We start from the raw sequence: 66,337 nt of genomic DNA on the forward strand, positions 1-66,337 counted from the left end.
AGTTGTTCTTATAGGAATTGGTGTCTTAATTAGAGAGGTTTCTTTATAACGAATCCAGCTACTACTCTATTAGCTAATCAATTTACTCATAACCTTCCAGACTTTCAATACTCATTTATTACATTCTCACAAATATTTTTTTCAATCTTATATGTTACATGTTACTTCAACATTTAAACAACAGTGCAAAGCGTCCATTCTTTCAACAGTCAAATATAACAACAGTGCAAAGCGTCCATGCTTTCAACACTCTACAACAGTGCAAAGCGTCCATTCTTTCAACAGTCAAATATAACAACAGTGCAAAGCGTCCATGCTTTCAACACTCTACAACAGTGCAAAGCGTCCATGCTTTCAACACTCAAATACTACATCAGTGCAAAGCGTCCATGCTTTCAACACTTTACAACAGTGCAAAGCGTCCATGCTTTCAACACTACCACAGTGCAGAGCGTTCATGCTTTCAATACTCTACCACAGTGCAAAGCGTCCATGCTTTCAACACTCTACCACAGTGCAAAGCGTTCATGCTTTCAACACTCTACCACAGTGCAAAGCGTCCATGCTTTCAACACTCTACAACAGTGCAAAGCGTCCATGCTTTCAACACTCTACCACAGTGCAAAGCGTCCATGCTTTCAACACTCTACAACAGTGCAAAGCGTCCATGCTTTAAACACTCTACCACAGTGCAAAGCGTCCACGCTTTCAACACTCAAATACTACATCAGTGCAAAGCGTCCATGCTTTCAACACTCGATAACAGTGCAAAGCGTCCATGCTTTCAACACTCAAATACTACATCAGTGCAAAGCGTCCATGCTTTCAACACTCTACAATAGTGCAAAGCGTCCATGCTTACAACACTCTACCACAGTGCAAAGCGTCCATGCTTTCAACACTCTACAACAGTGCAAAGTGTCCATGCTTTCAACACTGTACAACAGTGCAAAGCGACCATGCTTTCAACACTCAAATACTACAACAGTGCAAACCATCCATGCTTTCAACACTCTACAACAGTGCAAAGCGTCCATGCTTTCAACACTCTAAAACAGTGCAAAGCGTCCATGCTTTCAACACTCAAATACTACAACAGTGCAAAGAGTCCATGCTTTCAACACTCAAATACTACAACAGTGCAAAGCGTCCATGCTTTCAACACTCAAATACTACAACAGTGCAAAACGTTCATGCTTTCAACACTCAAATACTACAACAGTGCAAAGCGTCCATGCTTTCAACACTCAAATACTACAACAGTGCAAAGCGTCCATGCTTTCAACACCTAAATATTACTAAAACATTACTAAATTATTACATTACTAACAGCACTCACACACTCACACATTACTCACAGTGCAAAGCGTCCATGATTTCAACACATTCATTTATAACACGTGTCATTCGTATTCCGATATCTACATTAACTAATTATAATTAATATTTTTATCATAATTTTTTTTATATTTCTGCAATACATACCAAAACTTAAGTAGACAATGACTAATAAACAAAACTAGTTCAACACATACAAAAAATAAGTGCCATCTCAGTAATGCATCTCATCTATTAATAATTTGTGTTTTAAAATTAGTTAGTTGAAATCCCCTGCATAAAACCACAGATAAAATAAACTCACCTGGAATTTTTGCATTTTGAATAAAACAAACTGAGAAAAATAGAAACAAACATAACAAATGCAACTGAATAATATTACTATTTGCGAGTAATAATTAATAAGTTCAGTTAGAATGTTTAATTTTCCTAATATTTGAAAATTTTACTAAGTGCATGGGTGATGTAGTTGTGCAACGGAACGTTGCGCATCGCTTTGTTGCGCAATTTGTTTGATAATGTATGGGCCGCCTAAATCAATTTTTTTTTGGTGCTGCTAAGAAAATCATTATAATAAACTTGATTCTGTACCCTGATGTGTACCAATATCCTCTGACTATGTGCTAATAAGTTAATTTTCATGCATATTTTCATCGATAGGTTTATAGCTTCTGAATAACGGTCTAGGCAAAGCATCTAGCTCATTTGTTGGCTCAGAATTAGAATTATTAGAGTTAAAAAACTCGCATTTTCATTTGGAGAACATTGTATTTATTTCAAACATTAGAAGATTATTGAACATCAATATTTATTTCAAGCCAATAATCAATAAGAATATTTATTATTCGTATAATTTAACAAAATTACTGTAAATTACTATAAATAATGAAAAAAACATGTAAAAAAACACAAATTGTTGGTTAGGTTCAAAATTTCTTTTCTCTTTTTTAATTAATTTTAAGTCTAGGATACAAAATACAAAATAGGACAAAAATAGGAAATAAATACTAGGACTATCCGGCAATTCTCTTCCTAAATAAATTTTAAGGTAGTTAACATCATTAGGCATTTGCATCCTGCTCCTCCTAGGTGCCTTCTCTGTTGAGGTTGGCGATTAATATGGCATATGACTCTCTGTCCAGAGCTTTGTGAATAAGGGTGTTTTCGGCGGTGTGGGTCCAATCTCTTATGTTACCTAGCCATGATTTCTTTTTTCTCCCTATGCTACGTTTTCCATCGATTTTTCCTTCTATTATCAGCTGTATTTCTTATCATATTGACATTTGCATAAAGGTGTGTATTTTGAGTTGCCACCCAAAATTGATTTTGAGGCGGTTTACACGCTCGAAGGGGTGGGGACTTTTAGTATGTTAATCTGATCCACATTGACTAACTATACACAAAAATTCAGTTTTAGGGCATTTTGTTCCACGAGGCATCTTAATAGTCCTGGACTCAAATCCTGGTAATCAAAACAATCTATTAATTAACTCAACGTCAAATTTTGGTTATTGACTACTCCACGCTAGTTTCTGTATGTGAAATTATTACAAAGGTACATGAAATTTTCAATAACTCTCATTGACAGTTTGTTACCCAAAAGTTCATTTTCAGTGTAGTTTATATATAAGACGAGAGAAAGCAAAATTTCCTGTCAAAGCAGACCTATTACATCGGATCTATGCCTATTGTTACGTTTTCAATTTATTTTCTATTAAGTTAGTATTAGCCTATTGATTTTATATTACTCATTATTATGTATAGAATTTATTTAATATATTATTATTTCACAAGTCTGATTTATCTCATAAAAAATCAATTAATTTTAAATTCTACTTTACAAATAATATAACTATTCAGATAAATATCCTTCGTTTAATATATGTTGTTTTTAGTTTGTGCAACAATACTTGTAATACTTAAATAGACATAAATGTAATTTCTCATAACATTTAAACACATAATATAATCAAAGTTCAATTATTTAATATTAAGGCTTTTATAATAGTCCAATAAATGTTTTAACTTTAATGGATGTGTAATATATGCCAATATATGATGTTCTTCATGTATACAGGGTTGTTCACCACATACGACACGGAGTATTGTAGCTAAACGATGAGATTTTTACAAATTGTAAGTTTTGGTTCGATGAAGGACTATTAGAGGTACAATTTAAAAATAATTTTACAAGATAAGGAGTGTCCCAAATAAGTAAAAAATATCAAAGTTGTATTTTTTTAAATGGAACACCCTGTATATTATTACATTTTTAGTTTCTACGATTAAAATAAAGGTAAATTTGATTAAGGTTTATTATACTTAAACCTTACCGTTTTTGAAATATTTTCAATGTTGTGAAATTGCAGTAAAAATTTTAAGGCTTCATTTCTCCAAGGGTATCAAAGTTTTTAATACTAAATATTTACTGAAGTTTATTTATTGATCAGTTATTTTGTTGCAATAATAAAAATAATACTACCTTATACAGAGTGCCTAAAAATTAATTTTAAATAATTATTAGCTTCAAACGGCAATAACTTGTTTAATTTAAACGGAACACCTTGTATATTTTACGAGAATCAGATGCACAATTTAATTGTCTATCAAATTATATTATACCATTTTTTACCTATCTCTTTAAGTTTCCATAGAAAATGCATTTTCTTGTAATTTAGAACTTATTTATCAATATACCCATGGAATATTGACATTTTAGATTATTTTTAAAGATGTACCAAATTTTTAAAGAGTACAGATACTAAAATTGTCGATATAATTTGTTTATTTTATTAAAAAATAAAAAAAAAATGTTTAAATATTTGTTAAAGAGGACCAATTAATATGATTCCAGTATTCAAACTACATTAACTGACTGTTTGCGTTGATTAATAATAATTGCTCCAAATACTAAAAAACTGAATTTTGTATGGGTATTAGACAGTGTGATAAAAAGTAACACCTTAAAAATGATATTTCATTTTTTAATAAATGCTTATTTATAACAACAGAGACTTTAATTTGATAACTTATTATTATATTGATTTCTGACTCAAATCCACATTTATTTATAATAATTTATTAACAGTTCCCGCCAAAAAGTTTGCTACAAATCGGAAAGATCTTTGGTATTGAATTATCCAAAAATGTTCAAGAGAAATTAATTTGAAGAATGAATTGAAAAATATTTGACTTATTATCGATATTTGAATATCATGACGTAATTAATATTACCTTAATTGATAACTTAATATTATTATATTATTATAATGAATTAATTTATTAAGACGACACCGCCATTGGCGCAGAAAGCATGGAAGACTCGCAAACGCTGCTAGACAGGGTTCATGAAGCTAGTTGTTGCGAATGGGGTATTAATATAAATATCAAGAAGACGAAATGGATGTTTGTGGCCCACAAATTGTGGGTAAAATACAAATTAATCCAATCCCGATAAAAATTAAAGGACACAATATTGAACAGGTACCTACCACATTTTAGATACTTATTTAGAAAACTGCCTAAATAGTGAAAATACATGTGACGAAGAAGTAAAGGCAGGAATTGAAATGGCACGTAGAACATTCAAAAAATGGAATACCACGCTCACTAATAGAAACCTGTCATTGAAAATCCGATTACGAACACTACGTTGTTATATATGGTCCACTCTTCTTTACGGATACGAGATATGGTCGCTAAAAGTCGAGAATATAAATAAAATAGAAGCTTTTGAAATTTGGTGCTACCGGAGAATCCTTAAGATTTCTTTGACTGAACATACAAGCAACAAAGAAGTTCTTGGACAGCTAAATAAAGATCGGGAACTTTTAACCACCATCAAGGCCAGAAAGGTTAGCTACTTGGAACACATAATGCGTGGCACCAAATATTATATTCCTCGTTTGATCATTCAAGGAAAAGTCGAAAGTAGAAGATGGGTAGGTAGAAAGAAACTGTCATGGCTGATAAATATACGAAACTGGACCGGTCTGGAGGTGGAGAGGCTGTTTCATGCAGCAGAAGATAGAGAACTCTTCAAGTAAATAGTCATAGAGATCGCCAACGCCTGAAGACAGGCGCAAGAAGATAATGAATTAATAGCATTTGCTTGTGAAGTATCTAGGTATCTGAAATGTCGTATTAGATATCAAGATAGTGAAAAGGTACCAAAGAAAAATGGTAACGTACTCCGTTTAACATTATGTGCCAATTTTCATAAATATAAAATGATATATTTCTATTTATGGCACATTTAACTCCAAATAAACATTTATTTTGCATGAAATGAATTTGAATAAACAAACAGATACATAATATAAAAATGCATTTATGTAAACCCCTTTATTAATAATAAGCTATTCACACCCTATTCTGTGGGTTTAATTTAACCTAGCATTAAAATTATATAATTTATCATTATTAGCCTTTATAAAGCGTATTACGAAATAACTTTATTAAATTCTTTCGTCTGATTTTTGCCCGTTCCTTTATATTCCTAAACAAATACTTACCTTAGCTGCTAGTCTTTTATGCGTCTGAAAAGGTTAACTTATTACCTTCTGAAGTAAATTGAATAAGATAACATTAAATACCAAATCGTGATAGTAACACTTATTTTAGAATAAATTACCACTAATAAAGTTTAGCTTTTTTTCGTTAAAGATATTTATAGACTGGTATCTGATTACAAGATATACTCGTTAAGGTTTAGATAGACTTTTTTGACCACCCAACTGAAACATTTTTGTAACAGACATTTTTGTAAATAAAAAGTTAAAAGTAAAGTCATGATTTAAACCGTTAACTATAAAATATTGACAATCCAATTATTTGTTCTCTCGTGGCTCTTCATTTTAATATTTACGAGATATTTTTAATAATACTAAATAAATAAATAATAACTTTATTTCAAATTTGTTACACAAATTAACAAAATGAAATGATGTCAAAAAAAATACAGTTATACAAAATTTTTACATTTATCCAAAATAATCATTTAAACAATATCTATGGTTCCATTTCAATTAGCATTTTTTAGTCTCTTTTTTGAATAGTTTTAAACTTTCAATTGTCTTTAATCTTAGAGGTAGCTTATTAAAACATTTTATGCACATATATTCTGGGTTCCTTTCAGTTAATTCAAGGCGATGGGATAAAAAAGATACTCCGCTCTGGTGGTAGACTGGTTTCTATTTGGGGCTTGGAATAGATCTTTATTTATACAGGGTATCCCAGAAATAAGTGCAAGTATTTTAAGGGGTGGTAGATCTCGATAAAAGAAACATATTTTCTCTTTATCGTTTTTCAAATAAGTTGAAAATAACGGAGTTATTTTACTTTGAAAAGTAAAAAAAATGATTTTTTGCTAATATTTTGAGAACCACTGTATCTTTTCTGGATTTTTTTTTCTTGTAAATTTAATCTAATACCTATGTTGCCATATTATCAAGAAATTATATTTTTTAACTAAAAACTAAAAAAAATTCCAAAAAATTTTAAAAAAAATTTCGAATTTTAATTTTTTTTTTCGCGAAAAAAACCTCATAGGCGTGTTTCTAGAGTTGAACCTCGGGTTGAACTCTACTACCAGTTAAAATACCTGCACTTATTTCTGGGACACCCTGTATATACGAATATGAGACATTCGTATACATACAAAGCATAAACTGTCATAATCCCCAGTTTTCTGAAAATCGATCTACATGACTGATTGTATTCCAATTTCTGTATTACTCTTATAATACGTTTTTGAGCAACAAATATATTTGGCATGTTTTTATTGCGGCCCCAGAATATTATACCATAATTTAAGACCGATTTGAAATTTGAGAAATACAATATTTTTAAAAAGTGGATTCATATACTGTATGATCGAAAAAAAAACGACATCCAGCTGGCTGAAAAATGACAATCGATGGCATTTCCCATATAAATTTACATATAAAAAATGACAGCGATCTTCATTTCATAGCCATCGCTGACGCCGTTTTTTTTCGATCATACGGTATTTACCTACTACTCTGATTCCGTAACTCACTGAGCATAGTTTTTCTAATAATGTAGTAGCGTGGAACAACCAATCTAAATTTTCATTAATATACAGCCCAAGATATTTTGTATTCTAAGACGACAATATGATGAGTTATAACTCGTTATAACTCAAGAAAGGGGAACACAATAGATATCTGTAAGGTCGCGGTGATTAATCCCCCTCCTTAACATTCTACATTCTGCAACCCCCTCGATGATAGTCTTGCAAGGTCCAATTTTTCTCTTGGTCTTGCTGCAAAACTTTGAATGTACTTAAGTAAAGATTTTTACAAGAGGCAATTTCCACAAAATCTTCTTAAAAATCTAGTTTTTAAAGTAAATGAAACTTTAAACAAGGAAGTAATTGGTAATAACTTTTGTCATATTTATTTATGGTTTTCCGTTGGTTTGGTTTCGTTACTACTAGAATTATTTTATTCAGATAGACATTTTATTACTTATTTTAATATACAGGGTGGTCCGAACTCTATTCCGGAAATTTCGGCAGCATATTCTGCAGATAAAAATAACCAAAAAGTTCGGTTAAATGTATGTCCTAAAAGACTTAGTTTCGGAGATACAGGGTGTAAAAGTTTTATTTCGATTTTTCCAAATAATTGCTGATGTAACGTCAATATTTGGATGAAAATTAGTATCCGGAAGTTTTTTGGCATGAGAAATTTGATTTTGATGTCAATATGAGTAGTATCTGTAGGGGCGCGACCTACAAGTCTTTTAACTGTTTTGAAGAGTAATAACTATTCGTCCGTATCTGTATAAAACTCCTGAATGAAAAAAAAGATCTTTTATTCCCGTGACTTTTTACGTAAAAAATGTCTCTTGGTAAAAATCGCAACGAGCAACCGTTCTCATGATATTTAGTCATAAATAGTCAATACATGTCATTATAAAAAATAAACACGTTGAGTACCTAGATAATTATTTGACTGAAATAATAAATTTGGGAAATTTTTATTTTTTTAAATTAATCATAATTTTTTTGCAAAAAAATGATGATAAAACAGTTTTTGTTGACTTTTTGACACAACATTTTAAACACACATTTCAAATTTATGATTTCAATCTAATAACTATTTAGTCAACATGTTTAATTTACGTCAATATGATAGGTATTGATAATTTCGATTTCAATTATCTCGAGAACCTGTAGCGATTTTTACCAGGAGACCTTTTTTACGCAAAAAAAAACGTTGTAAATGTATATATTTTTTTACTCAGTAGGTTTATAAGTAGTAAGTATAGTAAGTTTCCGGAATACAGTTCGGCCCACCCTATATAATATTATGATTACCTATAATCGAGTTACAATATAAGTATATTATCTACTTCTCCAAAAATCTTTAAATTACGGAGTATACTTAGTCTCAAAGCATATTATGTTAAACTAATGCAACTTTTTCAACTATTGTAGTATTATTATTATTATTATTATTATTATTATTATTATTGTTTAATCCCAATTTAAAAAAAATAAAATAAACAAGAAATCTAGAAATAGTCGAAATGGCGTTTGCAGGTTTAGGACCAGGAAATAAACAACCTTTTATTTAAAAAATTGCCGACGTTTCGACGAGTACTTTCGTCTTCATCAAGGCTATTTTCAGCTAAATTGTTATTATTTTCAGCTCTAAAAATAGTATCATCATCATCATCATCATCATTTCCAGATTATTAAAATTTCCAATTATGATGAGTACATATACATTCTTACATATTTATTATCTCCCTGTAATTGAGTCCATGATTGTTTCTTGTTGGCTGTGCGGGTCCAAGTTATTCCTGCTAATTTCCTAATATCATGGTCCCATCTTAGGTTTAGTCTCCTTCTGGGTATTCTTAATTTCTGGTGGGTACCAGATTTAGACTATAGATGGACCATAACCATCTATTGTGCGTCCTTCTTGTCAGGATTCCTGCCCATTGCCACTTGGGGGATTTGACTCTGCGAATGACATCTCTTACATCTATATTTCGCGGTCTTTCTTTGTTATTCTCAGCATATTTCGTTCCATCGAGCGTTGTGTGACCTGAGGTTTCCTTATAAAGTCGGTTATAAGTGCCAACTAAACCAAACCAAACCCCTACATGGGCACTTAAAACTAGTATAAGATACAATATAATAAATTATTAGAACTTTCTAATTATGTAAATTTGGACAAAAGTAGGTATCAATAATTAGCTTGCAGCATACTAATACCACGCCACCCGCATTGAATGTTATCTATAAAAATTTGTAATCGAATCTCTATAATCAAAAGAATAAAACACTTGTAAAGTAACTCGTAATAGCCATTAATGTTTAAATTTCCTATTGATTCTAAAGGTAATAAAAAGAATCATTGTTAAAAGCCGGTGATCCGTGACTTAAAAAGGTTCCAATTATAACGAAACATTTAAAAGAATGACGTAACAATAAATAGTAAATAAAAAAAGAATTTTCATTAAAAGGTCGGTTTGAAAGTTGCTTGGATAAGTTTTATTTTTTACTTATACCTATCGACTAATTTCGTAGTGTAGCAATTGCAATCATTAGGCTTATTGTATTTAAACTGTATTCATATTCATATATTTCCGATCTCCATCATACCTACTTTAGGGAACTACTATTATACTAGAAATATATATCTATATTTCTTTTCAATTTACAAAATTCTGTCTTTTACAGAATTCAACATAGTTTCAGAATAATCAGAGTTGGAAGAAAAGTTTAATAGAAATTCAGTTGAAGATTCATAAGAATCTAGAGCAGTCAGATGTGGGTCCGTTACAGTAGCCCCCCCCCCGTTTCTCCAAACTCTTTAATATTTTAGCACTATATTGCACCCACCTAGCACTACCTAGCACCCACTTACAGAGCTAGCACCACAACCCCTAGCGAGTTCAGACGGCATCGTTCGCCGGAGCGCATTGAAGCAGCTACGTTCGCCAAACGCATTCCCCACTCCGTTGTCCGCACAGGTTGTCCGTTGTCTCGCCGCCTTTATCGATGGTTGACGAAACAACATGTTTTCCATCCATACCAGTTTGTTTTGGAATGCTTCGAGCAGCATTGAATTTCGTTGCGGTGCAGAGCGCCGACTTCGTTTTTCGTTTCACGAGCGGCCGATCTCTACGTGTCGTTATTTTATAGAAGTAGTAACGGTTGCGTTATGTTATTTATAAATATTTGTTTTTGAGAAGCCTATGGCAAGCCACATCATATAATGTATAAATATACAGGGTGTTCCTTTTAAGAAAACATAACTTTAGTACATATCTTTAAAAATATTCTTTTCATAGAATAACACACTACGCCACTGTATTAACGTAGAAAGTTCTACAATAAACAGTTTTCACCTTTTCCTTTAATACCTTTAAAAATAACAGAGATACAGGGGGTGTCCCAAATTGCAAAATTTTCAAAAAGACTTTGTAGTTCAGAAAATGAGAGAGCAAAAAGAGCTATGAAAATTTTGTTTATGTCATCTTCCATTTGACAAAAAAGTGGGACAGGTTTGTGCCAACCGCACCCTCCTATCTTCACTAATAAAGGAGATACCGTATATAATTTCAACCAAAATGTGAAATTATACGGTATCTCCGTCCAACCCATTTTCGTGTGTTTTACAGGGTATCTTGCTTATGGGTAGAGATACAAAGATGCGGTTTTTACATCACACTGTGTGTACCACTGTGCTACTTTTTTATGACACTAAAGATGCTACATAGGTACACATTTGTCATAGCCCTCTTAATTCCTGAAATACAGGACGAAATTGAAAATGTATTTTTCGAACCCCGTAATATCTCGGTTATCTTATAACTTATCGAAAAGATGAAAGCTGAGCCCAGTATACATTTTCACGTAGAATCCAGTGACGTAACTAGTTTTTCGTTGGGAGCTGTCATTCTCGAAATATAACCTAAACTTATGTTTTTTTTTTGAAATGGGATACCCTATATATTATTTTTTTATTAAATTTGCGTACTAGTGTGTTAGTAAAATAAGCTTCGTCCGACCAAATTTGTGTGACAATTATTCACTCTTCCACACATGTCGATGTACCAGTTTCAATACTCAACTCTACGAGCAGGATCCCCAGGGTAAAGATGATGCACAAGTTTATATTTATAATGTCGGGTCCAGACCAAGGCGACAAAAAATAAACACGATTTTGAGACAAAAACAAGACAAACAAAGTCCAAAGTTTAGTTGTTGCGAATGAGTTTTATTAACCATGTGTGATTTCACTGGTCTCCTAACTGTTGGCAGCACACGCCATCCACACTGCGCCGATAACTTGTCGTAAAATATACGAACAAAATATAGACACTTTGATCTTTACCGACTCGAGACGGGACATTGAAAAATTCAAATTTCCTCGCAACGACCTCTGTGTGCTAGCTCATAAATTATCGCAAATAACTATTATTTTTGCATCATGTTTACTATAATTTTATTGTTAAATAGTATTTTATTTAAATTTTACAATTATGCAACCCCGATATACACCGCGATATTATTCAGCTACATATTATTGTCAGTGATGCCGACCGCAAGTAGTAGGCTTTTTGTCTCTATATCTTTGATCATCACTTCTCACTTGTCACTGTCAGTTCAAATCAGATGTTTTTGGATTTACTATTCCTTTGTTTTGGTTATTGAAATTTTATAATTATCAGATAAAATTTCGTAGTTAAATTGGTTATTTTTGATGTGGATCGCAGTGTGCAATTCGTTTATTTAATTGTGGGAATTTGTGGGTTAAGTTCGTTCATTGACCAGATATGGAATATGGCTGAGGAGAAAGTATTCTAGAACATCGTTTTTTATTTATGCCTTTTTGTGAGTTACTAGATCATGAGACTAGTCAAGATATATACTTCTCTATCTATGTCCTGGAGGGAGATTTCCGGTTGAAATCTGATTTTGTGAAGGAAATCGAATCCTTGCATCACTTCTTGTTTACTCCCCGACCGAGAATATCATCGTGAAGAACTGGCTGCCGTTTCGTGAAGCATTCCCTGTTGGTGAATAGCAGGTCTTCGTAGAGAAGGATTAAGGCTTCCGAAACATATTTGGTCAGAGACGTGGTTGGATTTTGATGGTTTTTATGGACCGCTGACCAATTTCCACAATGGGATTAAAATAACTTAATTTTCCGACCGATATTCCGATTCCACGTGCCCAAGAAGTCCCCGAATAGTTCCAAGGTATGCTACAATTCTTCTGCCTATTCTAAGTCAATGATCAACTGATTTTTATTCGTATTGTTGACTGGTTTTCGACTTTTCCACGCCCACGTGGTGTAGAAAGATTAGTTGAGTGTTATCTTTCTTAAATCTTATTTGGTTGTTCGTAATTGTAGAGCAAGAAGACCGTAGCACAGAACAGTCCAGAATTCCATCCGTTCCTGTTGTCCGTGTAGAGGTACCCATTGGACATCATAAACCCTCGTTGAGGTAAAGTACAGATTTGATTAGTCCTTCTTTATTACCTGTATTAACTCCTACACATTGTGCTATTCCTTGTTCTATAATTGAGGCTCTTTTCTAAGACAACCAATATTATTTAGGATTTTTATGTTCACCAATTGAAACCTCACCAACTTGCCTTTCATCTGTACCTCTGCTAACATCCGTGGGCTCCAGTGACAGTACACCGAGCTGCTGTACCCTGCTGTAGCCACCTCATAGCTATACACCGTAGCTCAGCCGGAGGAACTTCCGAGAAGGTTTCAAGTATATCAAATCGAGTAGAGTAAGACTGTTTAGATATTAGTTAGGATTTGCTATTTGTATTCCGCCCTTAGAGCATACTTAGTTTAAGTTAAGGGGAATGACGTCTTAGTTTTAGTATAGCTTAGACCATTTTCATTTTTCATTTATTCTTATCGATTTAAACTTTACTTCATTTCATATACATTTCATCATTTTCTTTATACATTTAACCTTTTTGATATTTCAATAAATTGCTTAAATATTTTTAGTAGTATTATTTGCAGTCTAGTCTCATAGTTAAGTTAGAGCCACTTAAGTTTAAATAATTATAGTAACATTTGAAGTTCATGGTTGTTACACTCAACAGTTCGAGGTTAGTGTTGAAGTCTAATTAATAGTAACATCTTTTATGCCGAGTTCATAGAGTATAATCTCGTGGCGCCCTTTTATTAAGATCTTTGAACCCCGACCACCCGGCTGTTAAAATTAAAAAGCTAGTGGCCTCTATGCAACTCATTACCGATTAAGTAAACTTAACTGTGTTTTATTGAACTTCAAATTAGAAAGGGCGTGGCAAACAAAACAAAAATGAGACAAAAATGTCGCAGAAATGTATTGGATTTGTCGCAATTTTGTCGTAAAACATTAATGTTTCTGTCTTGTTGTTTAGTATGCTTGGTCTGGACCCGGCATAAGGTTTGAATTTAAATTGTTTTAAAATTATTTATTTTTTAGATACACCCGCATATCTTCCTTTATGAACATCTTTTTGTTATCAAAGAACAGTGTTTCAAAACTTGTAATTTTTTAAATTTTATGTTTTTATTATTATCATTTGAGGAATACAATATATCCCTATAATTAATATAATTCTACAAACATTGTGTCTGGATTTGCATTAACTTTAATCCGGATTTGTATAAAGTATTTTATTCTAATTATATACGACCTCTAAAACTATTTGTACAAATGCGAAAACTGCCAACGTATATATACGTTTCAGTTTTCAAAGTACTTTACTCGCATATATACATGAATTTTCATAGGAAAACTCTAAACCGACCAACATTCGTCGTAAATATCAGCAGCAGGGTAAGCAGTAAAAAGCTTTTAATAAAATAACTATGCACAAAACAGGAAAATGCATAAGTTTTCCGATTTTATTACTTAGCAAGGAATAAATATGAACGGTGGAGGAATTTCTAAAGGAGAGAAAGGCATAAACGTCGTAGTTTATACAAAGTTCGCCTAGAATTTGTACGAATCAAAGAACTCGGCCAATAAACGTAAATTTCCGTGCCGGCGGGTTTATATGGACAACATTTAAATAAGAAAGTTTAGAAATATGTCGTTAATACAAGTCTTTCACGTTCGATAGGTTGCTTTGAGAATTTTCAACGTAATTATTGATCAAAGTATTAATTTTGTGATTTCTGCTGCTAGAGCAATATAAAAATGTAGATTTATACAGGATGTCAAAAAATAGTGTATCTAACTTTGGTGGGTGATTCTACAGATATAAATAAACAAAAAGTTAAGTTAAAATACGCTCCGAAGACGTTACAACCATAGTAGAAGGAAAAGAGTAGTAGCATTGACACAAATATTTTCTGCCAGTTTATACAATCTCTCGAATATCGGCAGATTGCAGAGCGTTTCAGTTGAGTTCCGTTCGTCGACCTGCAAGGTCCTAGCGTTGCGTCCCAGCACAGAGACGGATTGACAAAGAATGAGTGCCTTACTGTATGCTGCTATTGGTTGTAGTAATAATTCAAAAAATTGTGCTTTGAGTTTTTTTTGAGAGTCATTTGTGATCATGTTTGTTTTCAGGTTAATTTTCTCATGACTGATTACTAGGGTTCAGAACCGGAAATTCCCGGTTCTTTTGGGATATCAAAGAAACGGGACTCGAAATTATTAATTCCCGGTTCTTGCGTTACCTTCGGGACTCGGTAACAATAACTAAAAAAATATTCTTTTATTACGTGAGAAAGTAGTGATGCTATATGTCATTGTTCTTGCTTCTTTTCTCTTTTGAAATTTCTGTAATGTTTATTCACAATTATTGTAATTTAAATATGTTATTTTATTATTTAGTATGTGTTGTTTAATGTTTCAGTTATCCCATGAAAATTACCTAACCAATATATTACTACAAAACAAACACATTAATGTTAAAATTAAATTTGTTTTAAATTAAAAAAAAAGTTGTAGAAATATTTAATAATATAAAAATATGTCATTATATTTTTTTTCCGCATTTCTTCACATGAGAAGATTTTCAGATACAGAAGAATTGTTACTTACACGAAATGTGAAAATATTCTGAATTCAAGCAAAGTTTTACCCGATGATCATTTCATTTTATTTTATTGTGAACTCCTATTTTCCTAAATACATCTCTGTGAAACTATGCCGAGTGTCACGACTATACTTTGCCTAGTTATAGACCACGACTATACAGCTCGTTAGTGGTCACGGGACGCGAGAACAAGGTCATATAAAGTGGCAGAAAAAGAACAAAGGGTTTGACAAGGAGTAAAGCTACTAGTTTCCTTATACTATGTTACAGCCGTCGAAAGGTTAAATAAAAATAATATATTTTGTTTATTTATAAGAACATTGGTAAACTGTTTTTTTCCTGAAATTTGGTACTCTTACACATATTTTAAGGTCAAAGCGAACGGCGATTGTGAAAAATTCCGTAAGACCCCTGTAACGGTACTTTCCATTAGGGTACAGAATATTACTGGTGGTATTTCTTTTATCCTTATAGTAGATAAAATAATTTCAACCAATGATATAAAAACGTAAAACAGGTGCTCTTCGTTTAGTTCGAAAAGGTGAACGGTATTCAAAATATTTGCGTTTAAAGATTACGGTGCATGGATTTTAATATTAGTGAAATGATAAAATGTAAAGAAATTTTAAATAAATGAATCTCCTGATTTCGCTAATGCTAAAATCGATGCATCAGAACTTTTAAAGGCAAATATTTTGAAAATCGTCCTAATGCCAAATGAGGAAGAAGTAATATTTCTAAAGTATACTATTATAGAGGCTGTAACTTACATCAACGTCGATTTGATGGAATCTGTTGAATGTTTATTAGTAATTGTTAATCCATTTTTTATTATTCTATAATGGTATATCATATGTTTATTTGAAATAATTATAAAAAAAAAAAAAAAAAAAAATATATTATATTCATATTGTATTATTTTTTTTATTACTAATAATCTATCAAAATACATACATATCACTATCACATGTTTCATATGTTTATTGATATCACATTCAAAGAACGAATGATTTCGTATTATTATGTTACTTTGTATATATTTTTTATTACTAATAATCTATCAAAATACATACGTATCACTATCACGTTTATCAACGTAAACATTTTTTCTTCAATTTTACTATATAATATCAAGCTAGCGTGTATTCGATTAACAGTTTACACTAGCAAAATAAGATGTCTACAGTATCGTGCACTATTTTATTAAAAAGTAATGATGGTCACGCACTTCCATCAAACCATCTGATCACACTTTGCAAACCTCTATTTCGGTAAGTTGTAAAAGTTATTTGTTAAACTTTATATTTATTTTTTAATTTTGTATAATTTAGATTTGGTAGGAAGACTGTGGAAATGAAAGGGGACCAAGTAGTCCTGAAACTCTCCAACACCCCAAAATCTGAGACGATGGAGAGAAAACTTGGTAATCTACCTATCGCATACATCCGATTGGGTGTAGAAAGTGATGAGGAGCTAGATATATTGAAAAAATATATGCAAATTTACGATTTTGATGGGAACGAAACGACAAGTGTGCCAGCAGAAACCGTAGAGGATGAGGAAGAAGATTAGAAGAAGCTTGCGATTGAGTCAAGTACATTCAAGGATCCTAAGAAAAGGAAGCATGTAAAGATTAGGAGGACTGAGGAAAATACAGATGAAAAAAGAAAAAAAATTAAAATATTGGAAAACAGAATAATAACACCTGCATCCGCATCCCCATCATTTACAGCCGTATACGATGAAGATGCGGACATGTACGAAAGCCAAAAATATACTATTGTACAAAATTAATATTTAGTATCCTATTTATTGTCCGTATTGTTGTTTTATATATGTCATATTGTAGAAAAATATTTAAATATTTTATGTATATAGTATCTTATGGTTTTTAGTTTGTAGTAAAGGGATTATATGAGTATATAGTTAATAAAAGTTAGTATTACAATTTTAAGTGTTTTATTAAACATATATTTTACACTAATTTTCAATATTTTGTCTAAAATCTATGAAATATATTATTTTAAATATTTAGTTAAAATTTTTGAATATTACAATAAGTATACCAATAATATAAGAAATAGTTTTACCGGAAGGATCTTATGAAATTCAAGATATAAATCGTTATTTGCATGAATGGTTTAACCAGCATTCAAAAGAAGAGAAATATATTTACCAATCAGCATGCGCTATGTTGATGAAATTATTCCTAAAATAACAGATCAAGATGGAAGACTGATCAATTTGTAATATATTTACCAATCACCATGCGCTATGTTGATGAAATTATTCTTAAAATAACAGATCAAGATGGAAGACTGATCAATTTTAGAAACGAGCTGGTACGTTTACATCTAAAGAAACATAATGGTATTTATCTATAATAATGATTCTTATACACCGTCCAATGAAATGTATATAAAGCAAAAGAGTTTTCAGAGGCGGTTTAGTAGTAAGAATCAGTTAAAACAATTAACACGCTCCAATCAAGGATTTCTACAATCATTAGGATTTAAATTGAAAAAGAAGTGCCGACTTCAAAATTAAGAAAGTTCGGAAATTTTGGGTAAACTTGAAGCTACGTCTTAGAACTAGTTTAACTGATTTTTTAGTTTTTTGTAATTTTAAATTCAAGTGTACCAGTAAAGATGAGTTATAACATCTTAAAAGTTAATGAAAGTGTTACACAAGACGATTCAATAGTGAGCTATCAGTATCACACTCACCAACCCTATTCATCTACAACCTTGAACAACAACGATGAAATTAGAATCCCAATACAAACCCAAGATCTATATACTCTACCTAGTCAAAGTTACCTCTATATTGAAGGAAAATTAACAAAATCTGACAACACAGCAAGTGCTGATGTACAATTTGTAAATAATGGTGTTGCTTTTCTGTTTGATGAAATTCGTTATGAAATGGGAGGAGTGATTATTGATGATAGTAGAAATCAAGTTGATGATAGTAGATAGTTAGAAATCCTGGAGTTACATCAACTATGAAAGGTTATATTTCATTTACTCCTACAGAGGCTAACGGTTTACATAACGCTGGATGGCATGATACAAAGAATCCATCATTAATAGATAGTAATGGAAATTTTAATGTCTGTATACCATTGAAAATGTTGATGGGTTTTGCTGAAGACTATCGTAAAATTGTAATGAATGTAAAACAAGAACTAGTCCTCATACGAAATAATTCTGATTTTAATGCCATTCATTCAGCTAATGAAACAAAGGATAACTATAAGATCACTTTGAATAAAGTGTTGTGGAAAATGCCTCATATATCAGTTAATGATAGTCAAAAATTACGATTACTAAAAAATTTTGAAAACAACCGATTTACCGATTGAGATTTACCGATTGCCTTTAGGAGTTGGGAACTGCATGAATATCCAGAATTGTAACAAACTAAAAAACATACATGGGCTGTTAAATCGAGTAATCAGTTGGAAAAACCTCGTTATATTATTATTGGATTTCAAACAGATGTAAAAAATCATATAACAAAAAATATGAGTCGATTTCAACACTGTAACTTGACCAATTTAAAAGTATATTTAAACTCAGAAGTATATCCTTATGACAATTTAAATATAGATTTTACTAATAATAGATATGCAGTCCTATATGAAATGTATACTCAGTTCCAAAAATCATACTACTATAAAGCTAATATATGGTACCAACCTACTATCCCATTCTGTTCAAGAACAATGCCCCTCTGGTGGTCATTGATTGTTCATGTCAAGGAGATGATATTTTAAAGGGTGGTGCAGTCGATATTCGTATTGAGTTTGAAACAAGTGGAGCAATCCCTGCCAAGACTACTGTAATTGTCTGTAATTTTACATGATAAATTAGTAAAGTACAACCAATTAACTAGTACTATAAGAGTACTCTAATTAAAATATTCAGTCGCTCGTAGTCAGTCGAAGCAAACATACGTATCTGCATCGCTATTGAAAATGTTTATTATTGATGTACAAGACTTTCAGTATGGATCGGGAAATTTTATTTGTAAAGAATTGGCAATAGTCAACGTTAATGACAATGGACATTTGGCTGCACATAAATTTATAAGTTATCCATTTGAATTGAAACAGTACAATTTAAAAGTTAGAGATCATATGGACGGATAACTTGCAATTTCCATGGTTTAGAATTTGATGTTTTATATGGAGAAGAAAAATGTTTACCGTATGAAGATATTTCAAGTCTCATTAAAAAACACGTGTGTTCAGAAATTGTTGCTGTTAATGGGGCAGAAAAGAAGCAATGGTTAGAAAAGTTTTTAGATAATGAAATAATTGAATTTAATATAGAAAGATGTCCAGCATTTGATCGATTAAAAAATATATTCAAATCTTATCATTGTTTAAAACATTTAGATAGTAGTTTATATTGTGCAGTTGAAAATGTATATTTCTTATATTATTGGTATACTTATTGTAATATTCAAAAATTTTAACTAAACATTTAAAATAATATATTTCATAGATTTTAGACAAAATATTGAAAATTAGTGTAAAATATATGTTTAATAAAACACTTAAAATTGTAATACTATCTTTTATTAACTATATACTCATACAATCCCTTTACTACAAACTAAAAACCATAAGATACTATATACATAAAATATTTAAATATTTTTCTACAATATGACATATATAAAACAACAATATGGACAACAAATAGGATACTAAATATTAATTTTGTACAATAGTATATTTTTGTCTTTCGTACATGTCCGCATCTTCATCGTATACGGCTGTAAATGATGGGGATGCGGATGCAGGTGTTATTATTCTGTTTTCCAATATTTTATTTTTTTTTTCTTTTTTCATCTGTATTTTCTTCAGTCCTCCTAATCTTTACATGCTTCCTTTTCTTAGGATCCTTGAATGTACTTGACTCAATCGCAAGCTTCTTCTCCTCTTCTTCCTCATCCTCGACGGCTTCTGCTGGCACACTTGTCGTTTCGTTTTCCATCAAAATCGTAAATTTACATATATTTTTTCAATATATCTAGCTCCTCATCACATTCTACACCCAATCGGATGTATGCGATTGGTAGATTACCAAGTTTTTTCTCCATCGTCTCAGATTTTGGTGTGTAGGAGAGTTTCAGGACTACTTGGCCCCCTTTCATTTCCACAGTCTTCCTACCAAATCTAAATTATACAAAATTAAAAAATAAATATAAAGTTTAACAAATAACTTTTATAACTTACCGAAATAGATGTTTGCAAAGTGTGATCAGATGGTTTGATGGAAGTGCGTGACCATCATTACTTTTTAATAAAATAGTGCACGATACTGTAGACATCTTATTTTGCTAGTGTAAACTGTTAATCGAATACACGCTAGCTTGATATTATATAGTAAAATTGAAGAAAAAATGTTTACATTTTAAAAACGTGATAGTGATACGTATGTATTTTGATAGATTATTAGTAATAAAAAATATATACAAAGTAACATAATAATACGAAATCATTCGTTCTTTGAATGTGATATCAATAAACATATGAAACATGTGATAGTGATATGTATGTATTTTGATAGATTATTAGTAATAAAAAATATATACAAAGTAACATATTAATAATACGGAATCATTCGTTCTTTGAATGGGATATCAATAAACATATTGATTACCATATATTAGAATAATAATATAATAATTGCTTGAGTAATTTTGAAATATTTGCTTGAGTAATTTTGAATACTTAAAGAGTGTTAATTTGTTAATTATTCCAACTAAAATTAAACCTAATTTTGATGAAAACGATCAATTAATGAGTTCAAACATAAATGATTATAAACCAATATATCATTTTGCACGCTTATTGTGCAGACAAACGGGTAACTTGAAAAGTACAAAAATATTTCTGCGATAGATGTGTAAATCATTTCTTTTCCGAAGAAATATTAAATAGACATATTTTTATATATCGCAAAATGAATAAAAGTAAAATATCAGTACCTTCAGAAGATGAAAAATTTATATCATTTACTCAGTTTAAAAATAAAGAAAAATCTCCGTTTGTTATTTATGCAGATTTAGAAAGTATCTTAGAAAAATGTTAAAATTTTAATAATACTGCTACTCAAATTAAAATACAGAAACATATTCCATGTAGTATAGCATATTATCTCTTGTGTAGTTTTAATAATTCCCTTTCAAAATTTGAGTGCTATACAGGTAAAGACTGTATTAAGTGGTTTGTTAAACGTTTATGTCAACTAAGTATGGAAATAAATAATATTTTTTAAATCCAATTCCTATGCATCCTTTATCAAATCAACAATTACTCGATTTTTATTCTTCCAATGTATGTCATATATGCGAAAAATAATTTGCACACAAGATGACATTAAAGTAAAGGATCATTGTCATTTCACAGGTCAATATAGAGGTAGTGCTCACAACTCCTGCAATATAAATTATAAAAATAATCATGTTATCCCAGTAATATTTCACAATTTATCAGGTTAAGATAATCACTTTATTATTAGGGCATTAGCAACAGAAATACCAGGAATGATAAATTTACTCCCAGTAAATAAAGAAAAATATATAGCTTTTACTAAATACATTGAAAATACATCTGTACAGCTTCGATTTCTCGATTCATTTCGATTTATGGCTAGTAGCTTAGATAAATTGAGTTCATATCACACCAATTCAGAAAAAGTTATAACCAGAAGTTTCTGTAGAAATGAAGATATGAATTTTTGTTAGTGTCGAAAAAGGGTATTTTTCCGTATGAATATCTTCATTGTTGGGATAAATTAAACGAATTAAAATTACCAGCCCTTGAGTGTTTCTATAGTAATTTAAGAAAATCTGGTATAGAACAATGTGAATATGATCATGCTATAAAAGTATGGGATACATTTAAAATTCAAAATCTTTGAGAATATATGGGATTATATTTAAAAACAGATGTATTGCTTTTAGCTGATGTATTTGAAAATTTTTTGGTTTGTTTAAAAACATATAATTTGGAATGTTTAAAGTATTACACAGCTCCAGGTTTAGCATACGATAGTTGTTTAAAAGTATCTGGAATTACTTTAGAGTTATTAACAGATATTAATAAATTAATGTTTATCGAAAGAGGTATTAGAGGTGGAATATCACAATGTAGTAACCGATACGGGAAAGCAAATAACGTCTTTATGGGAAAATGAGTATAACACTACCCTTCAATCATCATACCTTATGTATTTTGATGTAAATAACTTATATGGTACAGCCATGAGTCAATTCTTACCTTTTGGCGATTTTCAGTGGGTAGAAAGTATCGATTTTTATTCTGAAAATATATTGAACACCGCTAATGATTCTAATATCGGTTATATACTTGAGGTTGATTTAGATTGTCCTACAAAATTATATAATCTTCACAAAGATTTACATATATGTCCAGAGCGTATGGTATCACCTATAAAATCATCAAAACAAATGAAACTCTTAACCACACTATTTAATTAGAAAAACTACATTATTCATTATACAAATTTAAAACAAGCAGTAAGTTTAGGTTTGGGTTTTGTTTAAATAAGTAAAGTTCATAAAATTTTAAAATTTAATCAATCTCCTTGGTTAAAAAGTTACATCGATTTAAATACACAATTAAGAAAACAGAGTAAAAATGATTTTGAGAAAAAAATTTACAAGTTAATGAATAATCCAGTTTTTGGTAAAACTATGGAAAATGTAAGGAAATATAAAGATGTTAAATTAGTTACACAATGGGAAGGTAGATATGGTGCAAAATCTTACATTTCCAAACCAGATTTCCATAATCTTACCATATTCAATGACAGTATGGTTATTATAGAAATGAAAAGGATAAATATTAAACTTAACAAACCAATTTATGTAGGATTCAGTATTTTAGACATTTCAAAAACCATAGTTTATGATTTTCATTACAACTACATTAAACCTAAATTTAATAACAATGCTAAATTATTATATTCCGATACAGATTCCTTAATATACCACTTTTTTGTTGATAATATATATGAACATATTAGAGAAGATATAAATAAATGTGATACCTCTGACTATCCAGAAAACAATCAATTTAATATTCCTTTAGTAAATAAAAAAGTATTAGGTTTGATGAAGGATGAAAATAATGGAAACATAATGGTTGAATTTATTGGTTTGAAATCTAAAATGTATACATTTAAAACGTTATAAAACAATGCAAATAAAATTGTTAAAAAGGATAAGGGAATAACAAGTGCATCGCTAAAAACAATTACTTTCGAGACTTATTATAAATGTCTACTTAATAATAGCAGTTTGTCTGTCAAAGAAACATTAATTCGGAGTAAAAAACATGAGGTATATACAATAGACCAGAAAAATATTGCTCTAACTCCATACGACGATAAAAGAATTGTAAATTATATTACAACAGATACACTTCCCTGGGGTTATATAAATTGTTAGATTAATCCACTTACTCTATTTATTTTTTTCTTTTATTTAACCCCTTATATTGAAATTGAAACTAGAAAAACAAACAGTTCTAAAATATGTTAGAACAACACCAGCAGCATATGCTCCAGTTAAGGGTTCAGCTAGATCAGCTGGATTCGATTTAAAAAGTATAGATGACTGTATAATACCAGCAAGAGACAGAAATATAGTAAATACAGGTTTAAAAATTCAAGTACCTAAAGGGTGTTATGGTCGAATTGCACCCAGATCTGGACTGGCTATAAACAATTTCATCGATGTTGGAGGTATTTTATTTTAATTATAAAATTTCCTCTCAACTAATAACAGATTTATTTTACAGCAGGAGTCGTAGATGAAGACTATAGAGGAATAGTTAAAATTGTTTTGTTTAATCATTCTGAGAACGATTTTATTATAAAGAGAGGTGATCGCATCACACAGCTGATTTGTGAGAGGATATTCTATCCTGAAGTGCAAGAAGTACAGGTATTTTAAATCATTTATATAAGTAAATTTAAATTTTAATTAATATTATATTTTTCAGAGCATTTGTGATACAGAAAGAGGAGAAGGATCATTCGGATCTACTGGTATATAGCAAATATTAGAACATTTCTCATACAAGGTGTGGAGATTTGGATCTACCGACATATCAATTTTCATATAACATTATTGTAAAAAATATATTGTTATAATTATTTAAACCATTTTAAATTGTATTGTTTCAAATGATGAGCTACCCTACTCTGAATAAACGTCTGTCTTGTTAATCTGTGTTTTATTGTGTAATTACATTGAACTAAAATTTGGTGTTTTATATAGGTACAATTTTGAACCCACCTCCCAAACGGGAAGGTAGCACACTAAAGCAATTTAAATAACTTACATTACACTGCAAAATTTAAAAATAGAATAATTAATATAAAATAAACGTGTTTAGAAAAATTCTGTTGTTAATTATTATTTTAATTGTTCTTATTCAAATAAGTACACTGTTGAGTAAAATTCATATTTAGATTCATAGAAATACAGTAATTTACAACATTACACTATTGCAAAAACTATATTCGTTAAATTAGATATTGTAATATTTATGGAAAATATTAATATAAAAATAAATTTATAGCGTATAATTTAATTTATCTTTTCTTATAAAATATATTTCACAAGGCTAGGCTTGGCTCGCACTATGAGTAACAGCGAAAAACATCCTTATGGCAATATTTACTTATAAAACCCGACCCCCGTAACCTCTCGTACACAATATTAACTTATCACAATATTTGGAGATAACCTTTAACCGATCAAAGTTCTTCACCAAACTGCTCTGACGTCATACAATTTACATTTGCCTGCTACCTACCTAAACCACACCAATTAAGGCCCTCTTCAACAGCCTCTGGTAAATTTACAAGAACCTACAGGTACGCACGCAAAAAAACCAGGTGAAAATCTTTGGTAACCTTCTTGGCCATCCGACTGTCGCAGTCCCGTATTAGTTTAACTACTTACCAAATAATAACAAATAATTAATGAGAATTCTTGGCATGATTAATTATTGAACAAAATATATACCAAATTTGTCTTCAGTCTTAATGCTAATACTACTTGGAATTGGACAAGTGATCATTCCAAAGCTTTAAATGATGTTAGAGAAATTCTAATTAAAATACCAAATTTAAAAATATTTAACTCGTTATTGTCTATAGAAATACAGAGTGATGCTAGTCAGTATGGACTAGGTGGTTGTTTATTACAGGAAGGTTATCCAATCGCATTTTGTTCAAGAAGCTTTACAGACGCTGAAACAAGATATTCACAGATTGACAAGGAATTATTGGCAATTTTACATTAAATTATCACAGCAACATAAAAATGAAAAATATAAAGTAAAATAAGATTGTTTGAGAATTATGGTTGTTCAGACGAATTGTTAAATGCGGCAACGTTGCCTGTATCGAAGAAAGACACTTGAAGGCAGTCTCGCCTCAGCCGCCGATAGAAATGTTACTCGTTGCAATAAATCATTTAAAATTATACAGTCCACAGTTTTTTAACATCAAGAAACCCCAACAGAATTGGTCCTCTCGCGGATTGCATCCAGGGCAAGAAGGTAGGAGCTGAAATTACTTGAAAATTGAGAAAAAGGCTGATCAAGGTCACTAGTTTCCAAGCGGCATCTCAACATTTCACTCCGCCAGTTAGCGTAGCACGGACATCGGCTACATACTACAGGGGAAGCTACGTACTAGTTCTAGTTATGTAGCCACTCAAGAGTCAAACAATAGGTTATCTTGCTATTATTGTAATGGCGGACATACGATTTTTAAATGTTCTGATTTTTTAAGATTTGAGCCGGAAAAAAGAATGTCAGAAGTTAAGAGATTGAAATTGTGTTTAAACTGTTTTAAACCAACACATACTGCGTGGCAATGTAAAATGTCAAGGTGTTTCAAATGTCATAAACCGCATAACACTTTGTTACATGACAGAAATTATGAAGCGCAAAATATCTCGGCGACCGTTGGTGCAAATATAGCGAACCCTACACTTCGGAGTATAAGCGGCGAAACCAACGTTGCCAGTGGAGCTGAGGAGCGGCACGTAGTTCAGGAAAAAGGCCAAGAAACTATTTCTTTATTAAATTCGGATAAAATATATGATAATAATAAATTTATGTATGTAGAAAGCCACGCTCAAAGGGTATTAGCTACGGCGATCGTTTTCGTAAAATCAGGAGAGAATAAATGGGTAAAATGTCGCGCATTACTTGACGGTGCGTCACAAAGCAATATCATGACATGTAATTTAAGCAATAAATTAATGCTAAAATGTTCAGAGACTACTCACGTATTGAGGGGTATCGGAAATGCATCTACCTTGATAAATGATCAAGCGAATATCACGATTAAATCCCAATACGGCAATTTTACTAAGGATTTGCGCTGTCTAGTTTTACCAAAAATTACAGAAAATTTGCCGACTTACTCGTTTGATAAAAATTTAATTCAAATTCCGAAATATGTTAAAAGCCTAGCAGATCCTGAATTTAATATTAGTTCAGAAATAGACCTTTTATTGGGATCGGAAATATTTTGGATATCATTATTAACTGGTAAAATATCTTTGGGTAAAAACGGACCGGTACTTCAAAATACTGTATTTGGGTACGTACTTGGGGGCAACCTACAAATTGGTTCACCTTGGAATATTGGAAATAATATGTCCACGACTTGTCTTGTACGTAACCATTTGAATAATACCAAAGACGAATGTAATGATGCGTTGGTAAGATTTTGGAATATAGAGGAGGTAACAACTGATAAATCAAATCTAAGTATTGAGGAAAAAATATGTGAAGAGCATTTCAAGAAAACGACGACAAGAGATGATCTTGGAAGATTTGTAGTAGATTTACCGTTCAATGAACAGTTGGTAAACTTGGGAAATTCCTATGACAATGCATTACATCGTTTCCAGTTGCTTGAGAAGCGATTAGGAAAAAATCCACAACTGAAGCGTCAGTATTGTGAATTTATGTCTGAATTGGAAGAAATGAAACATATGTCTGAGGTACCTGATCTAGAGAAGGTTAGTTACGTTGAAGGTTACTTTATGCCACATCACAGTGTTATAAAAGAGGATAGCCTCACCACGAAATGTAGAGTTGTTTTTGACTCTTCAGCAAAAACGAGTTCCGGTCTCTCTCTAAACGATGTCCAGAGAGTTGGACCTAATTTACAACAAGAAGTTTTCTCAATTTTAGTGAGATTTAGGAGATATAAATACGTGATAACAGGTGATGTGTCAAAGATGTTTCGACAAATTTTGGTGAATGATAAATATCGGAAATATCAAAGAATTATATAGCGTCCAGATCCTTTAGAGATTCTAAAGATCTTTGAGATAAATAGGTTAGTTTTTGGAAACGCTTCCTCACCATATATCGCCGTAAGATGTTTATTTCAACTAGCGTTTGAAAATGAGGAAAAATATCCAGAGGCATGTGCAAGAATTAAGAATGACATGTATATGGACGACTTATTGACTGGTTCAGATTCCAGTAATGAATTACTAAGTATGCAAAGGGATATTTCAAGTATATTGGCTAGTGCAGGATTTATGTTAAGAAAATGGCTCACAAATGATCATGGTCTCCTAAAAAGGTTTGAAGTGACAAAGGAAATAGAAATAAGTGTCGTGAGTATAGGTGAGAATGAACAAAATAAAACATTAGGGATGTACTGGAATTCCAGTCAGGATTTGTTCCAGTACAAAATAAGTGACTTTGACAATTCCCAGGGACGAGTTACGAAACGGCGTATTCTTTCAACTACTTGTCAGATCTTCGATCCCTTGGGATTGCTAGGCCCTATAATAATAGTAGCGAAACTTATTATACAAGACCTTTGGAAATTGAAACTAGATTGGGACGAAGACGTTCCACCAAATTTAAGACAGAAATGGTTAAATTTTCAAACTGAATTACCAGAAATAAACAGGATTGAAGTTCCTCGTAGAGTTGTGTTCACAGAAAGTATGCAAATAGAGGTTCATGGATTTTGTGATGCCTCAGAAAAGGCTTACGGAGCATGCATATATTTAAGGTGCGTGTTTAATTCTGGACGAATAATATCAAATTTAGTTTGCGGCAAGTCAAGGGTAGCGCCTATAAAGCAAGTCAGCCTACCGCGCCTTGAATTATGCAGTGCATTATTGTTAGCCAACCTAGCAAAAAGAGTTGTATCAGACATGAAGATACAGCACTTGAAGCAATACTATTGGTCAGACTCGATGATAGCATTGGGGTGGATAAGAAACCCATCTAAGAGATGGAAAACCTTTGTTGCCAACCGAGTCAGCGAGATACAGACTCTAACTAATATTGAATCGTGGTCCCATGTAAAATCAGAGGAAAATCCTGCGGACTTACTATCCCGTGGAGTAAGTATTATTTACCTGATCGATTGCGAACTTTGGTGGCACGGTCCAAAATGGTTAGAACAAGACACTAGTAGTTGGAACTCTTGATAAAAATCGACGTTAATGATCTTCCAGAAGAAAAACTTGTAACTTGTATGACGATCATTAAAAGGGACAATATAATTATGAATTTGATATTAAAATGCTCATCTCTACAGAAGCTCCAGAGAGTAACTGCTTATGTATTAAGATTTATTAGCAATCTGAGAACAAAAGAAAAAACACTCAGGAATTTTGAAAATTTAACTCCCAGAGAATTAGATAACTCTTTAAATATTCTAATTAAGACAATTCAGGTTCATGTTTACCCGAGAGAATACGAAGAACTACAAAAACAAGGATCTGTAAGTAAAAGGAGTGTACTACTGCCTTTAAATCCGTTTATTAAAAATAATTTAATAAGAGTAGGGGGCAGATTAAGATATTCAAACCTGCCTTTTGATAAAAAAAATCCAGTTATTTTACCAAAAAATCTAATCATTTAACTACACTAATTTTAGAACATGAACATAAACGATTATTACACTGCGGAGTTCAATCTTTATTATGCTCCATAAGGGAAAGGTATTGGCCTATTTCAGGGAGGAATTCCTGTTAAAAGGTAAAAAATAGTTGCGTTACTTGTTTTAAAGCCAATCCTACGGTTGGTACTTATCTAATGGGTGATCTTCCAGACGTCAGAGTTAACAGTTATTCTCCTTTCATACATACAGGTGTAGACTATGGTGGCCCATTCATTATCATAAAAGCATATGTTTGTTTATTTATTTGTATGAGTACACGTGCGGTGCATCTCGAACTAGTATCTGAATTAACAACTGCTGCATTTTTATCCTGTTTGCAAAGGTTCGTAAGTAGGCGCGGAAAACCGAGTAAAATATTTTCGGACAACGGATTAAATTTTGTTGGAGCCAACAATGAACTCTCCAAAATATCAGATTTTTTAAAGGAAAATGAAACGGTGATCGTAAATCATTTAGCTAATGACGGCATCTCTTGGCGGTTTATACCACCTAGATCTCCACATTTTGGAGGTATATGGGAAGCGGGAATTAAAAGCACAAAGCATCATATTAAAAGGCTTTTAAAACACCCTCTAACTTACGAGGATTTTTACACGTTGCTGGTGCGCATTGAAGGCATTTTAAACTCCCGCCCACTATGTCCTATCAGCCAAGACCCTGACGACCTAAGCGCATTAACACCTGCACATTTTTTGGTTGGTAAAACGCTGACGGCACTCCCGGAATTTAATGTGACTGATGTCCCAGAGTCCAGATTGGATAGATGGCAGCACATTCAAGCTATTTCACAACATTTTTGGTCTCGTTGGAGTAAAGAATACCTTGACTTGAACTACAGACGAGAACAAAATGGAGAACACAATCCCAAATGCATTTAGCGCTTGGAGCTTTGGTAATAATTAAAGACGAAAATGCTCCCAGTATGTCCTGGCAAATGGGCAGAATAACCAAGCTTCATCCAGGGAAGCACAACGTAGTTCGCGTTGTGGACATAAAAGTGCCGAATGGTGAAATTACGCGAGCTGTGAACAAGATTTGTATCTTACCTATTAATTAATGTTTTTATTTTTATGGTTATTCTTTTCATGTTCAAATATGTTCGTTTTATACCCAATATTGTATTTGGTTAATTGAAATTTTTGTGATTAATCCATTTGATGTATTACGTTGTTTTACTTCTAGATTTAGAATTCATTTAAGTTAAAGGGATTAATAATTATATTAAATATAAACTTAATTTTGTATTAGTTAAGTTGCTAAAATGTAAAATTTGTTTGAAATACTATATATTGTCAAGGCGGGCAGGATGTTCAGACGAATTGTTAAATGCGGCAACGTTGCCTGTATCGAAGAAAGACACTTGAAGGCAGTCTCGCCTCAGCCGCCGATAGAAATGTTACTCGTTGCAATAAATCATTTAAAATTATACAGTCCACAGTTTTTTAACATCAAGAAACCCCAACAATGGTATAAGCCTTTATTTAGAATAACAACGAAATTTTTTTCTTTTTGAAAAATTATAAAATTTTGCAATTACAATGAGTAAAATTGTTTGATGAATTTTAACAACCCAACTATTTTAAATCTTAGTGGTATGACTTCCTGGTGTGACTTTTGTCTTTCTGGGCCTGAAGATGGGAATTATTTAAGTCCTGAAACATGTCGCCCCCTTCCTTTTTTTTGAAGCAAATTAAATTTGAAATAAACACCTTAAAAGATTGTGAGTTTTTTGTCCCCTACCCCTCGTCAGAGGTTTTACTTTTACTGGCAATTTGTTTTACTCTTAAGAAATTTCATAATTTTGTCTACGGCAGGAAAGTTTTAGTCAAAACTGACCATAAGCCTTTAATCTCTCTATGTAAAAAAGATTTCTATAAAGTCAGCAGTAGATTACAAAGGTTAAAACTGAAATTATTAGAATATAATCTTGATATAGAGTATCTTCCTGGTAAGCAAATGTTAATAGCAGATTTATTGTCTAGATCATTTTTAAAAACTAACAATGTTCATTCAGTAGGCATTGAACTTCCAATCACAAAAGAAAGACTTATTGAGTTAAAACATTATACAGGAAAAGATGCAATTTTAAATAAAATAATTGAATTTTCTAAAAAAGGGTGGTCTTGCAAAAACAATTATAAACATATATTAAATTCTGAAGAAGTCACATATATTTTAAATTACAGAATGATTTAAGTTTTAGAAATAATTTACTCTTTTTAGATGATAGACTAAAATAAATTATTTTATCAAAATTTCATCATATAAGTTTCCAAGCAATGGTGCTGACATACTATATTTTGGTGGGAAAAATTATTTAGTTGTTGATTATTACAGCAATTGGATAGAATCATTAGAATTAGAAACAAAAACTAAACAAGAAATAATTTCAATCAGATAACATTACAGTTGAGGGTTGGAACCTTTGGTGTTACACAGCAAAATAAAAACACTAAATCACCACAATATACCAAAACACTTTTACTTTTACACTGGACGCGCGTTTCGCTAACCATGTTAGCATCATCAGCAGATGATTATAAACTAAAGTACAATCTACAAGTTGAGCGTTTATATACTCGCTCAGTGGGCACCGAGTGGGCGTGGCAAAATCTAGCCAACCGAGCCAGAGCCCACTGAGCGTAACAGTTAGATTTCCGCCACTAGAGTAGTAGGAACAAAGAACTTGAAGGAATTGGACCGTTGACTCTGTTCATACTATCTTTACATTTATTAAAGATAACATTGTTGTCAGATAACAATCCATTCAATAGCACTGAATTTAAAGACTTTGCTAAAAACAGAGACTTTAATGTAATTACTTCAAGCCCTTTATATCCAAAATTTATACTCCGAACGTATTTTTGAAGACGCAATAAAAGACACGAGTGATGGGATTAAGATCAACGGTGTAACACTTAACAACCTAAGATATGCTGATGATACCACGGTACTAGCAGATAGTCCAGAAGCCTTGCAACGCTTGATAAATCAACTCACTGCAGTCGGAGGTCGTTACTGCCTTAAAATAAATACCACTAAAACAAAAATACTTATAATATCAAAAACCCCAGAACCGCCCATAGATATTAGTATATATGTGAAACGAATAGAAGTGGTAGAAAAATCCAAATATTTGGGGACCTGGATTTGCAACAACCTAGATCCAGAAATAGAAATTAGATCCAGAATCGAGCAAGCAAGAGCCACTTTTAACCTGATGCGGCCATTACTGTGTAATGCCACCCTAAGTCTGAGTCTTAGATACCAGTTTGTGAAGTGCTATGTACACCCGGTTTTGTTGTATGGCTGTGAATCATGGACTCTAAAGGTTAACACAATTAACAGAATAGAAGCCCTTGAGATGTGGATTCTTCGTAGACTTCTCAAAATACCTTGGCGGCACATGTCACAAACGAAGAGGTGCTGATGCGACCCCGTGCGAAAGAGAATTAGTGCACATAGCCAAGAAACGTAAGACAGTCTATCTGGGTCACATAATGCGTGGAAGTAGATATGATCTGTTAAAATTGATAATGGAGGGTAAAATTGAGGGCAAGCGGGTTATAGGTAGAAAGAAACATTCATGGTTGAAAAATATCAGAGATTGGACGGGTATAGATGCACATTCGTTATTTCGAGCTGCCCAATATCATCAGAAGTTCGCCGAGATTGTTCCAACCTTCAATGAACAATGAAGACGGCACTCAGAGAAGAAGATATCCAAAATCCAATGGATTGGCTGAACAAGCTGTTGGAATCTGTAAGAACATTTTGAGAAAGTGTCATGAGACAGATGCAGATGTTTTCAAAGCATTGCTGGAGTACAGAAATACACCTCTTACAGGTACAGATGTGTCACCGAGTGAGTTGTTGAACAGCAGAATATTCATGAGTAATCTACCAACCTATGGAAAATTGTTAAAGCCTCAAAAACACACGGCAAAAAGGAAGTTAGAAGAGAGGAGAAGGAAAGTAGAGAATTATTATAATCAAAATGCTGTCAGACATACCGAGTTCAATCAAGGAGATAGTGTAATAATGGGAAAAGATAGAGTTTGGGTACCAGTCGAAATTGTTCAAAAACATAGTAGTCTTAGGTCATATTTAGTAAAGGATCAGTTTATAAATTTATATCGTAGAAATTCATCGTTTTTAAGATTATCTCCAAATGAATATAATAGTTTACAATCACAACATATTTTAGACGAACCCAACCCTTTATATGATAATAATGATATCTGAGAGTGTAATCTTAGTGTAGAACCATCTATTGTTAATCCTCAAAATATTGTAAATGACCATACTAATTTAAAAACACGATCTGACAGAGTTATTGTCAAACCACTGCGATTTGGTGAATAAGAAAAACGGGAGATCCATCATATCTACTTGTTGTTAAGTTAGGTTGGCAACATAGAATTTATAGGTTACATATTCCTTAAATTGGTAACACTGACAAGAGTGACAACTGATTAATAATAATTGATTAATAAAGTTAATTAATATTAATAATTGTTTAACTAATAACATAAACTAAACCAAACCAAACCAAACCTATATAAAAATAGTACACTATGAGTGTAGGCAAATATTTATATGAAAATAACGTAGGAGTACAAAAGGTAGAATCAAAAGGAAGAACAAGAGTAGGAGTCTGCTTCCAAACATTATTTTTTTCCAAACGACATATTTGAAGAAGACATTGTCAACCACGGAGCAAGCATAAGAGGCGCAACGAAGATCCGAGTCATTAATGCAAGAAAAATATATATATAACAAGACCAGGAGGGGTTATACAGAAGAAAACAACAAACCATGTTATCGTCATCTTTATAGGAAATCAACTTCCAGTTGAGCTTACCCTATATAGAGTTTTAAGGGACGTCCTCCTATTTAAGAATCCAGTTGCGATCTACCGGAATTGCTTTAAGTTTGGTCACAGAGCCTTACAATGCCGAATTGCAACAAAATGTATTAATTGCGCTGAGACCCATGAAGCAGAGAATTGCATCATGAAAGGTTGTAACATCAATAACAATGTGGGGAATCTTATTTGGTCGTAGTCTAGTGGTCAATATACCTGTGTTTAAACAATACTGCTTGGAAACGGCCAGAATTTATTCGGCCATTTTTTAACGGCCAGAGTTTATAAAATGAGTGCTATCGTGCAGAAAATATTGATAAACGGTAGTGACATAATCAGCTCTCTACCTCTCCCTGTTGGACAGCTATCTGAAGACGTCCTAGAGGCCAGCCATAAAGAATATAAAAATATAAGGTTGTATCATTCACGAAAGACATCAAGATTGGAAACAAATACAGACATAGTTAATAGAATACCACTGTCATCAATCCCCGTGATTTCATCTTTTCGACAAATACAGAAAAAGGAGAAAGAAGCCCTATTTACAGGCTGTATTAGGTATGGCTAGATGTCCCGGATTTTGTAGGTAGTAATTTAGATGTAAATAGCGATACAAATTCAGATGTGGTAGAGAAAAATGTGGTAGTGCAATCTTGCTGAGAGCAAGAAAATGCGTTTTGGATATGTTACACAATTTATTTTTTATCATTTTTTGCCCTAATGAGTTAATTTTTGCACTAGTGCCAAAAGTTAAACTTTTAACATAGTACCTAGATAGTGAAAAAAGTAGGAACTTAAGAAAAACATTTTTTTATATAAAATGTGAAAGGATCCTGTTAATAAACGTCGTGCGTTGAATAGTATTGCCATTTCATAGAATTTTACTTGTAGAATGCAGAATGAGTAAGAGGGGGGGTTAATCACTGCGACCTTAAAGATCTATTGAGCCCCTCTTCCTTGAGTCATCACACAGTCTATAACCCATCATACCCCTGTTGTAGAGGGGACAGGGTATTTCCCATCCACCTCTGAAAACAGTTCTTCCTCCGAGGTTACACACCCTTCCACGGTTAGAGTTTGGCCCTCCGTGCCGCCCTTCATAGTCGAGGAGCTTGCCTCCGGCTGAGCAACCCGTGAGGTGGAGGCTGGAGGATCTGTCTCCATTTTCTCCACCTCTTTAACTTGGTCTCTCCTTAGACCTGATACCGGTGTTGTCCCGTATCTATAATAGAGGATATGTCCCTTTTTCTCTAACTGCCTCCTTGGATTTGAGGTCAATTCCTATTGTGAGGACCTGACCATGACCCTCCTCCCTCGAGTTGACGACTCGCCAACTCGATGTCCTTACATTGAAGTTCTGACCCTGGATAAGACTCAGCAGGTAGGTAGTGTCTTTCCTCTTGCTCCTCGGCAGAAAGACCGTGATGGCCGCCCCTTTAGAGATGTTTTCTCCCTTCACTGCAACCAGTTCCGGCCCTTGCCAATTTTTAAGCTTAGGTGCGATATCCACCAACCAATTCGCCGATTCTTGAGATACACAATCTATAGGGATCATGCCCAGCCGAAAGTGTATCCCCGCAAAACGCAGCTGACCCACATTTTGTAGATCGTTGTGTTGCGATCCGAGCCACTACTTCGTCCAGTATAGCCTCTTCTAGAGACGTTTGCTGGTCGGTGATCAGAGCACCTCTGGGAAATCCTTTGGACCGCCATTTTCAACTGTCCAGCAATAGCTGCAAAGCTTGCCTCCCGGTGTTGGACGGCTTTCCATCCTGGCTTTTTTCTCTCCCTGCCGGAGAATAGGTGAGAGGTTCTCGCTCCCTCTCTTGCCCTTTGATGGAGATGAGTCAGGTTGTTTCTTTTTCTTTACTCTAAATTTGCCTAACAAAGAAAAATTAAATTAATTTTTATTACTGTAAACATAACTCCTGACAAGCAGTGTCCGTTTATGTTTAACGCAGAAGTGTTTACACAAAAAATAACTATTTTGTAGATTTTTCTTGCAGTGCAGTTGCGAAATACCCATAAAGGATTTTTTTTGGAGAGATGAATCCGCCACATAGGTATAGATATTTTTTGGTTTCTTTACTCTCCCCTTTTCGGAGGAATCTCCGTGCTTCTGCTCCGCTAAGACCTACTCTCAGAGGATCGTCTAGCCCGCCTGGTTGACCCAGGCCGGGTAGACGAAACGGTAGCTTGTGTCGCTTATTGGGTCTAGAGGTAGGCTCCCGACCCTTGCTGGAGAAGGTTGTAGCTTGTGTGCCACTTGTGGAGGATGATCCCAAGCAAGTGTCAGCCGCCCCCCTTTTAGTTTTCTTTGGATTTGGTCCCTTGGAACTTTGAATTTTAATGTTCCCAGTGTCGCTAGAGGGTTTCCCGACAGCTTCACCGGTGGTGTTTTTAGTACTAGATCTCATAATGTTCCAACGAGTCGCTAGGGATAGTCGGTCCACTTCTATAGAGTGGATGCATGACGCATGTAGAAGTAAGGGGTAAATACAATGGGGTGCCCCCTTATGCCCCAAGGTTGAGGCCAGTAATGGCTAGTCCTCTATCTAGCCACGCATCCCTTTGACCTGGTCCCGCCATCGTAGGATTTAGGTTTTTAGTGAGGTTGTCTCCTCTTGGTCCAGGCGGTTAAACCAAGACCCCCCACACCCTCTACCCGCGAGACATGACCACAGTCAGTAGAGGGTGCCTGGTATGACGGACAGGGGTAGCCCCGTCCGGCATCGTTATGTCTTGGTGCAATTCCCTGGCCACGACACTACAGCCAGGAACAAGACGATGACTGAGATGCACCAACGACAAGGTCTTGCATCTCCTAGGGGAAGAGAATTGCACTTCAATTAGTTGCTATTTTAGAAATGATTTCAAAATTTTACATGTTACTTTTCGTTTTAAAAAGAAGTTATGTGCCTAGAGAAAACATTCTTAAAATTCTTTTGTACTTTATTTAATATTTTATTAAGTAGGCAAGATAAGATTTAAGATTTGGGATTTGGGATAAGCCGAAATCCTAAATCTTAAATCTTTAATCATTTGGGATTTGGGATAAGATAATTATATTTAATAGAATGGCAACACTGTCCGTCGTGTTTATTGTCCCCACTTAACTGGATCTCCCAGTCTGGCTCTAGCTCATTTCATGTTCATTTTCACATTCTTACATAGTGAGGTGTGCCTAATAGTTCTTTTCAATGAACTAGTTCGCGCGAACTAGTTCGTTATTGTATTTTATCTGTAGTTCTCCCATCAAACAGACCTACTGGGATTAGACTAGGGTTGTCAACTTTCAAAATTAAAAATAGAGGATGAGAGGGTAAAAAGAGGCACAGGCGAAACATTTTTTGAAATCTCGCCCAAATGTCTAGAGTTTACCAAAAATTTGTCAACGGTATGTGATTGATAGTCTTTCTTACTTTATTAAAAATATTTATACTAAAAACTTGTGAAAATAAAACAAACCATTTTACAATTATTCTTTAAAACCCATTCTTTAAGTTGACAGCAGTGCATTCAAGTAAAGTAAAGTAAAGATTTCAGTTAACGTCTCCTTTTTGCTGCCAGGGCGAATCTGGACGGGGCCTACTTTGTTTACGCGGAATCCGAACCGCGGTCCTCGGCCATATCATGGTCAGTGGCCTACCGACTTAGAAAGTGTCTAAATTAGCTCTTACTAACGAGATATCCGATCTCATCCGGCCTCGAACCAGCGTGAATGAGCAGTGTGTATCAATAGATTTTACACTTTTCCCTTGGACAACAGCACGATACAGAGTTTCGAACCGGTCATCCTTCCATCCACCAGTATCGCCTTATGTCGCTTAATTTCGGTGTTCTAATGAGAACCGGTGTTTCAACGTACCTAGGCCGTTGCCAGTTCATTCAAGTGGCTTTGTGGGATTTTATTCGTCGAATCACTCATAATCTACATTTGAGTTTTTTTTTAAATTTTGAAATTTTATATTTAGTACCGATCGTGCAGATATTAGTGTCAGCTGTTAGTTTTTGCATTTGCTGTTTTGTGGGATATGGTGTCATATGGGATCATTTTGCAAAAATAGATAAAAACAATGCCAAATGTAATTATTGCAGCCCAATTATTCGAATTTCAAATGGTTCCTTGGGCAATATACGAAGGCACCTTAGTACCAAACATACTATGGTGAATTTACATATTGAAAGAAGAACTTCGAATCCACATGTGCACAGTAAAGAACAACAGGAGGAAATAGACATAGACCACCCTGAGCCAATGGAGTCGGATCCATCTACATCGCAGCCATCTACTACATCCCAAGCATCTACATCAGCATCATTTGTCAGCCAAACAAGCGAGGTAATAAAAGGACAGCATGTATCTTCAATGAAAAACTTTATTATTAAACAATTCTATATATATATATATATATATATATATATATATATATATATATATATATATATATATATATATATATATATATATATATATATATATATATATATATATATATATATATATATATTCTAATCAAAAAGCCAAAAGTTTAGATCTTCAGTTAATTAAGATTATTGTTAAAGAATGTTGAAGATCCAGAATTTAAAAAATTATAAATATGTTAAAGCCAGGGTATCAACTGCCAACACGAAAAACAATTTCAAATACGCTTATACCAAATCTGTATCATTCTGAGCTAGAAAAAATAAAAACAGCATTAAAAGATGTTGAAGCCTGCTGTAGAACTACCGATTCGTGGATGTCAGTTAACAACGAAAGTTTTACAGCAATTATCGTTCATTATTTTAATACGGATTTTTAAATATCGTCTCGGCACTGCTAGACTGCATTAGCTTTGAAACAAGACACACAGCGGAAAATCTTGCTAGTCTTTTAATTGATGTTGTAAGAAAATTTGGTTTGGATAATAAAGTGGCTGCATGTACAACAGACAACGCGGCCAATATAGTTGCCGCGGTACGCTGTTGCCAGTGGCGTCATATACCTTGCTTCGCGCACACAATTAAGTTGGTTGTCCAGGAAGGTATTAAAGAAATAGCAATGACAACTAAAAAAGTAAAATCTGTAGTCGAATTTTAGTATTGAAAATACTTCTGGCCGCGTTTATATGGGACCCATCTTTGAAAAAACGACATGCTAGAGCCGGCATGGGTTCGATAACCTGCCTGTCAACACGTCGATAGTTTAGCCGGCGTTAGGAATATGGAATAGGGCAAGGCCGTTCGAAGGCCGAAATGAGGTACAGGTCGTAAATGAAATGATCCATAATGTTAAAATACGCTTCGAAGTGTTAAAAGCGTTGAAAATTAATTAAAATCTGTTAGGTTTAAGATATTGGTGAGTACTTTTTGAGTTTTAAGTCAAGTATGTAGGTGAGAGAAATATTATGTGATTTATTCGATTGTATAAGCCGTGAAGCTAATACGGTGTTATATTTCATGAATATTTCGTTTTATTTTGTTGGTAACTGTGAGTCTTGTAAGCTCACACTGTATTCGTAAACAATAAGGTATTATCCTTATTATGGTACTTACACTTAATTTTATATGTATGTTATTTTACATGTATGTTATTTTGTATTGTTTGGCCAGTCTTTCTGGCTTGTTTAATGTATTTGTACACAATTTTTTTATGTATTTCTTAATTATCATATTATTTTACAGTATCAAAAGTAATGTTGCCTCCCATTTTTATACAGGGCGGTAAAGTTTTCAGGAAAATCAGTTTTTTTATAATAACACTGATACTATTTTAAATATCTTTATAAAATTTAGTACACGTCTTCCATGTATCAAGATGTATTCTTTCATATAAAAACAGTTCTGTAATTTTTATTTCAGATGCGTCCTTACGGGATTGGGTTAGTTAATTAAATTTGATTTCTTGATTTTCTTGAGAGTTTAATAGCGAAGTGCTTTAGACTTTAAATCGATACATATGATAATATTCTTTTTTCTCCGAAATTATCGAATTGTCTAGTTGTAAAATTTATTGATTTTAGTATATTTTAGTTATTAATATAAGTTAAAAAGACGCTAACTTCTTTATTGCATTTTTTAATTGATTAGCAATTTTTTTGATTTTATCGAGTGTGTAAGCCACCAATGCACATGTCATATTTTGCACCCATACCTCATATTTGTATTTTACCACATTTTAAATTTATATGTATGCATGTATGTTATTTTTGATTGTAATATAATATTTGCGAAACTTTCTATCATGTTTTATGTATTTGTATATCATTTTTTATATCTCCCGTAATTTTCATATTATTTTACAGTCGACATCAAAAATAATGTTGCCTCTGCAGTTTGACGTAATATACGTATAAGTATTTGTTAAAACAATACTCGCCAATTTTATAAACATAATTACTTGAAAAAAAGGTACCTATTTGGCTTATTTAGGTATATCCACTAATTTACTTGCACTTCGAAGTAAAATTCATTTTCGAAATACAAGACGTTTTTGAAAATGAAAATGTCTAAGCACCTCTCGTATCCCAACGATCTGATAACTTATCGAAAAGGTAAAAACTAATGGTCGTGTAAATTTTGTACTTATTGAATTATGCTAGAACTGCTTTTTCCTTGTAAATTATGACAGTTAAAACTTATTTTTTTTTAATTGCATTATCTCTTGGATAGTCTATTTAATCATTATCAATTTATTGTTCTCCTTTGTGGCTTTATAAAAATAATATTTTTACGTATTTTTACTTTCAAATTATAATTGACAACGACAAATCATATGCTATGCTAGTCTTTGCAGTATAACTTAATTCAAAATTGGTCGCAAATTTCCTTAATTAACCTAGCATGAGTCGTAATACAGATTATATCAGTGTAGGAGTAATCAGATCGGAAGTCATAAGTTGAATCGGATATAAAATACAAATATAATATATAAATATAAAATCCAATAGTTCACGTGATGACTCGAATCAAGTGGTCTGTGGTACCTTTTAAAAAATGGCGGATAAGCGAAACGGTTGTCGAGCCTATAGAAATCGCAAGAAAATTGCTAAAGTTTTATCAGTAACTACAATCGGTACTTCTTCTTCGACTTTGGAAGATTTTGAAGGACCATCAGAGACAATAGGAAATATAAATCAGGAAGGTAAGTAATAATACCTAATATGAATATGGTTAATAAATATTACCGTGACTTACCACTGGTGTATATACGGATATGGAAAACGTCTCGGAGAGCCAAGATAATAACAAATGATTTTCATAAGAAATAAGAAGTTTCTTATTCGCAGCATTTCAAAAATATTTTATGACAGACCTCTGGACAGGCACACATGTCAAAGATATTAAAATTGAGGGGCTTAGAATAAAAGGGATACAAGTGACTTTTCGTTTTAAATGGACTTAAGTACAAATTTAGATACTTGAGATACCAATTTATTTAGTATAAAAGGAAATTATGTAAATTCTATACTCAGTGCCACTCTATACTCAGTACACTACTTAGTGCCACTGTATAATTTACTTAATTCCATTTTATACCAAATATATTGGCACTTAAAGTATCTAAATCTGCACTTAGAAAAAAGTCACTTGTATCCTTTTTATTCTAAGTACCTTAATTATTATTATTTTATTTCTATCTATTTGTTTGATGTCCCGAGTACAGGTTCCATCAGTTTTCGATAGTGTTAAGGGATACCTCCCATTTGATAAAGATACATAGATACCTGCAGTGTCTGCATTACTCCTTTCATGAAATGAGATGCCATATGTAAATTTCTCTTAGTCTGTTCGCTCACGGAGCTACTGAAAACAAACCTGACTCAAACGGGAATTTGACTGCAGTCAGTAACCTGTCATTTTCATGTAAAAACATATACGTTTAAATGGGTACCCGCACACGAAGCAATTTTAGTTTCTTGTTTATAACGAGTTTCTAACCAATAAACCATAATAGTCTCGTGTGCGGATTAAACCATAATAGTCTCGTTGTGCCCACATATGGATTAAGCGAAAGCAGACTGTTAAAAAATATATAGTCTGTCCAACAACAAGATCCTTGACAGTGATAGATGTGTCTGTCATTTTAATTTCAAAGTAATTTATTATATTTTACAAAGAAATAAGTTGGTACAACTGGAACGCATGGCAGGAAATTAATATATTTAAAATTTGACTGCTAAGTGATTAGGTACTTCAAAATATATTGAAAAAAAACTGTATAAAACTGAAAAAATTTAATCGAGTTATTTTATTTAAAAAAAAACGGTATGGGTTAATATAAAACGAGCAAGAACCACATACCAAGAAAACATAAAAAAGAACTATTTCTTACTTTCAAGCTTTTAAGAAACTTCCCGCATTTATTATTATATTTATCAATATAACTTATGTACAAATCCAAATTTGTAATATTCCACAGGAATAAATAAAACAAACATAAATACTTAAAACAAACTATTTTATTAATAATACCACTTACCAAATTTTATACCTTAAAGGTTGATTAATTAACTTTAATCTTAATTTTTTTAAACCAGTACCTTTTGATATTATTTTTCTGCAGTACTAAAATTCATTATTTACCAATAATATGATGTCGATATTTTACAGCTACTCCAGTAGTATATGTTTAGTCATTTTCCACGAAAATTCGGGACATTCGGACATAAAAATTCGGGACATTTTCCACGAAAATTTAAAGGGAATTAACATGCAGAATGAGTGGGAAAAAGCTGCTCATAATAGAACTCAATGGAAAAGGGTTGTAAACTCAGTTAACAGCGGCAACCAAACAGTAAAGAGGCAACAAAGCAATGAGATTTTTGAATGTCCGGAGTGCGGTAGGCAGATAACATCACGTATCGGGCTTTTCAGTCACAGAAAAGCTCATGAAAGAAAACGCCTTGCGTGACCATCTTCTTTATGTGTGTCGAATACTCGTCAGCGAGTAACGGCTGTATGTATGTATGTATATGTTTCGTAGAATCCTTGTATCATAGATGCACTTATCTACGACAAGATGGTATACAAACTTTATTGATGGTAACTTTATTGGTGCATAAGACCCTCTGCCTGGGCAGCGAGTATTAACTATAAACTGTGCTCTGGGTCTACAGTTAATTTTCCCTCGATTTTTCCTCCACTTTACTTCAAAAGACACAAAACACACGTACTAACATGAATCAAAATGCATCATCTTCCAAAACGCAGATATTTGACATAAGTTGACACAAAATGATAACCTATAATTTAGCAAGATTTTGACAAGCCCCAAAAATCTAAAGGCGAGTTCATATGCATCGGCGTCCGTTTGTCGTTCATCGTTCCGTCAAACCAGTAAAATTGAAATATTATCTGTCATTTTTGAAATAAACCAATAAAACTGGTTAAAAACAACAAGAGACGACGCATGACGGATTTATATATAAACCCATCCATAGCTAATTTAAAAAATATTGGAAACTTTTTTTAGTAAAATAAATAGATTGGTATGGGATGTCATCTGCTTTTCTTGTCATCGTCTGTCTTACCTGAGAAAAAAAAACAGAGTATACATCGATAATCTAATCAAACTGGTAGTTTCGACCTTTAAACCGATATTAAAAATTATATGTACCTATCGTTAAAATCAGAAATTTTGTTTCAGATTTATATTTAATTAATAAAGTCCAATGCAAGAAACAACATAATGAAACCACCATCACTAAGTGTCAAGATTTTATATTTATGGTTATTACTTTAGAAAAATAATAAAAACTTTTTGTTACCAAATTTTATTTTTTACGTTAATTTTTATTAATGTAATTTATTTTTGCTGCTTACCGCCACGACCTTACATTGCATGGTTTCTGTAACCAAGAAATAAATATCACAGTTCAGTAGTAAACATTATAAGGGTGATCGTAAAGTATCGAATAAGTTCATTTAAAATTAAGGGGTGTGTAAAAAAAAAGTTCGTTTGTCGACAACCGCCGACTTGTGTCTGGTATTTTCAATACGCCTATGATGGTTGCGCATGTTGCAAAATCTGTGAATTTTTTAAAAGAAGTTCACACGGGCTCTCAAAATTAAAAAAAAAAATGCAGGAACAACTGAATCTCCTACAACATAAGTTAAAACAAGACGTAATTACCCGATGGAACTCAACTTATGAAATGTTGTCACGTATTATTCAAATTAAAGAGGTTGTAATTTTCACTGTGGCTTTACTTCAAAACCAGTTAGAAACTGTTTTAACTAGCCATGACTGGAAAGTAATAGAATTTGCTGTGGACGTATTAATGTTGTGTAACGTTAATTCTCACTTGCCCACTATAGAATCGTTCTAATACAATCGTTCACGAAATTCGTTTGCAGCGAACTAGTTCATTTTATATCTGCGAACTAGTTCATTTAGTTCGCACTAAAGAATCGTTCTTTTTAATAGGTTGTTCGCGAACTACTCACCTCTATCACATAGCCTTTTGCCTCAGAAGTACTTAATAGTTATTTTTTAAAAAATGTATTCTCGTGAGCAAAAAATAAATATTGTGTTATGGTACAGTAAAACTGAAAGTGCCGAGGAAGTTATTGGGCAATTTATATTTGCTTACCCGGGTCAACAGGTCCCATCGTGCCAAACGATTTTTAATATTTTTAATCGTTTTAGGCAATCTGGCTGCATTAACCAGTGTGATAAATCGAGAGGGATCAAAATGTATGTGCCTTTGTAGAAGCAAGTGAGCCATGCTCCAGGAGCCAAATTCCCGAGAAATTGACGTTCCGGATCGCAGAGTTCGGTATGTTTTGAAAAAACATGTATACAAATCGTAGAAAATTAAAACGACACAAGAAATTTTTCCACGTGACTGTATTGGACGAATGGAGTTTTGTGAGGCCATGAGGCAGAAAATTGATGAAAACGGACAATTTTTAAAATACATTTTTTTACAGACGAATCATCATTTTCTTTTCATGGTCAATCACAATCCTTCAGCCGTTAGATATTGGTCACGGGAAAATAAACATCTGACTGTGCCATTACGCACACAATATCCCCAAAAGATTAATATGTGGCCTGGTATTTTATGTGGCCCGGTATTTTAGGCGACAATATTGTTGGGCCTTTAGTGATCGATGGGTATTTAAATGCTGCAAAATACTTGCAGATGCTGCAGAATCAAATTATACCAGCTGTGCGGACCCTTAATGTCAATTTTGATGAAATTTAGTTTCAGCAGGATGGCTGTCCTGCTCACACTGCAAGACCAGTCAAGGAATTCCTGACAAGGACTTTTCCTGAACTGCTAATTTGTGCCAGAGGCAACATACCATGGCAGGCGCGATCACTGAATTTGACCCCTCTGGACTTTTTTTTCTGGGGTCACTTAAAGCAACAAATTTTTAGGTATCCACATGAGAGACCTGCAAATTTAGTTGAGTTAAGGGTCAAAGTATTTGATAATTCTAACTCCGTAACACCGGAGGTACTATCGAATGTTAGGATAGAGTTTTATAATCAGCTCGGGTACTGCGAAGCCCAACAGGGGAATGTTTTCGAACATTTGTTAAAATACATTTTGTACATAGTTTATTTATTATAAGAAATCCTTTTTATTTATTTTTAAAAATGTTTATATTTTGGCTTAAGGTTGATAAAAATTCAACTACGTTTAATTACACTGTTGCATTAAATACAACACATGATCGTAAAACATATTAATAAAAAAATACGATTAATAATCAACTCACCGACATCTGACTGATACTGATTCTATTTTCTATTCTATTCTATTACCAGTAGCCCCCACACACACGTCTTAAAGCCCCGACCGCTCTCGCAGAGGCTCTCTCGTCGTATCACTTCCCCTAAACGATGGTAGAGAAAAGACACTTTATCCGTCTTTGTTGCACTGCAGTATATTTTGCAGCTTTAAAATCTTTTTTTATCGCATTGAAAACCTCCTATTGCTAATGTTCCTTTGCCAGACGTATACTGTAGTCACATATAGTTGAATTTGACCATAGTTTTTTTCTTAATATTTGATATTTGACAGATATGTCAACACTATAGATTTAGATAAACTTTACTTGCATTGCGGCCCATACATGTAAACTTACTAGTAAGTACCATGAGAACGTCTTTAATTTAGATCGCTTTTGACATGTCTATATAATCTATTTATTTTCATGGTTTTGATAGATATATTTATTGAGTATTTTAGCTTTATTATCTGTTCAAGTTAACACTGACATCTGCTATTGAAAATTACTGCTGTAAATTGTAAGACTTACTGCTATAAATTATAACTCCTTGAAATTTTGTTTTGTATTGCAGATTGTATTTTTGTATATATTATCTTCGATTTTGGATATATTTAGAGGTACTATAAATTAAGCAGATAATCTGGTCGTGCTCATAATATAAATATTTGTTTTACATTTGAGTTCTGGATAGCCATTTCATTTTATTTGCCGAGCCACACTGTTTAACATTTACTAATGTAAGAATTATTTAAATATAGCGCCAAAAACTAGGCTGACAACTCCTTCCTGGAAGCATAGAATTATGGGTAGCTTGTTGTTATGGTGTTGTTAGTTGTTATGTATTGAAAAAAAATAAACAAAATTGGAGAATAAAGTATAAAAATTACATGAAGTCATTTTTATTGTAAATACAATAAAAATTAAGGCTCCCCCTTTTATACTAATTAATAATTAGTAACTTCATCAAATAATCCCGCATCTCAGGAAAAAGCCGCAAGGCCCGAACCTGGTGCCCCTCAAACGCAGCAGGCCAATCTCCCCAAGTTTCAAAAAAGCCAACCCCAAGATTAGAGACATAAAACTCTGGTCACCAATAACCAGACGATTTAACGAACAAAAAATTAAGGCCGCTGAAGCCAGGACAGTGCCGCAAGGCATTCGTATCATCCCTGCCTCGATCGCCGATCATAGGAATATTACAAACTATTTTAAAAACCCAAAAATATCGTTCCACACTTTCTTCCTGCCAGGTGAGCGGGATCTAAATGTAGTAATAAAAGGCATTGAAACATATGTCGAGAATTCCGTGATTATCGATGATTTAACTTCACAGGGTTATGAAGTGAAAGAGATTCGTCGCCTTGCCAAAAAAGGCAAGCTTCTTCCCGTAGAAAAAATCAGAGTCCCTAGATACCAAACATCCATTTACAACGTACGCACTGTAGCGTTGCGAAGAGTGCGTATAGAAGCTCAAAAACAAGGCAATGGCTCACGTCAGTGTCATAATTGTGAACAATTTTTAGACACTCTGCTACGAATTGTTTCGCCCCGGCTCGTTGCGTCAAATGTGAAAAACATCACAGTACCATAGACTGTGACAAAAATGAGAAAACCGCTGCAGTTTGCACTAACTGCGGTGGACCTCATGCAGCAAATCATATCAACTGCCCAAAAAATCCTAATAATCCCGAGAATAAAACCTCGTCAAAAACGGACCAACCTCCAAGTGCCCGGAGACCCTCAGGCTTCAGATCAGCAACCTCTGATACCCAGTCTTCCTACGCAAGCGTAGCAAAATCCAGTACTTCCATTAACCAGTCTGGACTGTTACTCTCCCCTCCACCACTTTAAAAAATTATACTGGAGCAAATAACAGCTCAAGTAACAACCCTGGTCGCCGACATGTTTGCTAAACTGTCTGCTATCCCCTCCTGGGCACCTAGAAATGCCTAAATTTCTAACCCAGGGTATCCTCGTTGTCTCTTGGAATGCAAATTCCCTGAACCCTAAAAAGTTCGAACTTATCGACTTTTTAAACGACAACAGTCCAGATGTCGTCCTTATCCAAGAGGCATTTCTTCGTCCCAAACGCATATTTTTTAATACCAATTCATTTGAAACATAGAAAATATCTGTCTTCTAAATATAATAAAATATATTATAGATTTAACTGTCTTCCCTTTGGACTCAGTACTGCTCCATACATTTTCACCAAATTGCTTAAACCAGTTATACATCTCCGAAACCATGATGTTGTATGCGTAATATATCTTGATTATCTAATTATCATTAGTAAGGCAAAGCAGGCAGCAATCACTGATTCCCAGTTTACTAAAAATTTCCTAACTTTGTTAGGTTTTATTATAAATAAGGAAAAGAGTTGTTTAATTCCAATGCAAAAATGCAAATACTTAGGTTTTTTATATGACTCCCGACAATTATTATTATCCTTGCCACAACAAAACGTAACACTCTTGTTAAAATTTCTGTCTCAAACAATAATTAAAACTAAAATTTCTATACAAGAATTGGCATAACTCATACCATATTTTTTTACCTGATTTATGAAAATAAGTCTAGGATATATTGATATCCTAGACTTATATGTATCTTAATGTCATTAACAACTCTAGTAAAATCATTATAACTTTTTGACTTTCCCTTATAGACATACACGTCAACATGGCGCCCATCATGATCTTCATTTCTGCGCACCTTCATTGCTCATTCTCCTATCTCCATATCTCTGGTGAACATAATATACATCTACACACTTGCTACTGAGCCATGGCGATCGCTTCGACTATGATTATTGAATAATATTAATTCGACTATGATTATTGATATCTCAGAAATTAAAACAAATTGAGATAAAGCCTATAATCTTAAAATTAATTTTATGAGATTAAGTAATAAATTAAGAAAAATAAACAAGATTTTTAAAAATGGTTTTTATTTTATACCTATTGAATAAGTGAGGCAGTGTTTTAATACTAATTAAATAATATATTTTAACAGTAATACTCAAACACTAGGAATAATTTATGTTAAAGATTACAATGATGGATTAATAATATAATAATTAGTATAATGTATACCGTGCTGGCAACTGTTACTTTTGGGTCGGCATTTACATGTGTGGAAGTAAATCGCATAGGGATCTTATTAAGTCGGAGTGAGAGAAATGCGACTGACCGACGCGACGCGCGACGGTGTGAAGTTGCTGCGTTGCCGATACGCCTTTCCCTATCAAGTAAAGTAAAATCACGATCGCAAATCGCTTATTTTTAAAAGACTTTTTTTTCGAAAAGATAACTAGATACAATCATTAGATATGTTTCTGAGCATCTGAAATGGAATTATAAGGATATCGTTAGGGTGTCATTTTTTTTATAACGAAAAAACGTCAGTAATCGCGAATTTAAAAACTCAACTTTTTAACACATAACAGGCCATAACTCAAAAACCACTTTAGAAATTGAAACTTTTTTTATTTTCAAGATCGGATATTTTACAATATGTTTACATCATAAAAATTCGATAAGGTTGTTTTTTCCATTCAAAAATTGTAAACAATCCATCCATTTACTTTTAGAGCATAGCAATTTTCAGCAATCGTGTAATTTTTTTATTAATAAAGATTTTCACATACTGTCTACAAGGAAAATACAGCCAGAAATATTAACAAAGTTCTTGAAAAAACTACAATATATTGTTATTTCTAATAGATTTCGAGATATCGATTTTAGAATTCAGAGTTCTAGTAGCGCGACCATTATCGAATACCCACTCAATTCCACTTATTTTTACCAAAAATGCAAGTGTTTCTAGCTTGCACTTTCAAGCTGCACAAAATTCAAGCTATAGGGAAAATTACAACGACTCGTTAATAAATAAACAAATCAAGTATCAAGAGACGAAATTAAATCGTGGAGCTGAACGCATGACGTACACCTTTCCCTAAAACTTTAAGTACTGACAGAGGTATTGATTGGGTCGACCGGTCAACTGCGACAAATCTGCTATATCCCCTTCCACGTCTCTTAGCGATGTGCACAGTTTCTCGGTTTATTTCATACAATTGGCAACGTGTTTACTCTCCTCTCTTTGTTCAGTACTTCTTACATACGGAAATCTCGACGCAAGACTAACCTTTGCCAGCCCTTAGTATATTCTTATTATACAGTACTAACATATTCTATTTCTTTTGGTGAACGCGGTAGAAGAAATTCAGTGCTCCATAGAAGATTCTTGCATACTAAAATCAAAATAAAACATTATAAAAAATCTACCTGACTTGTTTAAAGCATAGATGTGAATTTTTCTTACACCGTCACTCTATACAAGAATATATACCTAATATATTTATACAGGGAGCTACAAAATCGGTGTTAGCATAGGTATCTCGAAAACCGTAATAGATCGGAACAAGGTTAAATTGGGACAAATTTGTATCAAAATTGTGTTGGACAAAGTTGTGTTCAAAAAAGTTATTTGCTTTATCGATGAAAAGCTGCCAATGGCAGTGGTTTAAAAACGCTGTAATGTCCAAAACAAAAGAAATATTAAGTGTGGCATATCGTTGTATTCAGGAGACAGAATTCTATCAAAAGCTGAAATAAAAAATGCAGATCCATATTTAAAAAAAAGTTGGCCTTTGTATTTCAGAAACTATTAGCTAATTTGAAAATATAAAAATACGATCTGATAGCCCTGATAACGTGGCTATATGAAAGTGTAGTAGTTTTAAAAAAGTTAGTTTATAGCATCAGTTAGTATTTTTATAGCATCTTGGTGAACATCCCAAAACACAACTTTGTCCCTATTTCACCATGTTCGTATCTATTACGGTTTCTGACATACCAATGCTCGTACCTAGAATTTGAAGCACCCCGTATAATATATAAGAAATAGAAAAAATATATATTTGCAAAAAAATCAATAATAGAATGTAAGAATGTTTGGTTAAAGGAAGTAAGCAAAATTTCATTTAAAATAAAACTGATACGTATGTCGAACATTGTTTTTTACTTATTTACACAACTACAACATTTCGAATAGTTTTGTCACTCATCGTTTACAAGTAGATGTTAACATTAAATACCCTACGCTACAATGAACTAGTATTTTATTTTGTTACTGTACCGCCAAAGGTTCAACTGTATTATTACAGATGAGCAGTGGCGCATCTAGAGATTGAGTCTGGGAGAGTTAATTATATTATTTAAGTTTTTAAAGGGCTATATTTAAATTAAAATTACGTTGAAAGGGACTATGACTTTGCAAAAAAAAGTCAGCAGTGGTGGAGGCAATAACGAGCGTTTCCAACTGTGAAACAGAGAGCCTCATTATCATTATCGTTTGTTTCAATCGACAAAAACGAAACGGAGAGCGGTATTCTGGACAACACCAAGGATACCATCAAGAGTCCCACGCTACAAAACAACCGTAGCGGATGCATTCAAACCAACGAGCATTTGTGTTGGGTGAACAGGGGGAACCTGCTATAAAGCAGCATCTGGGCCCAAGAAAAATAATTCTGGTTTTCCAAAGGTACCCTCAGCCCAAAACTCGAGCATAGTATCTATATCCCATCAAAAACATAGAATGTAAAAAAAATCATGCATTCAACATGCGCAACCATCATAGGCGTATTGAAAATACCAGACACAAAAGTCGGCGATAGTCGGCAATCACCTGTTTTTTTACATTTTATATTAACTTGTAACGTCATTTGGAAGAGCTCAATAGAAATATAGAAGAATTAAACCTTGTTTGGAAAGCTATTTGACATTTGTGACGTCGGCACTCCGGCAGTCTAACGTATCGCTAATTGCCATTAACATTATATATATACATATATATAACATATATATACATATATATATATATATATATATATATATATATATATATATATATATATATATATATATATATATATATATATATATAGCAGAAGTAGCAAGTATAGGCATATATATATATATATATATATATATACTATATATATATATATATATATAGTTGCTATATACTGCATATATATATATATATATATATATATATATATATTTATTTTTTTTTTTTTTTCTTCCTGCTCAGAGCAGGTTTAAAGCTGCCTTATCGGTCCATGGGGACAAGACAAGGTGCTATTGTTAATCACCTAGAAACGAACAAACAATGTTGGCAGCACCATAGGCGGTAAGTATTTTCAGGTATTCCAATTACTTTTAATTGTTCTTTCAGGTTGACGGGATAATTCCAATGGCTGAAACAATCAAGGGGACTACCTGGACCGATTCCATTTGCCATATATTTTTTATTTCTATTCTCAAATCTTGATACTTTGTTACTTTTTCTGTAAACTTGCTTTGTATATTGTTGTTGTTAGGAATAGAAATGTCAATTAGTAAAACTGTTTTTTTAATTTTATTTATAAGCGTGATGTCCGGTCTGTTACGTCTAACGGTTTTATTTGTTAGGATGGTTTTATCCCAGTATATTTTGAAACTATTATTTTCGACTACGGGTGGTGGATGATATTTGTAGTAGGGCTCTTGGATTTCTCGGTCAATGTTGAAGTGTTTGAGGATCTCCAAGTAGATGATTGATGCGACTCTGTTGTGTCTTTCCAGATACTTTGTACTCGCCAGATTACTGCACCCTGATAAAATGTGTTCTATGTTTTCACTTCCAGAATCACATCTACGGCACTTGTCTGATATATTCTCCTTTAGGATGAGTTTCCGGTAGTTGCGTGTTGGAATCACTTGGTCTTGCATAGCCACTATGAATCCCTCGGTTTCTGGGTAGAGATAATCCGATGTTAACCAGTGCAATGACGCCGCCTTTTCAATGTGATGTTGATCTAGCTCACTTGGGTACCGTCCGTGTAACTCCTTGGCTCCCCAAGTAGTTATTTTATTAGTGATTGATAGAGTTGGAAAAGCATCATATTGTTTACTACTGAGGTTCAAGGGGGTGTATTTGACATCAGCTGAAGACACCGTGACGTAAAGATTGCTGTTCTTGGTATAAAAGTATTCTCTGAGGCTCTTTATTTGCTCCCGACAGACATTAACAACATCCAGTAAACCTCTACCTCCAAGATTTCGAGGGAGGGTCACCCGTTCCGTAGCGCTTCTTGGGTGGTGATTTCTAAATTTGGTTAAGATTGTTCGTACCAGGCGATTTAGGGATTCCAAGTCTGTATCGGTCCATTTGACTATTCCAAAAGAATATGTAAGAACCGGTAGGGCGCAAGTGTTTATTGCTTTAAAAAGGTTCTTAGAATTCAAACCTGTCTTTAGTAGGGAGGTAAGTCGCAGTCGGAAGGCGGTCGATAGGCGGTTTTTAATAATTCCATGTTCTATTTTGTATGTTTGCAGCATTACAAGATATTTATACGGCTCAGTCGACATTGAGGAGATAATTGTTTTCTCATCTAGATTCAATTCTGGTGTTTCGCATAGTTTTCCTCTTATGATTGAAACAGTCTGACATTTGCTCGTACCAAAGATTATTCCAACATCTGCGCTGATTTTATGAACGGTACGCAGAAGATTTTCAAGTTGGTTTTTTGTTGCAGCATATATCTTCAAGTCATCCATGTATAGTAGGTGTGTAATGAGATGACGTCTCGTTCGTAGTGAGAATCCATAACCTGTTTCATTGATTATCCGCGATAGTGGATTTAAGGCCAGAAAAAACCAAAGGGCGCTAAAAGAATCCCCTTGGAATATCCCTCTACGAATTGGAATTTTTGGCGATGTTATGTCAAAGGGAGCAGACCTGAGGTTGAGGAGGTCGTCCATGAAGGCATGGTCTCCTTAAAAATCAGCAGATTTTTGGGGTCAACATTGTAGATTTCTAGAACTTGCAACAGCCAGCTGTGTGGTATGGAGTCGAACGCTTTCTGATAGTCAATATAGCCCATGAAGAGATTTCTTTTGTTGTCTGGCTTGCTCCAAAACCACCGAGTCTATTACAAGTTGTTCCTTAGAGCCCATTGCCCTGCTTTTGCAACCTTTTTGCTCTTCGTGTAGGATGTTATTGGTGACCAGGTAGGTATATATTTTACTGCTAATGCAGCTTGAAAATATCTTATAAATTGATGGGAGGCAGGTGATGGGTCGATATTGGGAAGGATTATCTGCGTTTTCTGTTTTTGGTAGAAGGTGAGTAATTCCCTCCGTTAGAAAGACGGGCATTTTATTGGGGTCAATCAAAGTTTCAGTAAATTCTCTCGCTAGGTGTCTTCTTCTTGCAGTGCCATACTCTATATAGAGCGTCGGCTACCTCTCGCATGTACTTGTGATGTGGGTCATCAGTGTTTCAAAAGGTGTAGAATTTTTTTTAGAATTTAGAATGAGTGGGAGGGGGGTTAATCACTTCGACCTTACAGATCCATTGTGTCCCCCTTTCTTGAATCATAACTCATCATACAGTCCCAGGGCTTTGACAAAAGCCAGTATCTGGGACGGTTTTATAGAGGGTAGTTCTCCATCTCATCCAATATCAGTCGTACCAAAATTCATGGCACGAATGGTTGTCGTCTCGGCACACTCAGTGATGAGGTGTACTGGTGTTTCACCATCTTCTCCACAGAATCTGCATTCGCCTGTTTCTTCTTAGTTTCAATCTACTGAGGTGTTCATTGAGGAGACAGTGTCCTGTTAAAAACCCGTGCCAATCCGAAGATTGTTCTTACTCAGACCCAGGAAGATCTGTGATTTTTCTTGATCATAAGCCCTCAGAAACATCTTCAGTGTCTTAGACCATTGCAAGATTTCCATTCCAGGTTGCGGATGGAATCTTCCAAGTTCTTGAGTTCCGCCTTGAGTTGGTTACCACTTGGAAAGCAGAACGGTTCTGGTCCAGTTAGTGGAGTGTTCGCTCCTTTCCTAGCTAGATTATTTGCTTTTTCATTGCCATGAGCAGGCACCCAGTGTAGGAGGACTTTGTTTTCTTTGCCTAATTTATTCAGCTTCTCTATGCATTCTTTGACCAATTTCGAATTGATTGATACTGAGTTGATCGCCTTTAACGCTGCTTGACTATCAGATAAGATGGCTATTTCTTGTTTCCGATAGTTCCTATCTAAGATAAGTTGTACGCATCTCTCGATAGCGTAGATTTCTGCCTGTAGGATACTAGGGGTAAGTGCCCATTGGTTCAGAGTAATTAGCTCTCGGCCCAAACACTCCTGATCCCTGTTCCCCGTATTGGTTTTGGAAGCATCAGTATACCAAGTTATGGTATGGTCTTTTAACTGCTGGGCAAGCGTTTCGCTCTTCCAATCCTTCTTATTTCTCAATACTACATTGTCGTGTTTGTCAAAGTTGTACGTTCTTGGCATATCGTCCACTGGGGGTTGCAGGAGTGGTATTTCCTTTTTGAGGGTGTTCCAAGCCCCTGATCTGACAATTCTCCCAGTACTAATTCCGTTAGTGACCATTCTAATCATTGTCGCATTGGCATATCTAAGTACCAATGACAATGTGCAGTGAGTGTTAGATCTAGAATGACCTCCATTGCTGCTGTTGGACAGGGGTTCTCATGGCTCCTGTGATGCAAACCATATGCTAGTCTCTGGACTTTGCATAGGTTTAGCCTTGCCAAATCCGTTGCTCTAGTTTGTGTGTACCACGCAACTGCTCCATAAGTAATCATGGGTCTTACTATCATGAGTATACATCCAGCGCAAAATGTTAGGGGAGCAGCCCCATCTATTTCCGGCCAGTCTTCTGCATATCATGAGAGCCTTTATGGCTTTGCTGGTAGTGTTCTTAATATGCCTGTTCCACAGGAGTTTACTGTCCAGGGTTATTCCCAGGTATTTAACTTCCTGTGTTGGCAGTATTTCAAAAGGTGTAAGTAGAGGTGTAAGTAGGTGTAGGTTTCGCTAGGTGTAAGTAGAGGAAAATTTCTTGAGCCAAAAGTTGTGAATTTCGTCACGCCCTGGACTTCTCCAATTAGGTAATTTTTTGATTGCACTTTCAACGTCGCGCAGGGTAATTATTGTGTTTTCCATTCTTACGTGCTGATGTTTTTCACGCTCCTGGTTTATCCATGCGGCATTTATTTGATGCTCTCCTTGTGACGACCAGATGTTCCAGTATTGATTTAGTTGGTTTGAGTCTATGGCATTTGGATGTTGGAGGTTTTCTTTATTTGTCTTATTTCCAAGGTTGCGATAGAAGCACCTCTCGTTTTGGGTGAATTGGGCGTTGTGCATCCGTCGTAGGTAGCTTCGTTTGTACCGTTTGAGTTTGTCTGTATGTACTGCTAGCTGTTGTTTTAATGAATCTAGAGTATCGATAACAGTCTTTCTGGGTTTGGCCGCTTAGTTGACGGAATCTAGTCGTTATGTCTTCTGATATCTTTTTTAAAAGGGTTTCACTATCGTTTCCTTTAGAAAGTTGTTGCATGCGACCTATGTCTCTACGTAATCTGCTGATTTTGTCAGACATTCTTTTTTCCCAGCGTGGTATAGGTTTCTTATTTCCCTTAGGACGTTGGGCTACATCTTGACCATTTTGTGTAAGACAAGTTAGGGCTGCACAGTATATGTGTACATGTATTTCTTCTAAATTGAAACTGGTTTTCAGTTTATCACATAGGATAGCGTTGACTCTCTCGATGATTGTTGCTGTTTGTGCTGTGTATTTTATTTTCGGAAGTGATGGTCTGCGGTTGGGGTTGGAGCCATAAAACTTAATTAGGTTTGATTGGTATAGATAATCCAGTTGGGTTTGTTCGGTCGGTAGTGTAATCTATGTCGGTAGTGCAGTCTCTGTCTCTGCTTCAGGTATTCTTTCGTTCTGCGGTGGTTGTGGCGGTATGTCAATAGTTGTTTCTAGGTTGATTTCTAGTCTTATTTGTTCCTTGATTCTGGTCAGTGTCTCTTGAGAAAGGAGATTCCTACTTACTATGGCCCTGCGTTGATCTGCGATGCGTTGCTCGCTTAAGTGTTTAAGATTTGGGAAAACCTTTATAAATTGTGCATACAATCTGTCACGATACATTGTAAAGTCCGTCTCCAGGTTAGCAACTTTATAGTACAGTCGCATGATTTCACTATTTTCGGCGTTGATCCATTTCTTGCGACGTACCGTTGGTAGTTGCTCAGTACCATCTTCGGTGGGAACAGGTGTGTCCGGTTCAGCACTTGAAGATGAAGGATGTCCTATTTCTTGCGTTTGGGTGAGTGTAGATCTCGGGGCAGCATCACCCGCCATGCTGACACCCTCGACAGGCTGCGGATTTGGACGATTCCGAAAGGGACCAGCCCGCTGTCCCCCCTCGCCCTGAGAATATCGTTTATTTCTTGTATTCACCATGTTTACCATAGGTTTGGTTGCATTTTTTACCTAACTGCCAGGTTGGGAAAGGTTGTATTATTATTATTATTAATGGCATTAATTTGCAATAGCACCTCAAACTCACAGTTTCGTTATGGAGCCAGATTAAACCAATCAGAATGAGTATTATGTTACCGTAAAAGGCCGAATATTGGTTAAACGTAGGGTTGCCCACGTAGGAGCCCGAAATAGGCAAAACAGGTCAGTTTCGGTTTGGTTTAGATTAGGTCTACATTTTTATTAATGCAAAACTAACTAAAACCTAATTCTAATCTAACCTAAACTCACTCGCTCTTTTGCATATTTCGGGCTATTACCCGAGGTTTAACCAATATTCGAACACATACGGTGTAAATTTATGGATGGCCCATAAATTTAAATTCGCCGTACAAAAAATAAGTAATAGTTATTGTAGATAAAAATAAATTAAAATATAGCTCCACGATAATTTAGTTTGCAGCTTCTTTTCATCATACCCAATAAAATGTTGATGACAATACTAAGAATTACTGGTTGCATAACCAGATTAGTAGTTAGTAATCTGTGGATGTAAAAAGAACATTAAAAAAAAGAACGCGAGAAGTCGTAGTCTGAACACAGTCTGAAGAACTTATTGTTTATTGTTAAACCAATTAGAAGCTATAAATAAATACGTTTTCTTTCGATTCACTGAGTTTGACTGTGCCATTCAACAGGTTATGGGCCCAGGCACCCAAACATCGGAAAAAGTGAACGAAATTAAAGGTTTTATTGGGAAGTAGCTAACGGAAGAAAGTTCTGGTAAAAAGACAAAATGGCGGCATCGATTTCGCAGGTTGCAAATGTAAAACCTTTTGATGGAAATGGATATTCCAACTGGGAATTTCGAGTAAAGTTGTGTCTCGAACAGCATGGAGTATTAGAAGTAATTGAAACAGAACCTCCACAAGATCCAGCTGATTTGGCAAGTTTCAAGAAGAATGACGTAAAAGCACGAAATATAATCGTACAATTTCTGGCAGATAACGTATTAGAAATGGTAAAATCCAAAAGAACAGCCAAAGAAATTATGGAAGAATTAAGTGGAACATTTAAAACACAAGGAATAGCAAATCAAATAATGTTACAAAGAAAGTTACGTAACATGAAGTTTACAGGAAAAGAAAAACTAAGTACCTTCCTATTTGATTTTGAAAAGACGATTACTGAAATCAAGAACAGCGGTGGATCAATTGATAACTCAGAAATCATAACCCAGTTACTTGCAGCAATGCCCGAAAGCTATCAAGTAGTATCAACAGCTATTGACGTAGTTTTCTGTCAAGGAAACACAAATATAACTCTAGACTTTGTGAAGAACAAACTGTTAATGGAAGAATCAAGACAGGAGAAGCAAAGAGAAGAACAAAGTGGAGAAGAAGTACAAGCTTTCGTAAGTAAGAAGAAAAATTTCAAAAAGTATCAAGGAAAAACAAGAGAAAACTATTCAGAAAAGTCAGAATTTCCTTTTAAATGTTATAACTGCGGCGAAAAAGGACACAAACGAGTAGACTGTAAGAAGAAAAGAGTAGAAAAACAGCAAAAGTTTGTAGGCAACGTGGCAGAAACAGATGAAAATGAAGACATAGCATTTTTATCATCAGAAAATGTCATAAATTCCAACCGAATGAACGAAATATCTTTTGTTATTGACAGTGGTGCTACAAATCACTTAATTACCTCAAAGGCAGAACAATTTTTGACAGATATCATAAATGTAGATCTTGATATTAAAGTAGCCAAACAAGGAGAAGTGATTAAAGCATATAAGCAAGGAAATCTTTGTTTATTGAATACAAATGGTATGAAAATAAAGTTGAAAGATGTACTTGTATGTAGAAATTTATCACACAACCTAATGTCAGTAAAAAGAATAGAACAAAGCAAACTAAAGGTAATATTTGAGAATGGAATTGTAAGTATTATGAAACAAGAAAAGAAGATAACACAAGGTAAGCTAGTAGGAAATCTATACTATATCAATTTTGAAATACAGATGAATGAAGTAAATTTATTAGATGTAGATAATGATTTAATGCATCGTAGAATGGGTCACAGTTCAATGTATCCTACAAAATCGATATGTGAAACATGCTTACAGGGAAAACAAACGAAGTTATCTTATAGGAGTCTGGAAGAGGAAAGAAAACCGAAAAGAATGTTTGAAGTAGTGTCATCAGACGTGTGTGGACCGATAACACCTATATCTCATGATGGAAAAAGGTATTTTGTGTTGTTTATCGATCACTATTCACATTTTACTGTAGGTTATACGTTAACACATAAAAATGAAGTATTTGAAAAATTTAAAACATACTTAGCCATGATCAAGACAAAATTTAGTTGTAACATAAAACATCTAAGATGTGATAATGGTGGCGAGTATATATCAAAGAATTTTAAAGAATTATGTCAAAAAGAAGGAATTGAAGTACAATATACCATACCCTATAATCCTCAGCAGAATGGTATAGCAGAAAGGTATAACAGAACAGTAATGGAACGTGCAAGATGTTTAATATATGAAGCCAATATTGATAAAAAGTTTTGGAGTGAAGCTATATTGACAGCAATATATTTGATTAACAGAACACGCACAACAGTACTAAAAGCTGACAAGACCCCAGCTGAACATTGGTATCAAAGAAAACTAAATTTAGATAAAATAAAAGTTTTTGGATGTGATGCATATGTACATGTTCCTAAGGAAGAAAGACATGGAAAATTAGATGCACATTCAAGAAAAATGATATTAATGGGATATACAGCGAATGGATATAGACTATGGGATCCTAAGAAAGAGAAAATAATAACATCAAGAGATGTAATTTTTGATGAAAAGTTGAGAATAAAAACAATATCTGGAACAGTTCAAGACATAGATCAAGAAGTAGACTTAGAAAACATAGAAGATCAGAAAAATAATAGTTCAAGTGAAGAAGACCAAGATATAACTAATGAAATAAGAAAAAGTACAAGAAAAAGACAGAAACCCAAATACCTTGAAAATTATGATGTAGATTTTGAATCCAACTTAATGGCTGCCTTAACAACTGGAAATTTACTATCTGAAGTACCAGAGTCGTTTGAGGAAGCTATAAAAGACAAGAATTGGAAGACAGCAATTGATGAAGAACTCAACTCACTCAAAGAAAGAGAAACATGGCAGTTAGTTGAACTACCAGAAAATGAAGAAATTATAGACTCAAAGTGGGTGTTTCGTGAAAAAATAATCAATAGTGTTGTGGTGAAAAAGGCTCGACTAGTGGCACGTGGTTTTAAGCAAAGTGCATTAGATGAAGAAGTATATGCACCAGTAGCTCGTCTAGCTACAATTCGTGTTTTACTATCACTCTACCTAGAACTGAATTTATATGTTCAACAACTAGACGTTAACTGTGCATTTCTTTATGGAACTCTTCAAAATCCAGTATTTATGAAACAACCAGAAGGTTTGAATGAAAATCCTAAACTTATATGTAAGTTAACAAAATCTTTGTATGGCTTAAAACAGGCACCAAAAACTTGGAACGATTTATTTCATAAAAAGCTTACTGATTTAGGTTTACAAAGATCAAAGAAAGATCCATGTTTTTACTTTAACCAAGTAACGTTTTTATTAGTTTATGTTGATGATGTGATTTTATTTTCTAAGCATCAGCAAAATTTGGATTATATAAAGTTAGAGCTTTCTAAAGACTTTAAAATGAAAGAATTTGAAAATTCAAAGTTAATGTTTTTAGGATTAGAAATTAAAAAGTATGAAAATGAACTATATATCACTCAAAAAGATTTGATAAGAAAGACTTTAGATCGTTTTAATATGACACAATCAAAATTTGCTGAAATACCAATGCAATCGAAGTTACAATTAAAAATAGATGATAATGTAACAGATGTAAACTTACCATATAGAGAACTGATAGGTTGTCTTATGTATATTATGTTAGGCTCTAGACCAGATTTATGTTATTGTGTTACTTATTTTAGTCAATTTCAAAATAATTATTCACAAGAACATTGGAAACATTTAAAGCAAGTTTTAAGATATTTAAATCAAACTAAAGATTATGGTTTAAAATTTACAAAAAGCTATAATTCAGAGATAACGTTAAAATCTTATGTTGATGCAGATTTTGCAAATAATGTAATTGATAGAAAAAGTATTAGTGGTTTTGTAATAAAATTAAATAATAATGTTATTTTTTGGAAAACTAAGAAGCAAAATGTAGTTACATTATCAAGTGCAGAGTCTGAATACGTAGCTCTATCATTGTGTATAACTGAAAATTTATATTTAGGACAAATGCTTTCAGAAATTTTAAATATAAATGTATTTCCTATTACGATTTATGAAGATAACCAGTCTTGCATTAAAATGGCTATGACATTTGAGTCGAAACGTACAAAGCACATCGATATAAAACATCACTTTATACGTGACTGTATTAGAGAAAACAAAGTTAAGTTATTGTACATCTCGACAGAAATGCAACAAGCAGACATTTTTACTAAAGCCTTACCAAAAATTAAGTTTTGTTATTTTAGAGATTGTTTGAATGTTGTTTTGGTATAAATTAATACACAAGCAATTGTTATAAATGTTTATTTGGTTTAACGATATTTTAATTTGATTTCAATGTATAAAAATGATAAGAAATTATTGTTTAATGTTTTGTAACATTTAGGTTATAGTAAATATTGAAATTTGAAGGTTATTAGAGAGATGTCAAAAACTAGGGATTTTAGTATGTAAGTTTGTAGTATTGAAAGGGGGTGTTGATGACAATACTAAGAATTACTGGTTGCATAACCAGATTAGTAGTTAGTAATCTGTGGATGTAAAAAGAACATTAAAAAAAAAGAACGCGAGAAGTCGTAGTCTGAACACAGTCTGAAGAACTTATTGTTTATTGTTAAACCAATTAGAAGCTATAAATAAATACGTTTTCTTTCGATTCACTGAGTTTGACTGTGCCATTCAACATAAAAAACCGTCACAGCCACTACTCATAGTATGTATACCTATGTATTTTTAAATATCATTATGAGATTTAAGTATACATAGGTGCCCATAATATGGGTAGCGGTATTGACGGTTTTTGTTATGATGAAAATGTTGGTTGGTATGAAGAAGCAACAAAATATATTATCGATTGCAGCAACTATACCTAGTTTACATGCAGTATGTCCAGTTAATATAGAACGTTATATACCTATGCATGATTTTAAATTTTGCTACCATTATATTTTGATAGTTGAGTTTTTGAAATTATTAGTATTATTATTAGTATATCCATTTCTGTCGTACGGTACGCACGCAGTTCAAAATTATTTATTTAAAAATGCCGCGATCTACTCGTAAACGGAAATCGAACAGTGATTATGTGAAGTTAATGACAAAAATTAAGAAGAGGAGCTGGTGGAGAAAAATACAAAAGTAAGTAAATTTGATTAAATAATGAATAAATATATAAACATTCTATGCACTTCATGTGCACCATCGTTCTGAAAAATGTAAACATTATATTAGGAACATAAGAAAGGTTATGCATTTTATGTGCAGCCACTCTTTATAAATTTACTGCATTAGACTAAAGACAAAAATGTTATGCACTTTATGTGCAGCAAGTCTCTGTAAAAGGTAAACCTAGACGTGTTTGCATTAAAAATGTTATGCACTTTTATGTGCAGCAATTCTCTTTAAAAGATAAATCTGGACGTGTTTGCATGAAAATGTTATGCACTTTATTTACAGCAACGCTTTGTACAAAATCAAACACAAACTAGGATAAAAAGAATTATGCACTGTATGTGCAGCCTTTATTATATAAAAAATCAAATATCCCCATAGCCACATAGCTAAAATATTGTAATTGTAAAACAGTTTCCGATGTACGTCATCAATCATATGGACATTGGCACTAAAGTCTATAAACCTGAATAAATAAAATTTTGGCAAAAATGTTTAAATTTGTTGTATAATTTAAGATACGGAGCAGCTCTACATTTTACTTTTTAGAGCAAATGATTGTAACAGATATTTTTATTTAGATTTAGCTGCAAAAATTATTTTAAACCGAATTTTATTATCGCTATGTTGGTCACATTGCGCCGTTTTCAGCAAGGTTGTCGTTTATTATTTGGCAATTATCCTAATGTCAGTCATTATTTTGTATAATATCGTGTTGTTGAATCTTTGTGAGTAATTCTCGTTTATTGCCTATTTTATAGTCTTTTTTTAAAAATTGTACTTTTAAGCACAAACAGTTCTTTTGAGAATTAAATTTTCGAGTTTTTGTATTGCATTTCTTGAAATTGTGTGTTAGAAAATATGCCGAAGCATTTACACAGTAGAAATAGAAAGCTGGTAGTTTCCCTGATAAACTATTTTGAACGAAAACGTGATAATAAAGGTCCTTTATTACCCTTGACTGCAGTTAGAGAAGTAAGTTTGATTGATAAGCACATTACACCACAGTTCAAAGTTATTTGTACGTTAGTTTTTATTAAATTCTGTGATTATTAGTTTGTGCATTAATAGGACCCTCTTGTTATTACTACTTATGGCGTTGTCAGATGGACATCAATAATAGTTATTTACAGTACAAGTGTGTTTATGAACATGATTACAACAACGAGTGTGAACGATTAGAACGACGAGGTCGTAGACCGAGTCGTTCTAATCACACGAGTGTTGCAATCATGTTTAAACGCACGTGTCATGTACAACGTTTTATCTACAACAGAAAAATAAGAAAATGCTATTTTAATTTTTCGTTTATTAGTCGCCCACCTTTAACACCTTTAACTTCATGACATTTGTCACATTTATGCTGAAAAGTCAGTTTGCCCTGTCAAGTAAACGCGAGCACTTTTGCCCAGAAAAATCATTTAAAATTACGATGAGCGATTCCAAAGTCTCCCCTTCAGATGTAGAACTTGCCGCAGTACGTGCCACGGAATCATTATTGCCGGAAAAGTTAATATATTTAGATGTTCGTAGTTGTTTTTCATTATTATAGCAACTAGTTGTGTTATAGATTCATAACACCACTAGTTGTGTTATGAATCTCATAACGTAACTGAAATACTAAAAAAATAGTGATGTAAAAACGTTATAACTAAACGGTTGTAGATAAATAAATAAATAACCCATAATAACGCTTAGAATAATCTCCATAATGGACTAGTTTCTGCCAATATGTAATAAGTAAAATAAGCTAAAAAACAAATAAATTAATTATTAAAACTAAATTAATTACTAAAATATTAGTTATTAAATTAAAAATAAAACGTAAAAATCTTTAAAAAATGATATAATAAATATATTGTTTGTCACTTTTAAATTAAGATTCATCTCATAAATTCATCACACTCAGTGGCAGCGCTATCGCCATCGCTTGTCACTTAAAGTTGATCACGTACATCGGAAACTATTGTTTTGTGACTACCATAAAATATTATGTCACGTCACGCCATATATTATATTATAAAAGTTATTCGCACTAAACAGAGCGGACCTTATCGATTTTCTTGGGAACCTAGTCGGATATTTTTATGTATTAATTTTTTTTGGTTTTTGTTTTTTTTAAACATTCTGGTATGGTTTTTTTAAAACTGCAATTTCTTTTTATGATAGTGGTTCATTTATGTAAAGTAAACATTCCCAGAAAACAATGAATATGAATGTTTTTTGTTATGCACAAATTTGGGGATACTACGATAATATTAAAATTTTCAGGTCAAACGGACAGTGACAGTGACGACAGCGAGGAAACAAACTCTGTGGCTAGCACGAACTCTAGTAGATGCTCTACTCCAACAGGCTTACCTTTAGATCAAAACATAACAATTCCCAGTCCTGTAACTAGTTGTGTTTCTCATCCGTTCCAACATTCAACAATCAACACAGTCAAAATTGAGATTATTCTCGGTGATTTCAAAAAACCACCAAATAGGGGCCAGTCTCTGCCCAGTTGGATCCAACAACGCTGGAAAACATTTCTAAAAGAGGGAGTGGATAAATGTGAAATATATTTTCGAAAATTTAAACACTTTATATGGACCTGAATTAAACCTAAAAATTAAAACGACCATACCGCAGTCAACACTGAAATCCAACACATACATACAAAAAATTCAGGATGAAATCGGCATAGCTTTATGTACAATATCTTAACCGTTAAATAAGCGGTTATTAAATGAGAACGATCACCCCACAAGTCAAATAAAAGTTTTAGCCGATACTGCAAAAATATTATGCAATATACATAGTAAATTGTCCTTACACAGAAGATATGAAATCGTACCAAAGTTAGATTTAAGCATAAAGAAAGGAAACAATTGAATAGGCGCCAATTGGACTAATGTTATTTGGAAATTTTGGAAGTTCAAAAATCGCAAGTCTCTCTAGATACTGTCGAAGCTCTGGGAACCTGTCTAAAGAAGAACAATGATCTTCCGGTCATTAGTGAGATGTACGATATTTTGAGTTATTATACATATATCATTCCAAGTGGAAGAGCTTGTGCAAGAAAGTGGATGACATTCACAGTCTCCATACCAGTTTGTCCAATGAACCAGTTTGTCCAATGAAATTGACGAGTTTTCCCTTTTTCCGCAAATTTACAAGTTTTCTGAGGGTTTGAAGCAGTTACATAATGGATATGGGCCCCAGTACGACACCAACTCAACACTGATTGACTACAGCTTCAGAGCAAAAGCTAAGTACTCATTTACGTTTTGCTTTAGAATCTTTTTGCCCTTTTCTTAACTTTCTACTGAAACTTACCTTATATTGAAACCTATTTTTTGATGAAACTTAACAAACGATTACGTTTGATGATTTATATTTAGTAATATTTAATTTAACTTTCGCTATATCAATATAATATTAATTTATTGTTTTTTTAAATGACTTTTTAATTCACTTTCAAACTGGAGTTATTTA

At 33.3% G+C, this 66,337-nt stretch overlaps 4 protein-coding genes across 4 annotated transcripts; 3 read left to right on the plus strand and 1 right to left on the minus strand.

The window, feature by feature from the left end:
• Positions 1 to 23,933: 23,933 nt before the first annotated feature.
• On the plus strand, positions 23,934 to 24,541 carry LOC115875529 (deoxyuridine 5'-triphosphate nucleotidohydrolase-like; the record flags this gene model as incomplete). Its single annotated transcript, XM_030891015.1, has 3 exons — positions 23,934 to 24,180; positions 24,237 to 24,382; positions 24,441 to 24,541. Coding segments are annotated over 3 exons (447 nt in total), but the record flags the coding sequence as incomplete, so codon positions are not given.
• Positions 24,542 to 26,692: 2,151 nt separating this feature from the next.
• LOC115875623 lies at positions 26,693 to 27,766 on the plus strand. Its single transcript, XM_030891128.1, has one exon. The coding sequence runs from the start codon at positions 26,693 to 26,695 to the stop codon at positions 27,764 to 27,766; it is 1,074 nt and encodes a 357-aa protein (XP_030746988.1).
• A 156-nt stretch (positions 27,767 to 27,922) lies between these two features.
• On the plus strand, positions 27,923 to 28,927 carry LOC115875629. Its single transcript, XM_030891142.1, has one exon. The coding sequence runs from the start codon at positions 27,923 to 27,925 to the stop codon at positions 28,925 to 28,927; it is 1,005 nt and encodes a 334-aa protein (XP_030747002.1).
• Positions 28,928 to 52,245: 23,318 nt separating this feature from the next.
• LOC115875637 lies at positions 52,246 to 53,613 on the minus strand. Its single transcript, XM_030891153.1, has one exon. The coding sequence runs from the start codon at positions 53,611 to 53,613 to the stop codon at positions 52,246 to 52,248; it is 1,368 nt and encodes a 455-aa protein (XP_030747013.1).
• Between the last annotated feature and the right edge of the window lie 12,724 nt (positions 53,614 to 66,337).

This window comes from Sitophilus oryzae, unplaced genomic scaffold (assembly GCF_002938485.1).
Source record: "Sitophilus oryzae breed Bouriz unplaced genomic scaffold, Soryzae_2.0 scaffold_1058_pilon_pilon, whole genome shotgun sequence".
NCBI classification, from domain to species: Eukaryota; Metazoa; Arthropoda; class Insecta; order Coleoptera; family Curculionidae; genus Sitophilus; species Sitophilus oryzae.

What these genes read in the sequence shown, in the direction of transcription:
- LOC115875623 (XM_030891128.1), top strand. Translation starts at nt 26,693, where the DNA reads ATGACATGTAATTTAAGCAATAAATTAATGCTAAAATGTTCAGAGACT.
- LOC115875629 (XM_030891142.1), top strand. Translation starts at nt 27,923, where the DNA reads ATGTATATGGACGACTTATTGACTGGTTCAGATTCCAGTAATGAATTA.
- LOC115875637 (XM_030891153.1), bottom strand. Translation starts at nt 53,613, where the DNA reads ATGGATGACTTGAAGATATATGCTGCAACAAAAAACCAACTTGAAAAT.